The sequence below is a fragment of the Thunnus thynnus genome, chromosome 5, assembly GCF_963924715.1.
Source record: "Thunnus thynnus chromosome 5, fThuThy2.1, whole genome shotgun sequence".
NCBI classification, from domain to species: domain Eukaryota; kingdom Metazoa; phylum Chordata; class Actinopteri; order Scombriformes; family Scombridae; genus Thunnus; species Thunnus thynnus.
The window spans coordinates 12,177,453-12,238,400 of record NC_089521.1 but is presented as its reverse complement, the minus strand read 5'-3'; the positions used below and the strand labels follow the sequence as shown (position 1 = coordinate 12,238,400).

Here is a 60,948-nt window from a genome sequence, read left to right as displayed (position 1 = left end):
GCTGCTGTCTCATTTGTATGCGCCCTGAGAAAATTCTTGCAGCTATAACATTCACAAAATGGAAGCCCATTCTTAAAGACAATGTGAGCTCTATTTGTTGTTATCCAAGGAGGAGATTATAACAGCTGTTCCAAATGGAAAACATGTTTTTAACATATACTTCCTTGACCTGGTGTAGTGCAAGCAAGCAATATTTTCTCTGGATTTAAGATAAATAAAACTCAGATATAATATACACACAGTGCACACTGAGTCCTTATTTTAACTTGGGGACCATTCATTCCCAAGCTGCAAACTTGTAACTTCTCTTCAAGGACATAGACGTAATCCAGTGCGCCTGCGCAGTGGGATTGTTCCCGGAAATACATCCCTGCACGTGTAGCATTTGACAACCTTGAAAAGACTACAAATACAACTAGCTGGCAGCTTATGTTTCACCACAGGCAGTACCAGCGATGCCAGTAACAAGACTACTGTAAGTGCCATTTTTTAAAAATGTTACTATTTCAGGCGTAAACAAGCGCAAGGGCTACTCATTTACCGATTAAACCTCCGTTAATCACCTCATCTAGCAGTTAGCATCCCAGCTAAAGTTAGCATCTCTCAGTCCTTCCAGTTGTGATGTGCTGTATGTCTGAATGTAGCTATTAGCACACACGGTTTTTATTTACATTACATTACACATTGTCGGAGCGTTTTTTTTTAAATTTGTGATTTATGTGCTCACTGTGTCTCTCAAATAACGCTAACGTTACCCAGCAAGACTGTAGCCAGCATTAGCCAGGTATGCTAAAAACATCCTGCTGTTAACAAGCAGTGTCGTGCAGGTTACCATGACAAACAGGTCGGTGCAGCGGTTTATGAATGAAAAACGGTTTGGGAAGTCATAGTTCTTCACAGCAACACAGTCACAACAAATTCAGTCGTGTTTGATTTCAGTGTTATTAGATTTTCCAGAAGCGTTTGCAACCTGTATGTATGTTGTCAATGGCTGTTCCCTTTTGCAAAATCTTAAAGTTTTTGGGATAAACAGTGGTGGAAGAAGTATTCAGATCTTTTACTTAAGTAAAGCTACCAATACAGAAATGTAAAAATACTCCATTACAAGTTAAAGTCCTGCATAAAAATCCTATTTAAGTAAAAGTACATACGTTTTATCAGTAAAATATACTTAGAGGGGGCTTTAACCCTCAACCCTCAGTGCTGTAGTAGAGACATCAGATATCCTTAGCTAGGTTTAGCTATTTCTCCACTGTCCAGGAGTGACCCAGCACCTTTGTGATGCCCTCAAAGAAACTTAATGCCATTTTTTCTTAAGATTTTGAATCTCTTTCATATGATTACCAAAACATTTTAAGCATAACATCATATACATTCAAGTGAGCTGTAAGAGATGTCATAAGGCTCCAGTTGTTTTCAGAGAAAACGCTCTAATAAACCCACTGCACACTTCCTGCCCGGCACCAAGCAGCAGACAGACAAAGATAGCAAACAGCTGGTGAACATAGTGGAGAATTAAGCAGCTAAAGAGCCAGATATTTCCACACAGCTGGAAGAGCAGGCGTCATATCAAGGCACAGCACAGAGTGTGATTTGTGTGGTTTGGATGGCACATAGCAAACAGTGGTCACATTCTGTGGCTTTTCATTAAACAGCTCTCTTTTCAAACATATCATTTAAAAATAATGTCTTTGCAGTTATTAGTGTGATTGTAGGAAATGAAACAGGATGTATGGGAATGATACTGTAGATCTTGAGAGTCTGCCTCTTTTCCTATTCTCAGATATCCTCTCTACCAGTTGGGGAACCCTCAGCTGAGGATCTTCAGACCCAACTGGTTCCTGACTCTGGTGAGGCCGGGAAAAGAGCAGCCTCCGGACACTGTCCAGTTTCGCATCCCGATGGTGTAAGTCTCTGCTTACAGATCTTCCCTGTTGTCATTTAGAGACACATTAGAGGAAACCAAAAGGCTGAATACCTTGCAGTTATTTAACCCCAGACAATTAGTGGTCAGGGCATGTAGTATATCAATTAAAAGGACTGCTATTGGGAATGACAGTCGAGAGCTGGTTCCTGTTTAGAAGTAATTTCAGGCAGTAGTGGCAATACCACAAATGTGCTTTTTGTTGGCAATGCATGCCATTTAAAACATTGTTTTTAATAGCTTACAGGTGGATGCCTCGTCTCCTAATTTTTTGATTCATTGGTTAGTCATTTTGTCTGTAAAATGTCAGGAAAATAGTAAAAAATATATATCACATTTCCCAGAGGCCAATGTGATGTCCTCGCATTGCTTGTTTTGTCCAACCTGTAGTCCAGACCCTCAAGGTATACAATTTGCAATGATACTAAATAGAGACAAGCAGTAAAAATAGCAGCAATAGAAAGCTGCTCACAATATGTTTAAAGCATACAGAGACTGAGTGGATAGAGAGAGCTGTAATGGGTTTGAATGATATTATGTATGTTTCAGTCATTTCATTTTTTTTGGGTGCAGATGCTTTGAGAGGTCAAAATTTATGTGATGTAGGCAGTATGTAGGTCAATATATCCATTTCCCGAGATTATTACACCATCTTCAGGTAGATGGATTGAACTACATACAGTGCCACCACATACTCTCTGTGGCTAATGTGTCTCTGTGCTGAATGGAACTGACCCTCGAAGTTTAGCAATATTTCTTTACAGAAAAGATGAAAAACTGATGCCCACTTTTGACACCTACCTACACAGAGATGATAGATGTTGATAGATAGATGGACATTTTTCCATGAATGGGAAAACCTAAATGAAGACCAGATGGTTATTAGACTGAAAACCAGAAGCCTTTCCTACTATTGTGAATGTCTTTGTAACACAAGTGAAGTAAAATAATGATTTGTTTACAGATGAGAGGTGTAAATGATGAGGTTTCTGTGATTGAAAATTGTTGAATGAATATAGTGAATATATACACATTTGTTCTGTACTGCATTACTGGAATCACTATATTTTAGGAAAATAAAACCTACTGAAGCATATTGCAGCATTTTATTTATTTCTGTAACATACTGTAGCACAATCCATGCAGAAAAGAAGGGCCAATTTTTGTCGATTCTTGGTTTATCAAAATCAAAATGGTGATCAATATTGTAGTGCTACCAGTTTTAAGGGTTTTTTGTAGGTAATTGTGTTTTTCTAGTTATTTTTTTTCATTAGGAGACAAATGTTGTCAGTGTTGTGGTACAAGAGTTGATCCTGAAATGTGTATCAAGTGTTCTGGTTGTGCTGAGCTGCATGTAGATAAAGAGAACTGTGTGAAGAGTTTTAAAAAGTGAACTCTGCATCTACTGACCCCTATCATTAATGGTCAACATCAGTTTTTCAGACCAGACATTTCTAACGTGTTATTATTAAGCATTACAGATGTAAAATCTGATCGGATGCAATTTAAAGTTAAAGTACAATTTAATTAATAGTTTCTTTGTTGCAATATCTCTTTTTGTTATACATATATTTTTCTAAAACTGCCACTGCCCACAAATGCAGCTCTTCATTGTTTTAAGCCTTTGAATTCTTCCAACTGTGAATTGGTAGCCTTACATCAGCACAAATGCAAAACACGTTTACTAGTATAAGACTACACAATCAGTTATTTTATTTGGCATTAAAGATATTTTAGCTTTTTACTATTGTTAGACCATAGCCATATATATTTTAGTGTCATGTATTTTAATATTTTACTGTCATTCAGCCCTATTATATAATGAACATATGTTTCACGTTTTAAGCTGCAATCATTTTACTGCAATCGTTTTTACTGGCGCTGTAGCAGTCTGTGCTGGACCAGTAATCTGCTATGTGCATCTTGGCCACAAGGTGGTGTGACAACCTCAAGAACAGAACTTGGAGACTTTAGTCTCCAACAGTTCTTAGCGCCTTATGGCGGTCTCTAGAGAGCTCAGTTGCAATGATGATTTGTGAAAGGCTTACACTGGCAGTGGGGTAGGAGGTGAAGTCAAAATCGTACTTCTTTGGCACCGTAGTGGAGGTTTCAGCCATGTTATAGACTGCCAGACATCAAACTTTATTCACATTCAGGAGCCAATATTAATATCTGCTCAATGAATGAAACAAAATGTTCTTGATTGTTCTCCAAAACCCGTGTCCACTTGAGTATGCTATATATAACATCACTTTACTGCCTCCTAATTTCCCACACTCCCTTGCTATATGTTGTTTTTTTGTCTTATGACTAGTGAAATTGGTTGGTTTGGACAATAGGTATTATGTCATAAAACGCACCAGGAGGTTCTCACCAGTCAGCCCTCGGTAGTGATGAGCTGATTTTGACTACCTCCGCGAGCCAAGGTCACTGAGGTTAGCAGTGCTCCTCAGGCGATGAGAGGCCCAGAGCCCACACTGGGGAGAAAAACTGAAGTTTGAGGCAGATCATCTGTGTGTCTCTGGTGGGGTTTAGACCATAATCTGTTCATCCAGGTGCCTGGCCTCCCACTCTGATTCTTGCTTCTTCTCTGCCAAACTCCTAGGGTGCTTATGTAATTGTGTGTGTGTGTCTGTGTGCACGCTTGTCAGTGTGAGTGAGTCAGTTTGTGAGTCTCGTGTGTGTCTTGTGTATATATGCACAAAAGTGGGTAAGTGCAGGGTGCGTGTGTGTTTATAAGGGTGTGTAAGGGTTTTTTTTTTCTTGCAGTCTTGGATGCCTGGGAGAGGTGCATGGCTGATGGATATGCTGCTGGGGCCTCACTGTGTGCTTAATACACTGTTTTTTTTTTACTTTTCATGTACACAATGTAGTAAATGGACACACATGGAGAGACAGTGACACAAACCAAAAATTACTCCCACTCCCAGCTTATTGATGTGTCTGAGTCATTACGGCAGTGAAAGCTGTTGTAGTTATGACTCTTGGGGTAGGCGGTGTTAGTGTTGATAAGCTGTTGTAGTGCAGAGCAGCTGTTAATGAGAAGTAGTAATGTTGGTGTTCTCAGAGCAATAACACAAGGTGGCCTTTGTCTCAAAGGCACCTGGGAGCTAGATATGCGCGGTTGTCTGTCTTGTTTTTGCTTTTTTCCTACTTTTCTTGCTTATTCTCAGTATTACTCACTTTCTATCTTCTGTGCATGTCTTTCCCTCTGCTTCTGTCCCACCCTGGACTCTGCTGTTTATTGTGCTTTTCTCGAACGCTTTGCAACGCGTCCAAAACCAATCCCTCTTTGGCAATTGTTGTTTAAGACACCTGGGCTGCGTTCTCTCGTAGTTCTTTTTCTACCTGCTAGAGGGAAGTATTTGTTTGTCTTTTTGATTGTTCTCAAACCTTTTGTGCTATGTTAGTATTTCCTCTTTGCTCTAGAAGGAACATCATCATATTTCTAGGTTTCCACCCACACACACACCTCTTGTGCCTCAGCTGGCATGGCTAGAGGCCAGCGCTGACACACACAAAGAAAGAAACACAACGCTGAATGTTGTGTTCGGTCTACTACTCAGTCACATTTCATGCTACTATTCTGTTTAATAACTATGAAACCAGACCATGCTGTGGTTTCTCACTGTAATCTGACTTGAGCAAACTGACCCTGCTGCACAGCAGCTCACATGGTCTTTCCACTCCAACAACTGCACAATACCTATTGGATCAAACATTGTTATGATCATCATGGTAATCACCCTGGTTCTGTTCGCCTGCTCCACTTCATAAACACATGGCTCAAGTTGGAAACCAGGTCATTTTTCACGCTAATTAACCTCAGTATATTGTCATAGGAAGTCATTTAGTGAGCGGGTCGAGGAGTGTAACTAACTGTCGAGTCTTTACTGAACTGTCTTTCTGTAAGGAGTTTAGTGACTCCTGCTGACCTGTTCTTTGATCTATTTCTGTTCTATTGTCAGACCAAAACCCGAACAATAAATCTAATCCTTCACATGCTGCTCTTATATTCTCAACTTCTCAACTGTCTTTTCTCTCCCTAAGTCTCAGGTTCCTCAATGGCTTTCCCTCTAAACAAAGTCTGCTATTATGATCTTGATACTTAGTATTGAGCAACTTCTGTGTATGTATTGTCTGTGTAGATGGGAGGGTTAAGATAGCGAGTGTGCGTATCTCGACCCAAACCTGACAATGGGGCAGGCTGACAATGAGGAGCGGCTTTCTTTTGCCTTTCATCTGCGCAGAAAACAACTCTCCTGTTTCATTCTCACCACTAAGCCGCTCTGACACAATGTACTTTGATGTTGTGGACATGTGTGTGTGTGTGTGTGTGTATGGACTGTTTGGTGTACCTTGGATGTTTACCCTACGGTGTGTTAATAAAGGTTACACGTAAAATAAAGTCTGAGAGCCAACACACATTACATTTCAGAGGGACATTCCAGTTGTCTTTTTGTATTGAGGAATGCTCCTGCTCTTTTGAGACCGCAGCTTGTAGTGTTTCTTGTCTTTCAGTCAGTCCGCTGTTCCTCTTTGCTAATGCATATTTCCTGTGTTTGGCATCAGTCATCATGATATTTTCCACTTGTAACGTTACATAATTTTCCAGTATTTGCAGCTGGTGCAAGAACAATTCAGACAGCTAATCCCGTCAACAAATTAACAAATTAACATGTGTCAGCTTTAATAGGGGTTTGGCAGTCACCATTTTTGTAAGGGAACTTGAATAGAGTAAAAAGAGGCCAGATAGTTTCTGATGATGTGTTGAAGGTTTGAGGTTCATCCAAACTGCAGTAAGCGCCTGTCGTCTGCAACTCTACATCACCTCTATGTGTGGCTGCATCCTCTTCTTTTCCATTCCCTTGTAATTCTTAAAGTTGATCTGCCAACCAGAAAGGCACCATAAAAAGCCCAAATGTAGATGCAGCCCAGTTTCTATCAAACAGGGAGCCACATTAAAAGCCTTCCAGTGGTTTGCCAAGTCAAGTTGCTAAAACAAGCAACCTTTCCAAGGAGGATTCATGGTAACCACAAGAAGGATGATGGTCACTGAATCATTCCTACACAAAGTAATATTCATCTTAAAACAAGGATATGACAACAGTAACAGTCACCATTTTTTGGATCAAATGTTGTTATAGCTATTACAAATTTACAATGACTGTGGCATGGCATTCAGTTTACACAGTGGAGTACACACACCATTTTTGAAACATGACTCACCATGATGACTATGAATCGTGTCCGAAGATAAAACTAAACTGCCAGATGAAAATAGTTTTTCACATAACATTCATTAAATTGCCCACTTTCCCACTGCTAAACCAGCTATTTGTAGTTATATCCAGTAAACCGGTCTACATTTTCCCTGTGAAAATAGGTTGTTATGAGTTAAGCCTGCAGGTGTCAGCAATACACTGAGTACAACTTCAAGCACTAATATGCTCATACATACACACTTGTATAATACCAGTTAGGGATGGGAAGATTTACCGTTTTGTATCAGTTCACTGGCATAAATGTTCAAAATGCAATTGCCCTGATTAAAGAAAAAAAAAGTGTGCACTAGATACAATTTGGGATGAACTTGCGATGCATTGTTTCTGACATCTTGAAATTGGCAAAATCCGATTTATTTATATTTAATTATTGGTAGAAACCCTATGCCTTTTGTTATTTAGAAATGTGACCAATAATTTGTGGCCAATGATTTGATATTTAGATTGTTTCCTCCTCTCTAAACTGTTTCTCAAGCGTGCTAGCATGCTACAGCTAAGTGGTGTGCTGCCACAACGTTCCGGGTGGAACTCGCGTTCAACAATTATTGTTCTGCACGTCGAAGTAAGTGCACAATATATAGCTTTAGCTACCTTCAACTTCTTTATGTGCGTCACGCAAGTGCTGGACTGAGCAGTAATCAAGATGGGATAGGACTGATACATAAACAGCTTGTTTGATGGTATTTGTTGGCACCAACATCTCCTGACAACTGACAGACCTCTTCTCATGTTACACATATTTTTTTAAATCAATTTAGTCCATAACACATTTCTATTGGATTTTCTAAAAGTTATCTCTCAATTTCAGCATACAGCGTCAGTAAAGGCTTTGTGCTCAGTTGACTCAAACTCAATACATTTAATTTCAGGAGCAAAAAAAAAGTATTTTATTATTTACAACCCATTCTACCACCAACTGCAACTATCTTTATAAAGCATTTGATGAGTTGTGGATGCTGTCATAAATATTGTTGAGTCGTCTGCATACATAGAGATTTTATGTGTCTTAATTTCTTCATTAAAGAATGATTTATCCCATTGAAAGCAGTGCATATTTAATTTTGCTCTTAATATTCATCTTTTTAGTTTTAAGCAGTACAGTGTCATACTATAAGAATGTTTATAGTCAGTACTTCAATTATTCATCTTTATATTAAAATGTATGTGTCTAATCACAAAATAGGGAAAGGTCTTACTGTTATTTTGTCCATATCTATTGATTCAAATGTTTGGGAGACGGATAAGTCGAAATGTAAAAAGTATGTAAAACTTATTGAATCCTGCTTCTTGTTGTTTAAACTCTGTTTGGGACTTTTTAAATGCACAACATGTAAATTCTGCCGCTAGGGGTCTATCAACCGAAACAATAACAAAAGGAGTTAGACGTTGTGAAGTAGCATGGGATCATGAGAGTTTTTGTCTTCATTGTTAAACAACCACCATTGCCATCATTGCAGTTAGCTTCTCCTGGTCAGGATTTCTTCAGTGTTCATCATTCATGAGGTTTTTACTGGGAGCCGAATTAGCTGCAGAGGTCTTCTCTGCAGTCTCCTGAGACGTTTCTCTGCAAGAGTGCCTGGTGGACAATCACAAAGCTGACATATTATCTTGTGTGGGTATACTCTTTGGTAGACACCATTGTGGCAAACAGCCACAACGCCAATGTATGCACACAAGATGATCATCATCTTGTGCACATATACTCTGTGGTGGTGGGGGCATGACGCCTTTGACAGGTGACCAAATGAAACGGACCATTACCTTGATTAAAATTACAGATTTCTCTAGGTTTGAAAATTGTTGGAAATATTTGGGTAATGTAAGTACACAACTGAACAAAATATATAACATAGGTCTAGTTGTTTTTAGACATTTTAATGCAGAATAGTTACATATTACAGCTTAAATACCGTAAGAGTCCTGGTTGCTGAACTTTTTCAAGACTATTTTTTGGGATTTTTGCCTTTATTTGATAGTTAGCTGTCGAGATAGACAGGAAACATGGAGAAACAGAGGGGGAATGATAAGACAGAGGTCCTCATCTAAAACCACTAAGTTAAATTAGGGTTTTCAGCACCTAGAAACATAATTCAGCTAGATCTGCCAAACCTAAAATCCTTTATGTACAATCAAGGCACCACCCAGTCACCTGGAAAATGTTCTTTTAGCACTGGCATATTAATAGACATGTGGCAGGCAGTAATCTCTGAGCAGAATATATTCACTGTCTTTATTGTCAAACACAGTCAAAGCTGCCTCTGTCCTGTCTTGCACTTTTCTGACTGTGCCCTTTCACCTACTTTATTCATATGCTGTCGGAGCACAGGTGTAAATGGATTTAAACTACTGGAAGTGATACTCACAATCTCCTTGGCTCAGTGTGAGTTAGTCCTCATTTTAGAATAAGAGTAGTTTCATTGCAGTTGAGGGATTACATTTGAGAGCAGCCAACAGAGGTGTGTGTGTTAATCTGCAGATTGACGAATTTACTATGTACTACTATTTACTATCTACTATACAAATAAACAACAATGTCACAGCGGAGCAAAACAAAGACATCAAGGTTACCTTGTTTCTTCATCCAATGCCTTCATCCATTCAGGGACCTGTTTCTAAGCACCACTTGATATCAAATTTACATGTTCTGTCTCCATTCTGCACTTCCCCTTGAACAATGCAGAACAATATAACTTTTAAATTGTTGTTTTCAAGGTTCACTGACAACGATGCCAGCGTGCCTGTTTTTTAACCTGCTTGGCAACAACGGGACATAATTGAACCTAATCCATGGTCTGCGTCATCTGATGCCCTTCTAGGTTTTGTGTTTGGAGTTCTTTCATCATCTTGGGCGAGGAATCTTTGTAGCATGTGTTTCTGCGTATAAATATATACCAGTTGCTGAGGAACGATGCCTTTAGCCTTGGCAGTTGCTGGAGACAGGTTTTCATTCTTCTTGAGAGGCAGAAGTGTGAAAGGTTAGCTTGCAGAGTCAGATGGGTGTTTATACTGGGATGATCAGATGCTGCCTGCATCACTATTGGAGACACCACGCCCTTTGTCTAAGTTTAGCCTTGTTTATGTACACGCTTAGCTTGACATTTTCTCCTCAGCTTTCTGCCCAAGGCTTTCTCTAAGACTGGATTCCAGTTTGAAGCTGAGATGAGAATTATGTATTGACTCAGGTTAGAGAGAAAACCACTATCTAATGTAACCTCTGTAAATCTAGAGTACAGTATTTTTGAGTTTGTAGATGTATTCATAGAATGTCTATAAAAATGTAAGTAGAATATTCAAATGTGTGTGTGTGTATATATATATATATATATGCTTATTTTTTATGTTTTCCATATCATGTGTTACTCTTATTGATAAATGATTTATTATTAGGTTCTCAGTTACATCCATGGGCATCTTTTGCAGAGTAACAGACATGACTGTGCTTGCGCATACTTCATATATCCTATCTCTATGTTTGTGGTAGCTGGATAATTGGAGTGGTAAAGGCAGCAGGGGTTTAGAAAATGTTCTCCTCATTAATCAGGATCAGTGTTCCCTCTGCTAATGATCCAGAGGAGACCTCGCAGTCCCCAAGCTACTTTCCTCTCTTCCAGTTCCCCGCCCCTGCTTTCTAGGAAAACCCGTCTCTCAGTGCAATCACTCTCTCTTTCTTCCTCTCTTGATCTCAAGTACCCCTGGTCACTTCGCTCTGCTTCACTGCCCTCTGGCACATACACTGTGAGACGGGGCTTATGGGGGGGGGAATGGGTGCAAATGGAGCAGAAAGGCGCATCTGCGTGCCACATCTTAGGAAACACATCTCTCTTTTCTCAACTGGGTAAAAGGAGACGAATAGCCCCAAAGAGACCTTAACAAGTTTGTTCACACCCTAACACCCCTAGTGTTCCTGGATCAGTGTTGGCTTAGAGTGGAAGATCTCACTGAGTGCTTAGTTCTTTCTTCTTTCAAAGGCAGCTACCGTAAGTTGGTGTTTGGTAGAAAAACCCTATCATACTCAAGAGTCACCACATCAAACTGTTGAGTGTTCTGTAATGATGGAATCAAATGTGGAAAGAGTTACTCAAGTATCGTAAATGCAGCTTACCTCTCTCGATAAACACAACGTACCAGGTCACATGGAAGTGTTCTAGGTCTACATCAGTGTCAGCTTTGCCAAAAGTTAGCCTATTATAGAGGAAAAGGCAATTGTTTGTACAGCATGGAAACATATATTACATCACTCTTAGTTACAAAGAGTCTTTGTGTTTACAGATGGGATTTTCTCATGCAAATGTTTGCCTCACCTAATATTGTTACAACAGCTCAAGGTATTGTGCCATTTCCTCTGAATAAAGGGAATATTACATTATCCCGTTCTATCAAAGAAACATATGAGGTGATAATAAGACGCCATATCCGAGGCACTCATGTCAGACCACAGCGTCGCTATTAAGCACTTTGTCAGACGCATTTGGGAAGTGCTCTCTACCAGGCTAATCCAATTGGCTAGATTGATTAGCAGTTAAAAGCCTTTCTTCCTCTGGTCGGAGCGATCCGTTCCAATTGCTACCCAGTGGGCTAGCTTTAGCTGGGCTGGCCCACCGGATCAGTTGGTGCCAGGCCCGCTTCCTGTGTAGGGTTTCACCAGGCGCGATCAATACATGCAGACGGCTAATTGGACACTCACATTTCTCTTCTCTCCGCTTTATGGTCCAGGGAATAAGCTGAATATGTGTTTATAGGGGAGTGCCCTGTCCGGTATAGTAGGCAATTTAACTGCAAAGTTTATGGGAATGCAGTGTGAAAATAGGCTGTATCATTCCTATGTCAGTGTCAGTTAAACGAATGTGGTGTTATTTGATGGACAGTGATCCAGCATGTAATCATATATGTGCTGGATTGCCGCCACAGACGTCTTCTCTCCCTCCATTACTTATACACACACATTTAAATTACTCCCTAACCCCCGAGAACACTGATGTTGGATACCTTACATAACCCCTGTTCTCCTTTCCCTCTTTCTCCCTCCCTATCGGTGTGGTTTTCTCTCTTCTGTCTGGTCTGGACTTGCCTGGACAGAATGACCAAGTGTGACGTAAAGAACTACCTGGAGAAGATCTATAACGTCCCTGTGGGAACAGTCCGCACCAGGATACAGTTTGGTGAGTGTCTTCAGTGCTTTGCGCAAGCACATACAGTACAGAGAGCTATTAAATTTACAGAACTTGGAGTGGTTGAAACTACCTCATAAAATATTTATTTTTCTTATAGACTTACTGATATGTTGAGTTACTGAGCCCTGAAAGTGACCTGGAGAAAAAAAAGTAATTGGTGTGCAAGATTTAGTGTATTTTTTTACTTTTTTATTCCCACATACCAGCTCTGAGATCAGTCCATAAACATTATAGAGAGTGTAAAAGCAACATTTTGCGTGGCTTTAGTTGGCAGAGGCCCACACACAGACCTCTCTAAAATCACAAAAGAGAGGTCAAGAGGCATTGCCTGAAAGTGAATTGGCAACCCTGATAAATTTCCTCCTTGTCATCTTCCTCAAACTTTTGGCTGACTGAATGCGCCATGCTAAAGGCATTCGCCACCAAAAGTGAGAAGACAAAATATATAACATATTAAATCGAGAGCACAAAAAAATCATTTGTGTGCACAAATTTTTGAATTGAGAGCATGAATTATTTATTTCACAGCACAAATGATTAAATCGTGCCCACAAATTACCTTTTTTTTCTCTCTGTGACACCTCCCAGGCTCCATAGATGGTTAACATACCTATTGGACAATAATACAATTTCCACTAGCCCCACAAACATCATCAGAATTATTAGCAGCACTAACTCAACTCAATTAGCAGGTCTTCCCACGTCCACTCGGGTCCTATTAACTGTGACCAAATTATAGTCAGTCTGATGGAGTCAAGTAGGATCCTATTGCATTGCGTGGGTCTTGGGTTTATGTGTCATTATGTCTTATACCTGAATGGATCCAAGTAAACTTGCTATCAGATCAGATCATGTAGTGTGTCATCATCTCAAGAGAACAATGTGTATTTGGGTCTTGTCAGTTTGACCGCATTTTGGATTGAGTCTAATTATCCATGGGCCCATTTGGATCAGGTCTGACTGTCCATGTATTAGTTTTGGTTCAAATCCCAAAATTTCTAGCTTTCGCTAACATTTTTTAAACAGTTTAGATTCATTGCTGATAGTGATCCATGCTGCCAATTTTTAGATCCTTGTAGGCAGATCTATTATTTAACATTTTAATATTATTAAAATGTTGAGACATACTCACACAGGAGTTGTAAAGAGATCTGAATTTTGAGATTCTCTCAACAGTGAGAACTCCACTCCAAGAGTACAAATGTCACACCTGTAGACATTATTGCCATGATTTGGGTATACATTTTTTTCTGGTATAGAATGTACAGTATTTTAATAGTCACATCACAGACAGTGCACTATGAGCATGAAGAGAGAGAGAGAGAAAAAAAAACTACAATGCACACAGTACTGCCTGAGTCACAGACCTTATGTAAAGGAAAGCTAGTGGTTGAAGAACATTACATACACCATGTAAAGACATGGAGCCCGTCCAAACTGTTGAGAGAGAGAGAGGGTGTGAAGGCAGTGGGGAAAACGCTTGATTCATTGTATGTAATACCAAGCCAAAAAACATTTCAGCCAAATTAAAATCCTAAAGTAGTACTGCAGCTGTCGTGAGTAAATTGAGCAAATGGTGTACACGTGCACGCACACAAACACACACACTCAAAAGGTGTCAGTATGATAAGATCTTAACTTCCACTGTGTATGTGTGTATGTATATCTCACTGTAAAGGATATAGATATCATTTTGATAACTATAAGTTCGTGCAATAAATAAATACTATAGTGTGTTGAAATTTATTAAACAATTGTATACAGTTATGTACAATATATCACTACAGTCCAATATTGAATATATACAGGGAAATAAGTGTTGCAGCAATCCATTCAGCCCCATCTCCACCTAAAATTCTTGTTTGAAGTATCAAACATTCACCATCTGTAGCCAGAAAGATGGATTACAATGATGACAGATGAAAATGGTTTTAAAGCATTAAACTTCTCAAACCACTCCTGCAGCATAACCCCCCTCTCTGTCATCCATCTATATGTTCAGTGTTAATGACCATCATTTCACCAAGAAATGGCTAAATGCAGTTGCCATTATTTTTGTTCTATGGACAAATCTGATTAAACATTTTTAAATTTTATTTTTAATATAAAATTCAGTCTCCAAGAGCCTTTTGATGGATGTTAAAAAAAAAGAAGCAAAATTGACTGTCATTCAAATCATAGTCAGTCTAACAGATTACAGGAGTTGTTGGTGTGTAAACATACCTGATATTTTTGCCCAGATGAAAATAACTTGTACAGAATGCCCTGGTAGCCAAATGGTTACTGCGCATGCTACATAACCACAACGTCCGTGGTTAGTCTTGCATAGCCAGATCTATCTCCACACTTTGTTTTAGTGCTGTGCCAGCACTGGAAAAAGGTCTGGCTGAACCTATTATCACTCTGCTGTAGGGGCAAAAAAAACGCTCTGGCTTGTTTGTATCTTTTTAAACCAATCGCAATTGTGTTGGGCGGCGCTGAGCCCAGGATGCAGCAAGGTGCCCTTGCAAAATAGAGTCGGGAGGGAACTTGTTTTGGTGGAACATTTGCATGTGGCGAGGCGAGCCCTGGCATTAAAATGGCTAAATCCCAGAAGGGATCTCAAAAGAAAACGCCACATAAAACAGTAAATGACATATGTCGACTATGTGATACGACTGTCATTGATTTAAAAAAAAAAAAAAAAAAGACTAACATAACTTGATCATCGGTGCCCTAGAGGTGAAACCTGCCTTTACTTTAGCTTTGTCAGAACTTGCCATTTTTAGCATATAGATTGCTAGCTTGGAGGTTGTCGTTGTTGTTTCATGTAGCGACAGGGATTTTGAAAACTGTAACACGCAGATTGCGCAAGGGGAGGAGAATTCTGACTGAAATGGTCGGCCAATGGCAGGCTTATACCCACAGTCCACATCCTGTGAGTCAGACTAGTCCTTGGCTCAATTCCAGCCAGGGACCTTTGTTGCATGTTGTGCCCATCTCTCTCCCCCTGTTTCCTGTCTGCCACTTCACTATCCTTTATTCAATAAAGGCAAAAATGCCAAAAAAATAATCTTTAAAAAAAAAAAAAAAAAAAAAGAAAGAAAATAACTTGTACATTATATTTATGTTATTTCCATTGTCATATTTAAGGTCATATCCATCATAATACCCTTTTTAATCAGCTGACAGTTTGTGAATTAAATTTTGGTTATGGTGTCTGGAATTCACAGAACGATGATTTTTGTTTTAGGCAGCATAAAGTGAAATTGATTTTGTTTTGGAGACTGTCAGTGGTGGTTAGTGGCGATTAGCAAATTCAGCTTGCGATGTAGACGGTCTTCCCATTGACATGCAGCAGCGGGAGTGTTTTCCAGCGGCTAGTTGCGGTAGTGGTTAGCGTGCCTGGCTCTCCTTTCCCCCTAACACACACAGCTGCTTATCTGACAATCTGCTGCTGCAGCACTCCAGTCTCCAGCTGTCCCAGGACACCCCACGCTCCCTCCACACAAACACATACTATTCACTTACAAACTTGCAGCTTCAGGGCCCTAAGTACCCCATCCTCTCCACACACATCCCAAACCTCCAATCCCAAAATTCTGCCCCGTTGTCAAGGATGATCCTAGAGCCAAGAACAGTGTTATATCATTGACTTAATAATCTGCTTGGCTTTTTTTGGGGGGGAAGAAACAGCTTGGGTTTGCATGGGCTGTTTTGGGGGCTCCCTACAAGTCTGGGAATTTGCAAGTTCATGAAAGAACAGAAAAAGAGGACATGTGAGTTGCTTGAAGCGGGAGAGACACTGAGGGACAGGCTTATGAGAAGAGGCACAAGCCCCCACTGTGCTGCGCCTGAAGGGCCACGAGGAGCCCCCTCTACCTCTGGAGGAGAGACTGGGAAGGAGACATGGAGAGAGAGAGGGAGGGAGGAGAGAGGCGCCTAGCATAGCCTAGCCTACAGTGTGGAGTACCCATTAACGCTGTTTATTGGGGTTGTGTCATTAAAAGCTAGGGGAAAAGGAAAGCCCCTCGGGAGGGCGGGTGGAAGGAAAGAAGTGAGCAGCGGGTGGACAGAGGGGGGATAGAGAAGAGAGGGCGTCTCGGGGGCCCCAGTGATCCTGAGGTGCGTCAGAGAAGGTATCCCTGTCTACGTCAGGAGTTCCACTCCATTGGCAGCATAAAGACGGGAACAGGCAGAGGAGAGCGAGGGGCCGCAAACGACCCTTTCTTCCCTCCATGAGCAGCAGGGGTATTTTGGAAGGAGTTGCCATGGTTACCCCTCCGGCCTGGGATTTGTAACGTGATAGCTAGCTGCCAAACCGCAATCTCAAAGTGGGAGAAATTGTGCTTGCGTTTGCGAGTGTTGTATGAAAGCTCTCTGTGTGTCTGTATGTGTTAGGAAAGGACTATGAGAATAAGGAGAAGCACACTTTGTATCTTTTCAAGGTGTGCAAGTGTGTGTGTGTGTGTGTGTGTGTGTGTGTGTGTGTGTGTGTGTGTATGTGTGTCTGTTTTATTGTTTATGGGGAGACAGGTCAGTGTCTGACCTTGCTCTTTCAAAGGTTGTAGCATTTCACTGTGGATTTCCTCAGCAATTTAATCACAAACACACACATACAGAGAGAGAGAGAGAGAGAGAGAGAGAGAGAGAAGCACACACACTTCGTTACCTCTGTCTCCCACCCACACAGGGGCCTCCAGTTAGCCAGGGGGGCGTGGAGGTGGGGTGTTTTACAACCCTGCTCAGGGCTTTCCCTGAGCAGTGGGCTGCCTGGCTAGTGATTACTAGCTACACGTACCAGACACACACATAGACACGCGCACACACACACAGACACACACACACTCACACATACACAGACACAGATACACACAAATGACTCATTACAGCGGAATGTTTCCCTTGTTTTTCATGTCATAAACCGTTCCCATGGCAATGGAAGTTACTCAGAGGGCCTGTTGACTTGACCACCAGGGTCTCATTGAGATTAGAGTAAGCAGAGAAGAACCGTTTGATGCTCCGGTCATTATACATCATTGATAGTAGAGTTTTTGTCGTACCATTACTAAAGATTCCGATACGTGTGTGAGGTGCCACTCATTTAGGTAAATGTACGTTTTGATATATGTGAAGCTCCTAGCCTGCCTTCACACAATCACACCTTCTCTCTTTCACACACACACACACACACACACACACACACACACACACACACACACACACACACACACAGCAGCTCCCCAAGTCCCTTGTCTTCCAGATTTGGCGAGGTCTGACAAGAGAGAGGATGATGTCATCATCATCTCCAGCTGGGGAAGAGGTTAACCTGCCTTCCATAGTCAACAAGATCAGGCTCTGCTTCACTACACGTACACACAATGCAGACTCCACAGTTCTACAGGGAAATGGACAAATATTTATGATAATATATCTGTTGTTCAGATAGGAATGAAACATAATGTGATAATGGCTGCGCGGGTAGATATCAGGATGTGCTTTAGTAATTTTGCTGACAGTCACCTAGGGGTGGACAATATTGATAAAATCTTCACAGCATATGAAATTTTATATCACAATAACAATATACACATCATCATAATTGTTTATAGATAAAAAAGAAAGCAAACAGGAATGTTTGTACTTGTCTCATCCAGTGACTTCAATCCCTGCCGAGGTACATTTCATTCATGCAAACACACTAAAACAGTCCCGCTCACTGATTTGTGTAACATTGCTCAGAAAGCCCCACTACGGCTATTTTTAAGAGTGAGCTACATCATTAGAAACAGTACAGCAAAGTGTCTGCCAGTTGACAAATTTCCATTGTCTTCACAGTATATTGTCATATTGCCCAACCCTACTCTCATCACATTCATAAATTCATAAATGTCATCATCATCACTCAGTCCCACTGTCTGCTTTTTCACTTTCACAATTTGCACTTTTAAATTTTCTGTTCTTTTGTCATTCTGTGTTTCTCTGTTTCTCAGGCTCCAACAAGAAGAGGAATCACCTGAACCAGAGGGTTAAGCAGCCTGATTATAAAGTAGCCTATGTTCAGCTGGTGAGAAGACACACACACATGCACACACACACACACACACACAGTCATCCTTCTACTCCCAGTCTTTTCTTGTTAGTGTGTTGTTTGAATAGCATTAGCTCATTGACTCCTGTCCAGTACACAGTGGGAGGTGGAGACCTCTTCACAATAACGTTCTCTCTCTTACTAACACCCAGCCCACTGTGTTTTTTTTGTTGTTGTGGGGGCTGCATTATTAAACACAACACCCAGGAGGATAGGGCATTTTGGGGGCCTTGAGCCTTCGGCTTTTGTTTCATCGGCTATATTTGAAGGGGGGGACTCGCCGGGTGAGGGAGGTGAGACGGGTTAGTTGATGTTCCCCCACAGAGCCCTGAGGGGCAGGTGGCCTTTGAAGGTGAGCTCTTAAACTCACTCTTACTCTCTCTCTCTCACACACACACACACACACACACTCACACACACACAGGTAGGAACAGACACACAACAAAAATGAACACAAGTGTGCATAAATGCTTAAAAAAAATACAAGCCCTGTTCCTTTTACCTGCCATTTCAAGTGTTATTCCATGCTCTCATGAGACAGCCTCTGACACACACACACACACACACGTTACACAGCCCTACCCAGCATATCTCTCCTGTGTGATTCACACACTCCGACTGCTCTTGAGAAAGCGGCAGTCTGGGTTCTAGTAGAGCCCGAGGGTGAAAGGTCATCTTTGGTTACATGCCAGACTTATTACAGGAAATATTGAGATATAGTTATCATCTGGTGTAGCTCTCCTTTCTTTGCATGTGTGTTGTGCCGTAGCGGGAATGTGAGCAATCATATGTCTGTGACACTCCCCGATGGTGGCGTGTCAGCCTAGACTTCCTCATTGCATCACAGCTGATGCCTTCACACCTGTGTTTGAGGTGAGCTTTGGGTCAGGAAGGTCCATTCCCTGCACATCTTGCCAATGTTTGAAGTCTGTTAGTCATTGAAATCAAACAAACCTCCCCCCAAAATGTCAAAAAAGTCACTGTTTTAATGCGCCTTTGATGCAGACGTGAAAAGCAAGGGGCCTTTGTTTTGTGCCTGCCGTTTTGATCTTGCCCAGATAATTCAACAGTGGTGTAGACGCTTGTTTACGCCGCGCCGCCCACCGGACTGGGAGCCATCAATCTTGAAACAGATGAATAATGAAAATTGTCTAAACACAACAATTTGAAAGAGGATACATAATTGAAGCAGCCATGAATCTTTTAAAGGGGAGGCTTCCTCTTGTCTGACACCAAGGAAGTGGCCTGTGATTTTGTGTGCGTCTGGAATTCCCGGCGGAGTCAAAACCGATGCTCTGTCTCACCAGATGATAGGTGTGAGGATGCAGAACAGCGCACATACACATCTGTGACATGTGTGCATCATTCGTGCACGCCGAGCCCCGGAGGATTGATGTTTTTCCTTGAGTGTCATTCGCTCTGCAGTCGCAATCACGTCGCGGTTTTCTGAAGTCGTGCTCATTTGACGTTGAACAGTGGGCAGAAATGCTGAGATGCAGGCTCCTTTTGTGCTTAAAATGGCTGGATATAAAACCGAATATCCGGCCTATTTCTCTGGCAGGTTTTCGGAAAAACATGCTCTCTCACTCCCTTTCCTACCTCACTCTCTCTCTTGTGTACGAACACATACACTCACACACACACACACACACACACAGACACACACTCACACACAGAGCCCCAGAAAACCCTCCTTTCTTTTGCAGCGGTGGGTAGAAAACAAGATTGTTCCTAATTGACTCCACATGTGGGAGAGTGTTCTGTGGGTCGATGCTCACACCGCGGTCCCCCCATTCTACCCTCATCCTTCCCTCTCCCCCATCTCTCCCCCTGCTCCCTCCATCAGCTAATATTGCAGCAGTAATATGCTCTCTCTCCCCCCCTCTCTCTCTTTCTCTCTCTCTCTCTCATTCCTTACTCTTGGTTTGTGGTTGAGGGGAGGCCTCCTGTTAGCGGGGTTCCGTGACGGCCATTTTCCTCAGGCTTGGGGGGGACCCCAGTATCGGGGGAAGAGATAGCGTCTGCATGTGTGAAATGTGCACTGTGTGTGGGAAAGTGTGTATGTGCGTGTGAGGGGCTGCGAGGGGTGAGCAGGGGAGGTGAATAAGGGCATGATGGAGTCATGCCAGAGCAGGGAGGTCCAGAGACGGGGCAAAGTGATCAGGGGGAGGGGGGGAGAGGCTGTGTGTGTTTATGTGTGTGTGTGTATGTGTGTTAGTAGACAGGATGGTGGTGCTGGTGGTGGGGTGACAAAAACAGCAGTACAAAATGAAAAATCTTGAGTCTATCAGACTGCTTTTAGGTCTGGCTGCACTTCAATGGGACTGGTGTGTTTAGAGTCAGACTGCTTTCATGTACCGCTAAGGGCTAACTCTAGCCGCTACGCTCGGGGTAACACTTGTTTCCGATTTTCGCAGTCAACTCATACTCTTCCATCTATTTGATGCTGTAAAGGGCTGATGTTGGAAAATCCCATTTGGCATTGCACTTTTTGACCTCTGTTGTAGACATTACTTCATTTACAGTAGGTGTAATTAGATTTCTTGTCTGGTTAGTTATACCTTTGTGTAATCGCTATTTCTTTTGCCAGGTTCTTAAAAATATTCTCTATTTTATATCGTTAGCAAGTCACATATTAGCAGGAAAACCTGTAGTGTTTTTGTGGCAAACCCTAATTTAACCTGACCTTACGCAAAAATCAGGATGTGACTGGTAGAGAGGAAGGCTTTTTGCAGCCGACCGTGTTCATAATGCATGTCAGACCCCGTGGTTTACCCTCATTAAATTCTCTTGGCCCATCTCCCCGCTGAAGTGCACCATGCCACCATTTCCAGTTAAACCTTGCTTCCATTTAAAACCTTCGTAAACCCAATGTGGTGCTTTTCATAAAAGAGAAAGCCCTCCACTTTAGAAATTATAGTCATTTTTGAATGTTTTCAGTCATTGTTCGGTTACATTATTGCCAGTCAAACATTTACGATAAAGTACTCTCTGCCTGGCATGTAAATGAAAAGGCTGTGGTGAGTTTTGGTCTGAGGAGGAGTTATTTTCTCTCTTTTGGAGTGGCAGCTAGTTTGCAAGCGAGCTTTGCTGGCTGGTGCCAGCTGCAGCACTTCAGTGGGCTGAGTGCTCAGAGTGCATGTTGAAAGCTCCTGGAGGGTGACGCTGTGAATATATGAATGGGATATCTGATCGGTCTCAGCATTTCTGAATGATCCAGTTTAGTGTCACATTGCTGCAGATGCTAAAAGCATGCTGTCAAAGTAACAATTTCCAATCAGTTCTACAGCTGGTCAGAGCTGATCCTGATTAATTAACTGTCAAGTGAAAGTTCTCCATCATCCTCTTGAAACAGCGTGACTGTATCCGTGTAAAGAAAGGAATCTCAGACATTTTCCTCATGTTGTTTTCAGAGGTCAAGACGGGAGGCACAGCAGTTTGTGTTCTTCGTGTGTTGGGTAGCGCATGGCACGTCCAGGCACCTGTGGGATGCTTGCAAACATTTAGCATAAAAATGCACTCTAGTTAACTGTTGCTTGACAGCTGGTATACACCGAATGAAGGCACACAGAGATTAGCCGTCCATGTGCATCAACAGTCATCTGGGCTCACTTGGAGTCTGTAAGTATCGTTGTAAGCCCGTCCTTTTGTAGGGTGTGGTTGCACAAATCCCACACAAGCTCCATTCAACAGAGTTTATCTGTAGACAAAAGCTCACTTCATACAGTCAGAGGAGACTCTGCATACGGGCGAAAGTAGTGAAAGTAGATGATGAGTGAAAAATTAGTAGCAGAAGGGAGAGCAGGCGCACAGATGGTCCAAGGTGTTGTCATGATGCCGGGCATTAGTTGTTGAAGTGAGCAGCTAGTTTTGTTTACACATAAACCAATGATGTCACTGTTTTTATAGTGGTCACGATTTAGTTTTTCTCATCTGCTTATGATTAAGTTAAATGTCCATAACATTAAATATTAACCAAAGTCAGTGTCATTTGAAGTATTTTTTTCACATCTATGTATGCCTATACATTTCATGAGGTCGTGTTAACCTCCCTAAGTAACAATTTTAAACCCCCGAATTAATATTTTTTCTAATGAGGTCAAGAAAATGGTTAACTTATCTTACCACTTTTTTTTAAAATTCCTACTCTTGTCGGGACATTCGCAAATATGAAAAGCAGAACTCTGTCACAAACACAAACAGCTTGTTTAGCCACTAATGACTCTATTATTGTTTGTGTGCCTGGTGGTTCAATTTTCTTAAAAGTAGTGAATAAGGTGTCAAGGTTTCTCTCTGGGGCCCTGGTCACTGACAGCAACACAGCAAACCAGATGCACCAGTCAGATTGCTTGGTGCCCCAGAGCAATGTCCCAACCCAACAACCACAGAACAAAACAAGATATGGGGTTGGACCAACAGTTGTAGAATAAGTGGTAGCTTCATTCAAATTGCTCATTTCCCGTGTTTCTTTCTGTCGCTTTCTCCACCCCTGCTCGATCCATGGGGAAGTCATCCCTCGAACACGTAAGTGAAAGAGAATGGGAGCAAGGGAGAGGGAGAGAGAGAGAGAGAGAGAGAGACAAACAAACAGAGGGAGAGACTGAGTGGCAAACATGGAGGAGTTGTGACACAGCTGAAAAGGGGGGAGAGAGAAAGAAACAGCTGTATTGAGAGTGGTTATGAGAGAACTGTGGCCAAGTCTGGCTCTCCTCTCTGTTTGACTGACACTAGATGGCAACGTTTTGCTGTACTAGCTTCTCTCACTGCCCTTCATCTCCTATATTGACTCCTTGTTGCTTAACAATAGACCCTCTAGGGTTGTGTGTATATGTGTAACTGTGGATGTGTGTATCTGGCTAGGCTCGGATGGTGGTGGAGAGAGGTACAGGATGGGGGGCTGCTAACCCCCATGATTCCCCCTCCCCCCCCACCCCCACCTCCTCCCGTTACTGTTCTCTGGTCTGAGCAAAGCCGCGGCTCTCTGGAGCTGGAGGTGCTGAATCAGGCTGTCGGGCCGAGGGGGAAATCTTGCTTATCTGTGTGGAATTTTATTATTTTCAACTATTTGGATCATGATCGCTCCCGCTCTCCTTCCCTCCCTCTTCCTTCTTTTCACCTTGTCACGCAAACACAGGCTTTCCTCACACAGCCTTGTCTGTCTGTCTGCCTGCTGCTCTGCTTCCTTCCCTTTCCCTGTGCTGCCTCACCCTTGCTTATCACACCAATTAACATTTTTAACTTCTGCCACTTTCCCCCCAGTGCTCTCTTCCCCTCTGTGTCTGTCCTATTTTTCTCTTTCACATTAGACAGGGCAATTCATCATATTCAAATTTCCATTTTTATTCGAATCTCTGCGTAATTTAATTCTTATATTACAATGTTTCATGTTTGTATGCTAGGCTGCTTTTCAGTAGCCCAGAATACAGTACAGCTAGGCTTCTTGTAATGTAGAATTCAACGCAAAACACACTCGGCAGAATTGATGGACATGTGGACAACACAAGTTGTTAAAACTCGGACCTATTTTTCATTGCAATGGGGTCCCTTTATGTTATTGCTTGAGTATAATTAATTAAAAATGATAATGAAGCACAGATGGTTCCTATTTTTGCCTCTAACGAACCAAGAACAAAATGAGTCAGAATCAATAAAACCATGTTGATGATGGTAAGGAACAGAAAAAAAACCATTTATCTAACCTTAGCTCTGGCAAACTTGTGGTGCTCTTACTTAATAAAGCGTCATATTCTGTTGTGTCTAAAATTCACAGATGGAATAGAAAGACCATAATGACATATAATGACACTATACCATAATGTCATACTGTACATCGCAAGCATTCTTGCCATAGTTGCATCTCCACAGTGAATGCCACAATCACCTTAAATATCACCACAGAATACAATATGATGAAACTGTCAAGTCTGTGTAAACATTTTTAACGAGAGTCTTATTCAGTGCATCACCGTGTCCACTGAGCCGTCATAGGCACAGTATGATTACAGAGGCAATATTTCAATATTTTTTTTATTTAATTTTCGAAATTTTGAGAGAAAATTTGTAACAACAGCATATCTAAGTGAGATATTCATGATCCTCATCTTATCCAGAACTGTGAAGACTTCAGTATATCTTATCTGTCAACATTATAGGCGTATAAATCTTTGGAAGGAAGGAATGGGCTGAATCACTAATTAGTGTTTGTACACACAGTATATGTTTGTGTGTGTGTGTGTGCACGTGCACGCATGCTGGTGGTGGATCTAATAAAAGGAGAAGCTTTTCCTGGCAATCAAGCTTTGCTGAAAGCCCCCCCCCCCAACCCACCCCTATTTCCCCGTTTCCCTATGTGTCTCCTCATTTGGAAAAATTCAGTCTTAAGTAAAATCATGCGTGTGTGTGTGTGTACGTGTAGGTTTCATAAGAGCTCAGTGGAGAGAGAACATGAATTATAGAGAACAGAGCAGGGTCTTAACCATCCGGTTTAGAATCTCACACGCAAACCTTTTTTTTTTTTTTTTTTTTTTGAATGATTTCAGTTGAGGCTTGCTGTTGTTTCTTTCTCACCCTTTTGACTCTTTAACTTTTCCCAAATCAATTCAGATGAGTTCACTTCAGGAAGCTTGAACGACATGACTGTGACGATTTTCATCATGAAACAAACAAACGTGAACAAAAGAAAGGTCAGCAGGACAAATGTCTCAAAAGCAGAACAATACAGAAATACAACTTCATGTAAAAAAAAAAAAAATGAATCAAAGTATAACTTAGTTGTGGAGCTTCAAAACTCTCTGTATTCATTCTTTCTTTTTCTCTCTCTCTCTCTTTCTGCGACTGTCATTTTTTCGATTGGTCCTTACTTTATCTCTCTCCGCAGCATCTTCTCTCCTCTCCCTCATTTCCTCCCACGTTTCCTCCAGGTTCCCCTTATTTAGATAGCCATGGTAACACACATGCACACACACACATGCACGAGTGCGCATGCTTGTACCCTTTCTTGATTACCCCTGACCTCCTGACCTGTAATGACACAGCTGCAACTTTGATCAGCCAATCAGCATGTGGCGCCACCCAGGTTCTCAGCGGGGCTGCCACTGGCCTGATAAAGCCCTCTGATAGGCCCCTGCTGATGCATTTCCTGTTTTGGTATGCTTCTTCGTTTTTTATTTTCTCCACCAGCTGGTCCCCGCATTCCTCAGAGTTGGGGAGGGGGCAGGGGCATTGCCTGGATGTTTATGTTGCATGTGCATGTAGGGGTGAGTGTGTGTTTTTGTGCTAGGGTCTAAGTGTGTGTGTGTGTGTGTGTGTATGTGTGTGTTTATTTGGTAGCCTAGATAGTTGGGTCTGGGGCTGGGGGGGGGGTGGAAAAGGAGGAGGGGATGCTTGAAATTGGGGGGGAGGGGTGAGGGCATGTGAGGGTTGTTTACATGCGTTGGTGAGGGAGAAATGGGGTACATTGTGGGGGTTGGGGGGTGGGGGGGTGAATGACATAGATGGAGGGGATAATGATAGTGAACAGCTGTTTATGTGTGTGTATGTGTGTGTAATGGGGGTGGATGGTTGAAATAGGCGAGGTTTAGGTGTGATGGGGCTTTAAGGTACGGAGGTTGAGGGAGGCCTCCGAGATCGAAGGTGATATGATTCACAGCATGTCGTTCATAATATCTAATATGGAAATATTTGGTAGCGTTATTCTTGTCCGTTGCCGTAACTGTTATTGTTGTTGTTGTTGTTGTTATCCTCCGAGTGTCCAGTTCAAGACCAGATGGATGTAAACGTCTTTGTGGGCGGCTGAGTGTGTATTTAGATGGTGATGATCTTTTCCCGAGAGCTCTGTTACCAGGGTCTAATGTCTCCAGTAGCAGGCTGGGAGCAGACATGCCCAGACATGAAAACCACCACGTGCGCGCTGTCTCTCACTCACACACACACACACACACACTTTCTCACTCACACCCTCTGTTTGTCTCTGGGCAGAAGTATGTGCGTATGTATCACTGGACGCCCTGTACCAGTACGTCAGAGGGTCCCTGTGATAGATCTCAAAGTATTTTCAGTTGACACCAGAGCTGGTGTTCGCCCACCTGCCTGACTCCTGCTCCTGCTCTTTGTCCCACCAAGCACGTACACTGAGGTTGGGTGTCTGTAGGTACTTCACACTTTATGATTTTTTTTGTGCATCACAAGTTGGGTACTTTTTCTTACTTTATGACTACATCCATAGTAGCATAATTGTTACTATCCATCGTAAAAAGATAAATTTACTACATTCCAGGGAATAAAGCATGCACTGATACACCGATGCCACTTTCTCTTACTGGCTTTACTGATTCAATATATCTAAATAATGCCTCATTGTGTGGAATGTGTAAGTCTGTAACCACAGATCACTTTTTAATTAAATGTTGCCACAAGATTTCAAGAAGAAATTTCAATAAAATTGATCTAGAAAAGGTATAACATTGTATTGTTATTGTTCTCCATAATTGACAGTGACTATGAAACAGTATTTAACATCAGTCACATCAGGCTGATACACATTCTATTTAATGAAGTTAGTATTTGTGCTGATACAGATCCTACATAATGGACCAGTGCATCCATGCCAGTGTGCCAACTGTTAGGTTACATGTGCAAGTCACCATATTTTAAACATGGTGAATATTCATCAAGAGAAACAAATGTGTGTTTTCCCTCCTACTTAAGGTGGTAATGTGATGTCACATGTTGGATGTATTTCATTTGCATGACAGGACAAAATGTGTCCTTTTGGATGGATGGAGAAACTGAAAAGACCACTCAGTCTCAGTCAGAAAAGAACAGCTGCAGACTCTGTCCAGGTCTCTACTTTAATGTAAAACAGAAATTCTGACATCAGCTTAACAGTATGACTAGCAGGAGCCGCATTTTTATTTATTTATTTATTGGTTTATTTAACAGGGAAAATGCACATTAATAAAAATTGCTGTAAATGTGCCAGAGTTAGCCAAGAGGTTATTTTTTCTGTAGTCCCTGGACAGATGTTACAAAGTCACCCTAAAAAGGAATATAAGAAAATAAGATTTAAAATGGCAAAGATAGCTGTAGCATTGGTATGTGTGATGAGAGTCCACTCTGAGTGTGTTTTCACACCTGACTTGTTTAGTTTGGTTGAATTGAACTCTGGTTGGTGCGGTCATTTGGGCAGGTGTGAACACAGCAATCGCACTCAGGTGCGGACCAAAGAAACAGGACTGAGACCTTGTTGAAGAGGTGGTCTCGGTCTGGTTGCAAATGAACTCTGATACAGTTCGTTTGTGTATGAACATCATCATTAAACCAGCTCCCGTAACCATTATGCTCCCTTCTCCTCTTCAGCTGACTGAAGGCAGCACGTCTTCGCAACATGAAGCAACACATTGCTCTCTAGATGTTGCCTAGTAGTTTGTTCAAATGTGCCATTCTGCTCACGTATTTTGACTTGGTATATGGCCCAAATGACTGGGCCAGATTATCCATTTATCGCATTGGGCGAGTGCCCGGGGGCACCAGCCAGTTTTCTGTGCTAGGAGGCACCAACGTGAAAAAAATGAAAAACAATAATAGTTTTCATGTTTAGAAATGGCAGATACAGCATTTATTAAGCACTTGATTTAGCTTTTTATTTATCATTATTCTTATGAATAAAAATATGAACAATAAGAATAAGAAAACAGTTGAAAAGTAGCCGCTGCTGTGCATCTTTGAGCACCACAGAGGCAACGAGAGAGAGAGAGAGGCAGAGAGAGAGACACTGTTTATTTCAATAATAACAGTAGTACACTTTATTGCTGACAGAAAATATGTTCAAAGATCATTTTACTAGCCTAATCCACCCTCCTGTGTGGAACAAGCACACCTTCGTATTCCTGAGTGCTACGGTTCATACATTAGTTTTATGTTCTCTTTTACAAAGGCGAGACGGAAAAAGTCTTTTCTAAATGTTATAGTAACCTAACTGCCATTTCTGAAAAACAAACTCTCTTCTCACCGCTTGCCAACCCCACAAGATTTCTGACCAATGAACAGAGTGATGGCTCCCATGTGGCTTTTGTTGATACGTTTTGGTTCGCCTGAAATTTTGCTGTGTGAAATCGAACCAAAAGGGAAAATGCAACAAAGTAGCAACTCATCCACTGATTTGAACCAAAGCAAACGGACTATAGGTGTGAAAATACCCTGAGATTCAAAACGTGAATAGCAGCCCTGGATGTTGTGTCTAATCATAAAATTACAGCAACATAATCAGAATATATTCATGACATGAACTTCCATCATGGAGCATGAGGTAAAGCTTTAAAGCTTGTGTCTCTACCGAGGATGAAGATGTGGATTTCTTATAATGCATAGCATAGGTCAGGGTTAGTTAATTAAAGTTGCATTACACGACATTCAGCCACATGATGTCGCGCTAATTCAATGAAGTTGAAAAAAAAAAAAGAAGACAGACAACTAACGAAACTCAGATCAAACTGTCAAACTAGGCAGTGCTGATCAAATATGATCAAATATATAACTTGAGAAAGTTTGTGACGCGGCCGCCATCTTGGAAACGGACGTGGAGGACACGGTGGGACTCACATGCACTAACATGCACGCGCAGCTGGTGCGGCTATCAAAACAAAGAACTGAGAAGCTCGGAGAACAACACGTACAGAGGGAAAGTGACTTCATTCCCCGGGTCGCCATTACTCTGCTATATCTTTACATAGCAAATAGTTGTTTGCTGACATCCAGTAGCAAGCATTGTAATTTATTGGACCTTTAAATGTGGTTAAACTAAAAAAAAGATGTATTAGCAGAATGCCTCACATGTGTTAAGACCTTGTTCATCATATTCAGTCTACAATTGTGTTTCCTCCTCATACTCAACAAAATCAGACTTTATCGCAGTATGTAAAAGTGTAAAAGTAGCCGCCAGGCAGAGGCTTGTAGTTGCTAATTTAGCCAGCAGCTGGCAATGCAGTAAACCTCTGAATGTGAGTTTTATGTGTTGATATTAAATGGAGACTCACAAGGCAATTGGTTATTTTTCCAATGTGCATATACACATGTATGTACACCAAACATTGTTTGCAAACATTGTCTAAAATATTGTCCGTCTCTGTCATGTGGACCATAGGTCATGACTGTAATGGCCATTAGTATGAATGACATGGAAACACAAACAAACGTACACTGCTGCTAGCCAAAGCTGACCAAGTTATTTGGCTGTTGCTGGGCTGTGGAGGAAATGTCATTGTAATTGAAGGGAGGGCCGAGGTCATGACCCTGAACGAACCCACAGCAGGATGCTATTGGTTAGTGGTGTACTCTCACTGCCACTTATCTGCCTTTTACAGAGAGCGATGATTTCACTTTGCTCTTTCTCTCATGCTCAGCTGTTATTTTGCTAACTGCCCATCAGGCTCTCATATCATCTGAAATGTTTGACTTCTTAACCTGAGTGTTTAACTCTAATTTTACCTGATTGAACGAAGACTAAACGCAGTCTGGCTTCATTGTATTCTCCTCCCCTCACTGTCTTTCCTTAAGAGAACAACTGTCCAGCTTTTGCTATCTTTTGGTATTTACTTTTCTTCACACCTTCGCCCTCTCTCGTCCTCACTCTTATCTCCATCACTGTCTCTCATTTTTCTGTTCCTGGAATAGATTGCACCAGGAGGTCTGGACGGAGGCACAGCGGGGCAGAGTATTATGTGTGTATGTGAGTTTGTGTGTCAATGAGATAAAGTGAGAGTGAATGTGTGGCCCACCCAGGGGCCTGGCAGCCAGAGCTGTTTACAATCATCAGGCTACATCTCTTCTCCTCTCCTGCCCTCTTACATCTTCTTTCCTGCCTCTCCCTCTTCTCCTGAACTATTTCTTCTCTGTGATTGCAGATAAAAAAGCACTGCTAAATAATGCAATATTAGGCTAACAAACTAAAGACCAGAGGGCAATAGTATGAGCAGGGTCTTCTCTGATGGTTGCAGTGGCCTTGTGTGTGTGTAGAACCGAAGATCAACAGTTGGAGTGTTTTTACACTAAGCATGTTTGGACTGGTTCAGTTGAACTCTAGCTTTTTAGGACATTTTCAGACATGGCCTAAATACTTAAATAAATACTCCCAGGTTTCTTTTTTTCCGCTTTTCAGAGGGGAAGTACATTGGGTTTGTTATTACACACACAAATATGTTCAAACCCGAGAGAAACTCCTAAATGTCTAAAACATTAATTTCAGTTATTAATTTTGTAGTTTTTTTTTTAAATACAGCTTGCTTTGAGTGTTTGAATTCTTTGAAGTTTTTAGAACACTGTAACGCACAATAAAATCATAGCATTGCAATACATTCCAGAGAAAGTCAATTACCTACTGTATATTGAGTTATCTCTTAGCCTTATGTCAACAACATGCTAATTTTTCAAGCATGGAGAACTTGAAGTAGGTTGGCCTTGACATTTTGTGAGGGCTTAAGGGGACTATACCTGAACTCACTGGAGACAAACTCAAGACAACCGTTTTGAGTTGGATGCGTTACCATATCAAGTCAATAGCAGCTTTTACACTTCACCAAATATACTGAGCTCTTGGGAAAACTCCTGTGTCAGGGAAAATCTCTTCAACTGGCTCAAATATGAAAACACCCATCCTACTTTTACTGTTCTTTTGTTGGCCTAGCCAGGTGAGAATAGTTTGATACAGTTTGTAAGAACAGGGAATGCAATATGAACTAACTATAAGGAAAAAAAAAGACTGTTTCATGAACACTGTTTTGCTATTAGCTGTTTTGCTATTAGCTGTTTCCTTCTTATCTGGTATGAAGAGCAGAGATGCTAAATTATGGCAAAAACCAAAGACAAGTCCACAATGCTTAGTTAAACCTAAAGGAACTGGGATCAGATTTGTTTTTATTCCCTCCTCTCCTTGGCTGCCAAAATCTGTAATCTTGCAGAACGACAGGTTGCCAAAACTCTGTCCAATAAACAAGCTACTTGTGAGTCCATCTGACTTTGGTTCACAAGCCCCGGTTCACTTGTAATTGGGCAGTGTGAACTTAAATGAACCGAAAAGAAAAATACAACAAAATGGACTTTTCATCTGCGGTTGGGACCAAAGAAAACAGACTCGCAAAGGTGTGATCACACCTCTACAAAGGTCTACAAATCTACAATTGGGCTGCTTCAACCTATCGGGAAAGGGGGAGGGAAATCCTCTTCCCTCTAGTTCAGCTGCTTATGAGCAAGGCACTTAACCCCGCCAGCTGGTCAAGTGCTGGTCACTGTACAACAATAGGAAACGGTGACTGTCTGCTGCGGGTTCACAGCCTCAGGTGTCAGAGCAGACATCTGTATGAGCTGCTGAAAATGACCATGATGCACGCTCAGTCAACATTTCCCTAGATAAATAAGTTTTACACACTCACACACACACACACACACACACAGCAGGGGGTCGCCCTCAGCTCTAATCCTGGTAACCTCACTACTGTGGTCTCTCCCTCTGTAGTCTGCCAGGCTCTCCTACCGTGCGGTCAAATTGGATTCTACCACAATTTGAACACCTCTCTGTCTCTCTCTCTTTCTCTCTCTCTCTCTCTCTCACATACACACTCATACACCATCAGTAGTCAAGATGTCTCTGTGCTTTGCTACGGTTTACCCCACCACCCCACCACACTGCCACCGCAGCCACATGAGCCACAGCCTCATGAGATTTCTCACCGCGTCGTCAACACCTCTCCGTTTCAGTGTGCGGTCCAGATTTGGCCATACTCTAATGGCAACCACCAACATCTGGTTGATTTTTTTATTGACTGCTTTGTTAATGGCTCTATCTCCTGATACCGTCTGGATTGTCCCTCCTCAAAAAAAACTGATTTAAAGTTTGTCCGACAGTCTCTCAGGGCCGATGCGTATGGCTCAGTTTCACATTTTCAGACCACTTAAAGCCTTTTCAGGCTCTGTGACCACATTGAGAGCTCCTCTGTTTAATTCGGTCAAGTGTGGTCATCCAAGAAGTCGGTGTACTTGCCCCCCCACCCCTGAGTCACATCTTATTTAGCTCCACAATAACTCTTGTAGCTCGAGGTGTAGAGAGAGCACAAAAGAAAGGCTGATCTCAGGTCGTAAAAGAGCGGTTAGAATGTATTTTCTGATGGATTCGGTTTTAAGTCGTCTAGATTATCTGAATGGAAGTCGCCATTTGACCTCAAGTAGTTTTCAAAGTAATAAAATGCTGCTCCAAACTTTTTTCACTCCAGAGGACATAAAATATGATACCATGAAGACTATTCTGTGGATTGAGGATATTGGAAAATGAAGTCAACTCTACTACAATGAGATTGAGTAATCATCTTTGAAAGCCTCCTTTTTTTTTTTTTTTTTTTTTCCTTCAGATTTGTAGCATAATTCGTACTCTGTGCTTACTGTGCAGCCCGCCCAGAGGCATTTAAATGCAGATGTGTATCTCATCTGTCACATGGCGATGTCTGGTCCTGCCGCTGGTGCCAGTCCAGTTCGGTCCAGTCATGTCCCGTATGTTTTAACTCTCAAAGCAGCAGGTTGAATCAGCCTTTTGTGTCCTCAGCTGGTGACTGTGCCATAATGTTCTATTCAGCTCCAGGTCTGAAAAGAACCGTGCGCCGGCACCTTCCTGTTTTCATCAAAGACATTTTAACACATCTAGTTAGAACAACTACGGCTTTCATATTTCATACTTAAATCTAAGCTTATGAATAATAGAAGAGTCACCCCCTTCACATTTTCCCTGTATTGATTTCACATGCATTCCAAGGTTGCCGGACACACATTTGTCCATTCTTTCAACATTCTTCCCCCCCGCCCCACTTTTTTTTTTTCTTAAGGGGAAATTATTACACACAAACACACCAAGACCTTTTTTTTCCTACGGCTGTTTTTGAGTTACGACTGTGTGCTCGGTTTGTCACAGATCAGAGGCAAAGGTCAATCAGATAGAATACAGTTGTCCTTTGTGTGTCTCTTTCCATCTCTCGCCTGGTCTTCTCTCTTTTCCTCTGGGGTTGCAAACAGCATTACTTTGGGTTTGACTCTGACTGTGTCATACTCACACCAGCGTACACACACACACATACACATACACAAACCCAGGTTCGATTTGGGGACATTGCACTGAAGTACATTTGTTCCCTGGAGGTTTAGTTTAACTATACATGCCAATAAAGATACAAACCAGTTTCTGCCGAATTTAACTGCTGTGAAAACAATATGAGGACACCAATTGTTGTCCCTAATTTGACAGCTGTCCCCAATCATCTGGTTGAAAGTCTGACAGTCGTCCCCAAACGGGACACAAGGCAGACTGACATGCTAAATGCACACTTCCTGGAACAGAACAAGACGTTCAATTAGAGCTTAATAAGGAAACATACACATACACATAAACGGGGAAAGTGAGACGGGTTGGTAGTGAGTCAATGACAACATTTGTCTTCCCTTCTTAACCCCCACCACCACCGCCACCGCTACCACCACCGCCACCGCCACCACCACCAGTCTTTCTCCTCCTTTTCCCATTGAGGGGGAAACTGTGGGTGTAATGGGTTGTTCATGTGCGTAAGAGGAGCATGTTTACATCGCTAGCAGCATGGGGCCTTGTCCCAGTATTCCTGGATGGCGGCTTGATTCAATTGAGAGCATGGCGAAGATGATGGCAGGGTGAGGGAAAATATCCACTCCTTCAATTTGTCGTCTAGGAAGCATAGTAGGTAACAGAAAGAAACTCTTGGAGGCGCATAATGCCTGACTGTCTCTCTCCACTTTTGTCCTTTTTGGCCAGGCCTCGGCCTTCTCCATAAATCACTCATTATGCACTCATACACACACTCCCTCTCTCTCACACACACAAATACACAAGTAGAGAGAGGCAGACAGACACACAGGAAAGATCGTTTTGGCTCAGAGCGCATGGAGACTGAGGGGACACGGGCTTTGCCTCTGCTGTGGTGTGATGTATATATTTCAAACAAAAATATGAATACTCTCTGCCAGCACTTTCTCTCACTGCGGAAATGTGTCCAGCAGACGCTTGAGAGACACACACACACACACACACACACACACACACACACACACACACACACACAGGGTGCGGCCTGCTGCCAACAATAAGACTTGTTTAACGAGTCTCAGCGCTTTGTTGATTTCAATCTCAGGGCTTTGTTGTTTTTGTGAATCGCGCTCTCTGAGGCCAGTATTAATCTTCGCCTTGTGTATACACAAGGGGCCAGATGCATAAACGATGCGTACACACAAAAACCATGCATACACCATTTCCCGCACATAAAGTGGTATTTATAAACACAGAATGTGCGGTGAGAATGTGCTCACCTCACGCATTCTTCAAACCAGGCGTACACATGTTTTTCCAAAGGGATCAGAGGGTGAAGTGATGAGGTGGAGATGAAATATAAGGTGAGAGACAGAATCTTTTAGTGAAATGTTTTTTTTTAATGTTTTTTTTGGTTGATAACCTGCTGCACTGATTGTGTAATTTTTTTTTTTTTTGCGTTTACACAGCCATTTACAGATGATATATTGATTTATCATTTTTGTGAGATTCATTTTTATCATTCTTTAAATTTACATGGTAATAGTTTGCTGGTAATATTCTTTTTATTTTATCCTTAATTGTGACACAATTTGTAAAGCTGCCCAATCATTGATTACATATCTGAGATATTTTACAGGTCCATGTAATGAATTAATGATATGAACGCTATAAAGAGCTGCACAGCCGCGTGTAAGCTATTCTGAGAACCTCGCTGGTGCAACACAATCTGTGAAACTGCACTTCTTTCCCGTTTGTTTCATTGACAGGTGTACAGACTGGTGGAGCTGGTTCACAGGGCGTGTCTTCATCCATTTATGGCTAGTTGTGGGAGTGGAAATGAGGCTCGTGCACGTGCGTCCAGTTCCTCCATGACTGAGATTTATAAAACAGAACCATGCATATGCACAGTTTTATAAAAAAAGAATGCGTATGCATATTTCTGGCTTTGTGCGTACACACAGTTTTAGTCATGAATCTACAAAGACTTTTATGCATGTGGCCCAAGGTGTCCGGCGCTGCGCTGTATAACTGGGAACCGTCACGCGACAGCGTTTGGTTCATGTTGGGTGAAGTCTTGTTTGGCTCAGTGCTTCATTGTTCCTCCCGTTGCCAGGTCTGGTGTTTATAGCTCTGTGGTAGACCCCTTCCTCAGTCACCCCTACTCCTTCCTCTTCCCCCAGTCACTTCCTCACATCCTCTACCCCCATCTCTCTCCGTGCTGCCTCCTTCTCCTTCTCCCCACGCCTCTCTTATTCCTGCAGCAAACTTCCCTTGGCCTGGTCCAGTGTTTGTGTTCTGGATTCTGCGTTCCTCGATGGCAGTGTGTGCGAAAGCCGAGAGACACAGATGGCCTTGGCAGGGCCATTGGTTTCCAGGTGCTTCTCTGGTGTTTGGCAGCTCTCTGCCTGTGCCTGACTAAGCCTTCTTCTCCTGACTGGGTCTGCACTCTTGTCTCTCCTCCTGCGTTACTGCACTCGTTTGAAAACCTACTGTAGTTTGCAATACAAGCGTTGCTGCAAGCCAGGAACACAAGAACAGGGTGGCTTTTGTTTTGATTGAAGGTTGTGCATGTTTTGCTCTAGCTGCTCCTCAAAGCTGGTATCAGAGAGTTTAGACTCAAATGGCCAGGTTTTAAAGAGCAACATGAATTCAAGTCTGTGTAAAGTATCATACCCAAAATAGTAGTTTCCATAATAGTTGTGTTTTGAATGGTTGGATGTAGTTAGATGCCTGGTCATGCCAGTATTGTCAGACTGGACATGTCAGGCTCGATTGCAGTTCACATGCATAAAGACTGGGTTGCGGTTAATATCTTAATGCAATGACCTCAGGATCTGTGTAGGCTATAACCCAGCCAGCCTCTCCCACCAGGGTGTTTTGTTTTTTACTGAAAACTCCAAATTAGGATTAGTCAGTAACTAAGAAACACTGGAAGAAGGTGGACTGGTTTCTCTCCAACAAATAAAAAGAAAACCATTTGCAGCATAAGGATTTTGTAGTTTTATAAGTCTGTTGTTTTTTTATTTACTTTGAGAGACTCGGGCACATAATATATCATGTAAATGGAATGAACCATCAATCTACGTCTCTTCCCATTGGATAACTTTAACTAAATTTATGACTTTTTTGTGTGTGTTGTTTCCGTGATTGTGTGTCCGATGCTGTTTGCATGTACAGTATGTACTGTATTTTGTTGTGTGTCTTATTTTTTACTTCTTCAATGAGACTACCTGATTTAAATAAAGGTTTTAATTAGCAGAAGCCTTATCAAAGCCAAATTTGCTTAGTGTCCCAGATCAGACAGTGAAGTTAAGGTGGGCTTGTTTCTGTGCTTATTGGTAATGTTTGAAGCATCTCGTAACTCGAATGTGAGAGAAACCTCTAACCAGTGTGTATCCAGTCACTGTTATAACCAGCTGAAGTCCAATAAGCAGCCAGTCATTCATCTCATCCTGTTCTGTTCTTTTGTTTTACATCAATGTTTCTATTTTCTCACCTGGTCAGAACAGAGAAAACACATGCAAACAAGCACATGCCCCCGAGCACACACATTTACACATGCACAAATGTGAACATACAGTAATAATACCAGAGACTTCCAGTTGTCCCAGTCAAGCACGTTTCGGTGTTGACAAGGCCAACTCTACTCTGCATCTTTGGCTGAATGAGCTTCATGTTGTCTCCCCCTTTGGGAATTAAACCATGCTATGTGGTAATTATATGCATGTTTCTCTTGGTATTTTGGGGGTTGGAGACAGACAAAGTAACATTCACATCAGAGCCAGACCATTCCTTTACGCCTACACACTGACCCCAAACAAAATATTTCACATATTTAAACAGAATAGTTGATTGACAACTGTGTTCATGGAAGCAATTCATTTTATAGTGATAGACCTCTATATAAAATAATTGCGAAGTTTACGAGTCACATAATGACATTTTACTATTTGTCAGTGGAAGCTGTTGTTTGGTGTGAACTACAACGTTAGTGACCATTAATCACTTTGGCAACATTTATGAGGATTTGCAGTTTGCTTGAAAATCCAAACAAAACACTGATAAAAATGACACCAGTAAGTGCAGTTTCATCATCAGCAGTTACGGTCAGGCTTTATATGAAGTTGAGTCACTTAAGGTCTGCAATGATTTGGCTTTGGTTGAAACTGATAACAGTGAATTCCCGTTTTCCAGGTGTCCATGGGAGAGGCTGAGAGGGATAGGCTATGGATATGTGTGCATGCCTGCACCCACTGACCTGTTATGTTTTTTTGTGTGTGGGCGTGCAAGCATGCATGTGTGTGTACTGTACTTTACTGACACAGACTACGGTGGGCCAGTGATGCATTAGCCATGGCCAGAGATGGGTTGGTATGGAATAAATAATGGATACCATCCTTTCCCTCTGAATAAATCAAGACCAGAGAAATAGAGAGAGATGGGAGATTAAATGTGGGAGAGAGTTGGAGAAATTGAATGCCAGAGAGAAAGAGAGCGTTTGTGTAACTGGAAGAGGAATAGAGAGGATGAAACAGTGTCCTGAATTCCAAATCAGTATCTCACTTCTTGCCTCTGCAAAGAAGAAAATCAAATGGTTTAAGGAAAATGCAGTTTGACATGTTTTTTAGTTGCACATAAAGTTGATTTGTTGATTGAAGTAGAAAATCAACAATTAATTCCTCTTATATCATGTAGGAACACTAACGTTTCTCTGCTCATTTTCCTCTCTGTCTTCACCTTTTGCATCCCAGGCTCAAGGCCAGACGTTCACCTTTCCTAACATCTTCCCGGAAAAGGACAACAAGCCGGAGGAGGGCTCCATGGAGGAGGTGCAGGAGAAGTTCATGGAGGACGAGAAGCAGAGGCAGAAACTCGACCCCAGGAGAGGAGGGGTCACCGAGTGGTTCGGACTATGAGACAGCCCACTGACCAGGAACTCTTATCCACGTATATGTGTGCGTGGGTGTTTCATTGGGAGCAACATGTATTGATTTACAATGCAACTGTTGTGATGTCACTTCTATTTCTGTAAGAAACGCTCACAAGTGTGTAGTAAAGAAGAATGAGCATGTGTGTGGGAGACTGGAGACATGTGTTTTGTGTGTGTGTGAGTTAGCGAGGCTTCAGTCCAGTAACCCGAGCCAGAACAGAATCGCAGGAGGAGGAGAGTGGCCCGGCTCCATGTTTCATGAAACCAGCCCACCGTACAGAATCTCCATCACCTCAGATGACCTCCTCTTCTTCTTCCTCCTACTCTTCCTGTTCCACCTCCTCTTCTTTTCACTCCTCCTTTTTGGGCCCAGTACCTCTGCACCTCCTCTTCTCTTTATCCCTCCTCTTTCCTCAGGAGTTTCCTTTGCTTTCTCTGTCGTCTGTCTCCTCCATTGTTCCCCTTTCTTCTCCTTCTCCTACACAGCTCTTCCTCTGCCACACTGGGGAGTGGTATAGTGTGGTATCCCTTGTAGCTCTGACTCCCAGCCAGTTGGATCAGACTACCTGGACAACCCACATCCTTTCCTCTTTTATGAGTTTGCCTTGGATTAATTGACCACTTTAGGTAAACAACAATTGAGATGTTGTTTCAGCAAAGCAACGACATGGAATTTGTTGGAGTGTTTTATTATTCTGTGGTAGCACCACTTGCCATAACTCCGAGAGAAGATTGTACCCTGTGTTTGTGTGTGTGTGTGTGTGTGTGTGTGTGTGTTTTCCTAACATATGGGACTTGCCAGTGAATCTGTCTAATTGTAAGTGCTGTTGGAATAAGAACTAATAAACGGTCACTTGTCCAAAAGTGCTCTGCTTACTTTTTCTTGTGTTCTCCTCGCCTCATCTCCCATGGCTGCTGCGCTCAACAACTGGCACTTCGAGACGCTGTTCGCCACACAAGCTGGCCCGCGCATGTGCCAACGTGGTCTGGTAGCTGTTTTGACAAAGTAATGATCTGTGTTTGAATCGGGCCACTGGAGGACTGAGCTTTCTTACCGTAATAAGGCCCATAAAGGGGAGGGACCTCTCCTGGGCGCCCTCAGACCCTCCATTATGCTGAGAGGCCAAGGTTACAGTAAGTGTCCCCCAGCCGTGACCACTAATGCTGGCTGGCTAATACAAAGGTCCAGTCCCCGACCTCACCCAGCCAACTCAGCTATCACTAAGGAGAATGTCAATATTGATCCTGTTGGCCCATTGTCTGCTGCCTGGAACCACTCACCCCCTGCGTCGCTATAAAGCAATCTGATTTGGAACAAAACAAGCCTCCTGTTACACAGCCTCTCCATTCTCTGTCTGCCTCGTTCTTTCTTTTTATTTTCCTCTTTCTCTGCTCTTACTCTCTGTTGCCCAGTCTGGACCTCCAGAGAACCAGCTGCCTAACCAACAGAGAGGGAGAACAAATTCCTGCTCTCGCTCTCCTCACAGCCTGAACAGACCCCACATGGAAGTTGGGAAATCAAGTCCTGGTGTTTGCCAAGCAATAATCTGTCCCTGTTCTCCTCCTGCTCCTTGTCACGGCGATACCCCGTGCTTTCTGAAGTGAGATACTAATACTTGTACATACCACTGTAGCTGCCATTAATGTGCTTATTATTCCCATATAGTCTCACTTCAGAGACAGGACAATGGTGGATACTGTCACTCATAGTCAGAAAGATGACGTGGAATATTTTCAGAGCCCACTGAGACGCACTTGGTTAATGAGCTCATCTCTTGCTCACACAGATAAATGTCTCTTAGTCATTTTAGCTCTAGAAAGGACAAGTAAATGGGAACAACTAATTAAGTGAAAGGCATAACAGGAAAAACATTTGGGGGTGGAAGGTGTAAAACACTGATGTCATAGCTAGTCATAGTCAAAGAGATTGAGACATACATGTAACATGATATTCTTTCAACAGGCTGGTTTCTGAATGATGCATATTTTGGTGAAGTAATGTGTTTGTCAAAATCATTTAAGTTCTATGGAATACATAATAAAGATATGATTTGATTTTTACCCAGGATAAGTATGTTAACAATATAATGAGGTATATTATTCTAATCAGTAAAAATCTTACATGAGTTAAAGAAGGATAGATTTTCACTTTTAAGTGATAACATGTGTGGAGGTCCTGCCAAAATTGCGTAGTGTTTGGACGCAAAGTTTACCTTAAAACTTCTGGAGCACGATAAATGCCATTTAATAAAGTTTTATATCACATTTCATAAGCTTTCGGAGACACGAACAGTTTATATATCAAGATTAACCTTCATTTGCTGTTACTATTGTTTCTTGTTCTTTCAAAATCACCAGAAGTCTTGTTTTTCAGCTGATGGGTAGAGTAGGAAGCACGAGCACCAGACTTGCATATGGATGTGTAGCTCTCATTACCTCCAGCTCCATGTTTAGACCTTTCTTCCAGTGAGACCCCAACCATCCTACTCCTTAGAAGAGATAGCACCCTGAAATATCTTGAGGTTCTGTTTGGACTTCAGGAAGACAAATGAAGCCAGTCAACTGAATTGCTAATAACTAATGACTTATTGAACAATTATAAGGGCACATTTTATTTTCACATTCAAACTCTATCTGTTGCATTGCTTGCATTTGCCTTTGTTCTTTTTTTCTAGATCACCTTTGGACCCCTGGCAACTCATGTTTTGCACTTTAACCTGCATGAGCCACCGGTTAAGTTTCTTTGCATATCAAGGATGACAAAATCCTTAGAGGTACAGAGCTGCAGCTTACCATGATGATGCTCTGGGGGGAACACCTGAGTCATCTCCAGATGTTACTGTCGAGATCAAAGAGGCAGGCCTGACCTTGTTTCCTGAAAAGCACTCCCTGGAAAAGCTTGAGTCCAGCTATCCACTCCATTACAGTGACCTTGCTACAGGCAGAGGTAGGTGACCCTCAGCTCACAACATGCATCAGCAGGAAGCTCCTTAATTATATGGTGAGGTAGTTTGTGGTGATGGAGTGTCTTGCCATGAAGTGAGCTCTGGAGAGAAAGGCCATTATAGAGACAGACTATGGGGCATCATCATGGCTGCATAATGAAGTAAGATACTTACTTGAGGATCATCAAGTTGCAGCCATTTGACTTTGAGCTCATGTATATACAATACCAGTCAAAAGTTTGGACACACCTTGGGAATGTGTGTCCAAAAGTATACATGTATATTTCTAACATAATTACATTTAATGATTTAACAATTAATGCACTCACTTGACTGTCCTCTGCTTTAGCTCCAGGAAATGCCGAACCAGACCTTGGTGATTCAGATTCCTTTTATGGAGGGCGTTCCATGGGAAGAAGAACAGTAGAGGTGGAGAGAGGTTGTTAATCTTCTTTAGGAAAAAAAACCTAACACTTTTTCTAATTCCATTTTTGCCTTCATTTTTTAGAGTGACAGTAGAAAGGTGATAAGAAGTGAAGCAAGAGAGAGTTGAGACAAGCGTTTTAAATTCTATTCTACTCTAGAATACTAAACTATTAAGATATACATTAATAACGTCAGTGAGACAGTGGATTTGAGCAGGTGTTTGGAGCTCCTGTGAGAGCAGATCAGACCAGCTCTTGCTGGCAGGAACCGACCAGACTGATGTCTCCTGCAGAGGGCTCAAACCTAAAGGCACAAAGCTAAGTGCAGAGTTGTCAGGTTTTTTTTCTTTTATTATTATTTTTCACATGGAATTCCTGTCTTCTTCTTTTTTTTGGCCTAACCTGTCTGCACTGTAAATTCACAGCACTGACTGCCACTGTAAAAAAAAATACACTTTGAGTGCTAAATAGCTTCAAAACCTTTTTTTTTTTTTAACATTCCTCCTCTCTTCCATGTTCTCCCCATGCCTCTCCCTCCTCTTCATACCCAATAAAAAGCTGCAAGCACAATGTGTCTCCCCCTTGTCCATGCAGCTGGCAGCCATTCCCCTGTTTGTTAACACAGTGTTCTCCCTGCTTGTCAGATGATGCTGTGTGGCTGGAGTGTGAAGGAATGGGAGGATGGAGGGATGGAGAGGTATGCGGCGAAACGAGCGAGCCCCACACATCCTATTTCAGCTGAACTCAGGATGACTGTAGGCTCTACAGATTTATAGGGATCTATGTGTGCTGAACAAGATGCATCGTATATTGTAATGCACTGCACGTCGTGTAGCCTAAGTGCAGAGGGAGGGAATGCGAGCATGTGCGTGTGAGACGCAGAGAGCTCAGGAAGGACGGAGTGAGAGAGCAGATGGAGGTGAGGGAGAAAGTGAAGAGGGTGAAGTGAGAGTGAAAAAGAGATGACATCACTGAGAAAATGCTGAGCTGGATTTAAGGGCTACTGGATGAAAGCCATCCCTCTCTCCCTCTTTTTACTCTCTCATGAGATGTACAGCGCGGGTCGTGTTCCCATCCCTACACGGTTGGTTAATGGAAGGGGGGTTGAATATTTTAAACAGCCCTTCACTCTCCTCCTTTTTCCCTCCTTACTCCTCTCTCTCTTCCTTTTTTCTCCTGTTCAGTTGTGCATTAGTCAAATGCACACATGACCCTGTTTCTGTTACTGCAGTCCACATTTGGAATCTGCATGACATCATGCTGTATTTTTGGGACCAGCGGGATGAGTGGCGGTATAGTGAGTGTCCTCCCTGACACTCTATAGCCTCCCCAGGGGCCAGATCTCCTCCTTGCTGGCTGTAGTAACTGCCCACTCGCAAGGGAACTCTTCACCTACAGATGCTCCGCTGCATCCTGTAGCTGTTAAGGAATTTATATCAAGCATCTGACAGTAGCACTGCTGATGAGGTAGCGTTTTACTTTAGCTCGTCATTAGGTGGAGGAGATGACTGTACACAAGAAAGAAGGAGAGAGCTTGATATAAATTGTAGTCTGCCTCGACCAGTAACAAAAGAAAGCTTTGTCCCCTTCACATACATTCAAACAATTAATTTCCAACTGTCTGTAAAATTACACACACTCGTACAGTTGCACAATTACTACCCCTACCAGCCTCTTTTGCAGACGCACACACTCCCACACACTCACACTTGTGTTCACTAAGACAACCAGGGTTGCCTGCTGAGGATTCTGACGGCCTCTCTTGGACTAGCGCCATACACATTCCTCCTTCCCCAGGTTGCCATTGGTTCATCTGAGCTCAGCCAGTGCACTCTGTCACCCCATAAGTGTGTGTATATATGTGCATGTGTGTGTCTGTTTCAGTGTGAGTCCATGTACCGTATGCTCCCTTACATAAAAAAAAAGTTAACATCTTCCGCTTTTCCAAGAATTTACTACACACAAGCACAGACACACAAGCACACATGATGCTCGTGTTCATGCCTCCTTGTGAACCACTCACACATACATAAAATGTACCCTGATGTGGCCCCTCAGTGTATATACACGGTCATACTGTACTCACATTAATACACATGTTGGCTCAGAGCCAGGAGCAACAACTGAAGGAGGACACAGTAGAAAACGTGGACTGGCTGTTTATTGTTGCTTAGAGTACAAAGAATAAGTATGTTTTACTATTTTAAAGTGTTTTTTTTGTTATTGAGAACATATAACACATGATCTGCTTTTGTAAGTATAAAAGTATAAAAGCATGCAATGATTTTGGTGAATTTTACAGCTTTTTTTGTGAGTCAAAAAGTACTTTGACCGATTGTATCAAAACCAGACTACTTCTTACTTTGACTCCAACACATTGTATAGAGAAATATTGTACCTTTTACACCATTTTATATTTATTTTACAGTGAGTTACTAGTTGCTTTGCAGATTAAGATTTTATAAACAAAACATTCTGATAATCTCATAAAATTTGATTCATTAGTTTAGATTAATCTACTGAAAAAAAAAGCTAAAATTGGCTCCACTTCAACCAGCTGTAGAATCTAAATGCTGCTTACACATAATGCATCCATAATAATAATCCATTATATGATAACATAACAGCCTAAAAGGGGCCATTCTTCACAACGGGTAAGTGTACTTTTGATAATTAATTACATTTTTATGCTAATACTTTTTATTGTGGTGTTTCAACTTTAGTAAAAGATCTGAATAGTTCTGCACCGCTGTTTGTTTGTGGACTTTGTCAACATCTTGTCCTGGTCTGGTTTGCGTGAAGCATCTTATTGCTTCCATGTTAGTGCGCTGGCTTTCAGTGGAAGACAAAGGATCAATCGGTAAAGGCAGCCATGTCTTATTCTGGTTTCTTTAGTGGTACTGGTGCTTAATAAAAGCTGAATGCTGTTTTCCTACTTCATGCTCCTCTAGAGATCAGTCCCTTCACTGCCTGTCACAACATCAATTAGGATCAATTAGAAGTCTTGACAATGGAAGATGGCACATGCCAGCCTGCATCACTGAAGAGGCTGTGGCGGGGTCTTTGATCTGTGTTTGCTCTGAAAGATTTGTTTGTGATGACGAAGAGGGGGAGGAGCTATCGGGAACTGTTTTTTTGTGGCATAGTGTTAGTGAGGCTAACGCACAGCTGTCTGTCTGAAAGAGGGAAAGAATTTCTCCTGACATATATTTCAGCTTATCTGCTATCAGCACAATGCTCCTCTACCAGCTGGGTGGTCCCTGTCCCTGCCAGCTGTTCAACACATACATTTGCATTTTAAACAACTTAATAATAGTGACACGTACGTAAGAGGAGCAAAGGATGAGAGGGGAGTTGGTTTGATGCGCACAGTGTGCGTGTGTTCAGAGAGAGAAAGAGAAGGATTGAATGGTTCAAATGGGTTCAATTTTCATAACAGAATAACAGAAATCAACTGGGGCCTGGCCACCCATCTGGACTACAGAGCACAGAGCCCTGGTTTGGAGTATGGAGCAGCTGAAGGGAGCAAACGCACACACATACACACATACACATATGTGCACTTGTGAAGCCAGTGAACCCCTCGCTGGTGGAATTGTACTGGCTGGAGGCTTTGCCAAGTCAATAACACAGACTGATCCCTGATGCTGAACTTCCTGGAAGTCCCAGCTGGTCTCAGCGCTTCATGTACCTGCTCAGCGCTCCGGCTGCCGCCTGGCTGCGTGGTGGGCTGGATGGGGATCAGTTGGTCTATCACTGCTCTGTGTCAGCCCGCAGGTCACTCCGACTTGAAACACGGTTCAGAGGAGAACAGAGGAGAAGAGAAACCATGGGAACAATGAGCCTCTGAGATTGGGTGAATTCATTTCCTCCGAGCAATGAGATCTTATGTACTTTAGCACAAGTCTCTTCTCATCACGCACCATCAAACCAGGGTCACTAATCTCTTTATATCACCCAGGGAGCAGAGCCTCAAGGTTAATTGTCCGACATCCAGTTGGAGACAGAGCGTTAAGTTGTGGGTGTGGTGGTGATGGTGTGTGTGTGTAAGGGTTAACATAGCACATGCTAATAGGATATCCCAACAGGGAGCTTCTTTAAGGTCTGAGAATGCTGTGGTTTACAGTATAACACAGATCTGAGGCCCCGTCTCGGCTCTCATTGTCAAACAGACACTAGTGGGGGGAGCTGCAAAAATACTGCCTGGGCTTTAGTACCCTTATTGTTTACATGTAAACACACACATACTGTTACACAAACACATTCTCAGACTTGAATACATTCAGTTTGTTGGTCCCGGTCATTCACATTGAGCGTATTCTTGACTAATGTATGAGGGAGGTGTGAGAGAAGGGTGAAAGAGAGGTAAAGCAGTGAGAGGAGTGGTTAGGAAAATATTTGAGAAGGTGAACCGGTGAAAGAAAGACGGACAGAGAGAAAAATAGAGTCAGATTTAGAAGCTATAGGTCTTGGTTTTGGGGATTTGCAGAATGGATGGTGTAAGACAGTTTGTCTAACTCATCTCTGGTTTAAATGGCTGTTGGCTACTGGCTCTTATTTAAATAGTCTTCTCTCCTGTCTTACATCTCGTTTCACTGCCAGCCCTCAGCTGCGCACCGCTTACGTCAGAGAATCCCACTGTTAGCCAACTCTTAGCCAACATAATGACAGAACTGCTCACTCAGCCAAAAATAGATCAGCCTTTTCTGGCTTGATTTCAGCTATCACGGCTGGACTTCTGTGGCCTGGATTCACTCGACGGGGTTCGACTTCCCTGGCCTGGGTTTGACCATCAGGGCTTGATTAGAGTGGCCTGGGTTGAGTAGACACTGAGCTTGAAGAGTATGTCCTCGCTGGCGCTGTTTCAACAAAGGGTACTCAACTAGTGCGACCTGGATTTGACTGTCTGGCTGCCACTAATGTGGCCTGGGTTCAGTAGATAGAGCTTGACATGTATGGCCTGAGTTGGAGTCCAACTTTTTTGGCCCGAGCTTGTCAGACAGGGCTCAACTAGTGTGGCCTTGGCGGATACAGGGCCTCTGGGTGATTAAGGATGTGTTTGTTTCCCAGGCAGCAAGCAGGCAAGGTGGCGGCATTGCTCCTGCACAGCCAAGGACTTGGTGTGGGGGTAAGAGAGCCAAAACAAACTACTGTGATTGCCTCCCATATGCCCTCCTGACCTCTGTGTTTCAATTGCCAGGCAAAGAGGAGGAAAAAGGGGTGAGGGGAGAGGGAAGAGGTGGTTTAGAGAAGTGGGGGAGAGCAGGATGGGGGTACGAGGGCTTGTGGTTGAGGTTTGAGATGAGGGGGATGGGCTGTTGGTGGCAGGAGAGGTCTTGAGTACTTCAACAGAGAAGGCTGGCTCATGACCCTTAACCTGATTAAAATGTATTTGTGTGTCAATGTGCACAGCAAACATATTCTATCTATCTGTCTATCTATCTATCTATCTATCTATCTAATCAAACATCTTGCCAATTTATATTGTTGGTGACAAAATTAGAATCGTTTATGGTAGATAGATAGATAGATAGATAGATAGATAGATAGATAGATAGAAAGAGGGACAGAGGGAGAGAGAGAGAGAGGCAAAGATGAACAACAAAGAAAAAAGGAAAGGAAGGAATAAAGGGGGAAATGGACAGGGAGTGAGAGAAAGGGAGTCTTGTCGTCTGAGAGGTGGTGTGGTTCGGGTTAGGTTGTGGTTGAAGCCTTGAGAGAGCGGGAGGGGAGAGAGGGGGAGGCGCAGGGGGCGAGCAAGGCAGCGCATACCCGCAGCATTCAAATGGAGCTCCCATTGGGAGGTTTTACGCTTCAAAATGGTTTCCTGTGACGTGGATTGTGTGTTTGATTTGAGCTTTGAGGGGTTTGTGTTATTCTCGGGAGGGGAGAATCTAGCACGCTCTCATTTCCGCACTACCAACAGCCAGCAGAAAGTTGGCAAGCCGAAACAGGGGGATTGTAAAGACAGATTTTTCTCTCCCTCCTCGTAAGAACCACATTTTTTCTGCTTTCACTTTTTTTGCCATGTTTTTCTGCTGAGCCTGCTCCAGGACTTGCTCTGCATATTGATGGATTGTTCTTAATAATTGGACCTGCTCAGACCCGTGTCCTTGCATGGTTTTCCCAGGCTGCCTGATTTTCTGCTGATCATAAAATGCGCAAAAATGTACAAGCCAGTACGCACGTATACAAGTACGCATGCTGTCAAACACATGCCTTGGAACTAATTGCAAACAATGGATGCCAGCTGGGCGGTAGGTGTAGCAGGCAACACAACTGGGCCCAGGTTGATTGTTTTTTCAACTGGGCTGGAGAGGAGAGAAAGTGAAGAAATGGCAGGCAAAGAGTGAATGAGGAAAAGTGTGGAGGAGAGAGTAGGTAGGCGAGAAGCGAGGGTCACCACAGAGGGAGGGAAGGGGCATACGCTGAGGCAGCGGGAAGCCACCTCTAAGACCATGACAGCCAGTCATACAAACCATCAGAGAGCTTACTGTTCTGCCAACTACTGTACTTCACAGAGCCAAGAAAATGACAAAAATCAACACTGGATGTGTTTGTGTTGGGGGAATATCCGTGGAACCCCACTCTCTTTCCTGATCAGCAGTTTTCTCTTTCTCCCTCTCTCTCTTTCACTTTCCCTCTCTCTCCCTTTTTCCTCTCTCCCTCTCACCATACCTCCTGTCTTTATTTTCTTACTGTAAATACTGTGCTGTATATGTCCTCTGCTCGTGTAAGAGGACAATTATCGTAACAGCGTCTCTACTGTGTGGCGCACATGGAAAAGCTAACTGCTACGGGCCAATTTTCTCCATGGAGTTATGTAAATAGTTTTGATGGAATGAGTGGGCTTTCCCCAGTATGTGGGGGCATAGTGGGGTCTGTGGGGTTCCACTGCCGTCTTAATCCCCACCCTCGGCATCAGTAACTCCTTTGTCAAGTGTATAACAGAAAGCTTGCAGTTATTGTAGTTATCCTAACAGTTATGTATATACAGAATTACATGTTGCAGTACAAGGCCATCAATTTGATGCTCGTGGGATTGTAACTGTCTTCACAAGCCCCTTGATACCTTTGCTTCTGTTAGATGCTTGGCTGCATTTATGTCTGCCAAAGCATTGGCAGAACTTGACGTTTAATACACCTAATGAAACAAACACCCAGTCAAACAGTGCAAAGTACACTAGCATTGCATCATTTGTTGCCTGTAGAAAACACCAAATGCACTATATAGCAAGAGGTGGCGCTCGGGATACGAAAGTTGGGATGTGCCGGTCTGGAGAATGAATGTGATAAAATTGCTGTGGTTTTTTTGGATGGTTGAAGTGTTTCTATGATGACATACATGGATGTGTCATCCATGACACGCCGACAGAGTGTAGGCCTACTGTATATAAAAAAACAAAGGGTGTTTTGACACGTGTCATACACCACCAGTATGTGTTATTCTTAGGAGCCAACAAACAGTTGCTCTGTTTTAAGGAGCCAAATTGAAGCACACACATACACGCTTGCAGGCGTACACAGAAACACTCACATCTGTCTATTGTCTTTCTGGATGAGTCACCTGCTGTGGCCCAAGGGGTGAGGGATTATTACTGTAACATTTCTTGTTGGAAAGTCAAAGAGTTCAATGAAAAGTAGGGATGTCCTGATATAATTTTTTGCTCTTGGATCCCAGTCTGAGTTCTTTACTGTAATACTGAGTACAATCTTTGCTGGCATATATGGCACATATGCATCTTCCATCTGCACTCGCAATATGTTGGTTGTTGTCATCCGTTAGCAGAACCATGTGGGTCAGGTTAGCACAGCCAATACAGCTGACATCATTGGTGTTGCAAATGCAAACAAGGAGCCGCAGCTTCAAGATCCTCCATTATCATTTTGATGTCCTGTTTGGGAGCACTGTGGCTTCCCAGTAAATCAGTAACAGCAACACACTTCCATTGAAGTGTAATTTTTACAGCAACAATTGTAGCCCATGAGCCTCTAATGTTTATGATTCAGAATAAATGCTGTGTTGACACTATCAAACTGTTACCCTTAAAATCATGGTACACATTCAGTATAATGTGTAATATTGTATTCTTATATGGTGTATGTACCAACAAATGATTGTTGCTTGCACTCGTTGATGGTGTCAGCTATTAACCTATAGCTGCTCCTTACTAAAGGTACCCATGCACAGTAACTGTATATTTATGTGTGTATCTTGTCTGTTTAGTCTGTGCTTGGGTATGTGTAGATGTTGTGTGTCTCTCCCCATACCCATATTTTTATATTTATGAAGATAGGCCACAAAATTCTTGCATACATGTTAGATAGCCTCTAACATCTCTGTATGGTCCCTTGTAGTGGTTGATGACACACACGAGGAAGTGAGCAGAGATGGTTGTCTAACAGTGACAGAAGACTCACCGCCTGAGGAAAGACAAAGAAAGAGAGAACAGTCTCTGGCTGATCTCCCATCCTGCCCCTTAGCAAATTGGTTGTTGATTGTCCACAGACATCGTTGTTGGTGCTCCCCTGTACCAATAAAGCCCAGCGTAGAGCAGAGCAGGGGCCCTCCAGGTCTTGTTATTGTAACAGGAGTACGTTTTGGCTGGGACTCCTGTTCTCAGCACGAAAAACAACAATAACAACATCAGCCCACAGCCCTGGGAGCTGGACCCGAGTCAGAGGCAGTCTGAGGGAGGGGGGGCGGGGGGGTGGATGCCCTGTTAATGTTGCATGCCGTGGATCTCACTTCATCTGTGGTTCTGAAGTGACTGGAACTGCTGTTGGCGCTTTTCTCAACGCCTAAGTGTACAGTCAGTGTAACATCCTGGCATGTCTAGCCACTCAAAAGTGCACTAGTTTAGGATGCATGCGTATACAGGCCTAAGCGCTGGCCCACTTCTCCTCTCTCTCTCTCTCTCTCTCTCTCTCTCTCTCTTTCCAGTGCACAAATCGGTGCTGGCCCTTATTGCAGAGAGAGATTCCTGGGTCTCCTAAAGACAAACAAAAGGGAAGGAATCCATGCAAGTTTCAAAACAATATATCGAGGGAGTTTACAGAGAGACCACACAACAACATCACAGTGGGCTAATCTATTTGTAATTAAAAAGTTTGCTCTGCGATGTCCTCATCCAGACAACAACAGATCCATCTTGCCTCAGTCTTGTTATGATCGTGGCCTGTTTTTTTTTTTTTTCCTCTTTCCCCTTCTGTTCTCAGTTGTTGTTCCTGTAACATAATATCTGTTTGTGTGTGTGTGTGTGAAAGATCCCTCTGTTGTGTTGATGACATCTTGAGAAGGCGGCCCATGGCCCACTAAATGACTCATAAAAGAGGGTTTCTATCATATTTCTTTGACCTCTCTCTCTCTGTCAGTCTCCAACTCTTACAACTCAACATCTTACATAACAGTGTTATATAGGCAAAATTACTATAAACCCTGGCTCTTGTTTCAATGTATATTTCCACAACATCTCTGGCCCACTTAACAGCAGTCCAGTGTGTGAAAGCAGATTCTTCTGTGGGTTACATTATGGATCCATTACAGTTGGTCCAATTTCAATTAAAAAAAAGTCTTTTTTTCTTTTTTTTGCCTCAGCTTTTCTTTGCTCCATGGTTACCGACAAAGGCAGAGTGAAGAGAGGGAGAGAAAGAAGAAAAGAATGAAGAAAAGAAGGATGGACAGATAGATGAAAAGAGGTTGTCTCAGGAGGTAGAGCGCGTCATCCACTAACCGCAGAGTTGGCAGTTTGATCCCTTGGCTCTCCCTGTTCATGTGTTTAAGTGTCTTTTAGCAAGACACTGAACCCCGAGTTGCTTCTCCAGGCGTCCACTATGGCTGCCCACTGCTCCTAGGATGCATAGGATGAGTCAAATGCAGAGGATGAATTTTGTTTCAATGTATGTCAATTCTAAGAAATGACAATAAAGGCTGAAAAGGTGACTTAGCTTTCCCCCTGGAAGCAGATTGAGGGGAGCTGTGGGTTTGAACCCCCCAAAGTTTTACTAGAACACAGGCTTTTTAACAGGAGGGAAAAACAATGTTATAGCTGCTTCCTGCACCAGTGAGTGTTCCCCACCAGTAAATATAACAGGGATTGGGTCATAATGTTATGGTCTGGCATCAGGTGAATACAATGTTTTTTCTCCCCAGTCAACCCACCACCTCCTCCTCCTCTCCTGCTCTTTTCCATGTGGAGGAATAGGCTCCAGTGTTAAAGAAATATCAGTCATCAGCGTTGTTATTGTGCACTCACTTGCTCCATCTGCAACGCTGGCGCTCAAACACACTCTTTGTGTGAGTGGACACGGTGGCTGCGCTCTCTCTCCCTCCTTCTCCCGCTCTCACTCCATCTTTCTCTCTCTCTCTTTCTCTCTCTCTCTTTCCTTCTGTGCTTGTTAAATGCTACTTATTATTTCCCAACAAGGCAGACTGGAGGAAACTCTGATGTAAAGGAACCAGCTTACCTTCTTACTGTCAAGAGTGTGTGTGTGCATGTGTATGTGTGTATGTGTGTGTGCATGCGTGCTTGCCTTTGTTATCTGTCATTAATGCATGAGAATGTACATTTCCATAACTTCAGGTGAAGGGTGTGTATGCATGTGTATGCATGTGTGTTTGTGTGTGTATGTACAATATGTACAGTTTGTGTGCCAATTCTATGATACAAAGAAGCTCTGTCAGGTTCGGCAGTATGAATCAGGTTGCAGGGCAGCTGAATGTGTGACAGTAGCAGTAAAAACAAACAGAAGTTCTCCACTCTGGAAAAATCTAACGCTATGAAAATGGCAACTATGGCAATGATGGGAACCGATCCCTGTTGAGTTTCCAAATTGTGTTGCGTTTGGCCAGGGAGGAAAATGGCAAAGGGGTAAAATAACATGGATGTATCTGTAATGGGGTACTTGAATACGTAGGGTTTACACAGTATGTGCGTGATTTAGGAACACAGGTGCTTGTGTGTAGGCTTACTGTATAATATATCTATAACTTGCAATGCTTTGCTGCTAAGAGCACTTGCTATATCTTTATCTGTGTGTGTGCATGTGTGTGTGTGCAGTTCCTTCTGAGGTGAAATCTAATCTATTTCTGAGATCATAGCCGTGGTAAAGCATCCCAGGCTACTCACTTATACACACACATAGAAACAATATCTGCACATACAAGTCCTCTCTTGCATTAATTACATATATAACCACTTGTTAAGTGTTGTGCAGATGAAACAGGGGCTTTTCCTTGGTGTAACACGTCCTGCATGTAGGAAGATTCCAGTGCTCTTCATGGGATTCACTTACATATGTGTTTCCCATTTTAAAATCCTCCATCCATACATATATAAATCCATTGAAGCAGACATTAAACATTACACAATACTGTGCCGGACCATTAGCCTGCAGATATATGACTTGTTTTGCAAGCTGGTGACAGGATGTAGTGCCCTGATTAATCATAGATAAACAGCTAAGTAAATGAATGGATGGCGTGTGTAAATTTCCTCTCAACCATATGAAACGGATCACCCGCACGCCGCCTCATGTGATTGTTTGGGATTAGATGGACTGTGCTAGGGAGCTGGCTTTGGGGGTTGTTTGTGTCAGTTCTCTCTCTCTCTCTCTCTCTCTCTCTCTCTCTCTCTCTCTCTCTCTCTCTCTCTCTCTCTCTCTCTGTGTGTGTGTGTGTGTGTGTGTGTGTATGTGTGTGTGTGCTGTGGAGTAAGTAACAGGACTCAGTCCAGGGGGTCGTTTTCCTTCGGTCAGACAGTCATCATTGGATCCACGTTATCTCATGTCTGCAGCAAACACATTCTGCTGCCCTGAGTCATACTGTGTGTGTGTGTGTGTGTGTGTGTGTGTGTGTGTGTATGTGTGTGTGTGTGTGTGTATGTGAGAGCGAGAGATAGAGAGCGTGTGAAAGCATGAGTGAGAGTTGTCTGTGTGCATGTTCTCAGTACATGCAGTACATGCTGTACATACAGATGTATGTCTGTGGAAATGTGTGTGTGTGTGTGTGTGTGTGTGTGTGTGTGTGTGTATGTGTATATATTTCAGTTACTAAACTACCCAACATATCCCTTGCTTTAAACGCGCTGACCTCATCCATGGAGGGGTCTAATAAATTCACTGCAGGTGATGAGTGCTGAACTGCGCTCTAAAACAGCAACACTCAAACAACTTTGCCATTTGGATTCATTGCATAGGTATGTTGTTAAAACTGGTGTATTAGTGGGTTGATTTTCTATGTCAAGGATAATCTCCCACTGAGGAACCTTGTGTGGTTCAGACTTTTCGAAACAAAAACAGCCACTGCTACAGTACATACGGTGATGATTCAATACATGGATGATGCTATCTGCTCTGAGCTACATCAGCAAATTGGTATTTGTCTACTGACGTACACCTATGAGCTCCATGCTGGGGAAGAGGTGTGGACAATGAGGAATTTTGAATTTTAAGAACAGCAGGCTCCTGTCTTGATAGTCTAATTCCAAAGAAGGACACAACCTTCCCACAGCCTCCTCAGAAAGTGATCTCATCTCTGTCTATCTTGGTTATGCAGAGCAGACTGTCTTATCGATAGTGACGTGGCCAGCTTCTACTACTTCACAAGAAGAGCAGTACAATAGTGAAAGAGAGAGAGCTGTGTTTCTATTAGGGACACACACAGACCGTAAGCCACACACAAAGGCTGTCCAAATGCTTGTCCTGTTTCTGTCTTTCTTTCTTTTTTTCTTGTGGACTCCTTGGTGTATTCATGACTGTTTGGTTGCAGGTGAGAAGAACTGGCTGTTCTGGGCAACGTTGGTAAGTACGGTCTCACGCAGCTCATGAATTCCCTGAGGAAGAGTATTTCTGAAAATCACATCTGAAGACCGAAAAGGCAAGTTGAGAAGGTATCAAAGGCAAGACAGTCAACTCCCTTGTCCATTACTGGCCCTTAATGCCAATAAGTTCCTCATTTATTGTACGTCTCTAAAGCCTTAAGAGGATGAGTCTAATAAGGGAACATGAAAGCTCAACACCCCCCCCACCCCACCCCCCCCAGTTTATTTGACACTACCGTAGATTTCGTAACAACCCAACTTCTGCTTCTAGCTGTGGTAACTGATTTCCAGCCACTATAAAGGGTAGAAGAACTCAAAAAAAAGCTAACAGACATACAACCCTCATATGTTATCGCCTTTTAAAGTTGTTCTGGCCAATCTATTAGCAGTTCAGCCTCGGTCTACACTGATCCGCAATATGTGAGTGGACAACATGAACAAGCCATGGAACAACCTTAGCAGCAACCTTAGCTACAATGGATAGGAAATGGACGGCCGTTTGTGGGCATGCGATTAATAATCTGATGTCATCATAAGGAGGAAGCAGAGGTAACATTGCAAATGGAGCGTTCAGAACAGGCTGAATCCTGGCTGTTTGACTCGCAGGGAGCATTTTTACATATGTTCACCTCAAGTTGTGGAACTTTGACCATGTTCAACAGATGTCCCCTTTAAAGGTCATTATCAATAAATTGGTTTCCATCCACAATATTTGTTGTAACCAATGAATGCATCATTCATGCATGTCTCACATTACAACCAATCATGGCCTCAGATGGCAACCCACACTAAAGAACCCTTTTACATGAGATTTGACCCATGTCACTGTCCATGTAGGTGAAACAGTGCCCCTTTGTCCTCACAGAAATAGAATTTAAATTTAATTTAAATGGAACAACCGGAAGAATTAGCTTATTTTTCAGTGTTACTTATGACATCTGACCAGTTAGCTAGCAGTGAGGGAGTTCCGTTAACAAACAAACAAGATGACCAACAGCAACAATGCAGTGGGACATTAGATATGAATTCATCGCCATTAAAGGAAGAGGGAGATGTGAGATAACGTGCATTAGATAAACCCTCTCTATCCCTTTTCTCGCTTATTTCTTTTCTGATGCTTAACTGTCTTGCCGTGGCTGTTGTGTGTATTTATTTTCTTAACAAGAACACAGCAAACAGATTATATAAGGGAATGTAGATTGTTTGCCTGGACACTGAAGTTTACCGTATTACAGAGTGCCATCTACATGAACATCAGCAGCAACAGAGCATGATTCATTCAGAATTTATCCAATTTTTAATTCATTGGTGCAGAGGGTCTGGTTAGCTTTCAGATTTTTTTCTCTGTGCTGTACAATGAGTAATGAGCTTAAAGTAACAATAACACTGTAGGCTTTGTAGGTCATGCATATAGAAAAGAGTCATGCGCTGCAAGTCATGTATTTGATACACGCATTAATACTTCTTGATGTGACCATTAACTTTTCGATCTGTGAAAGGTTAGTGTTTGTTTTTCTTTGTAGTATTCAGTGCTGATCTGCACTTGTATTAGAGTATAAGCTTCGTAGTACTCTACATATGTCTGTGTGTGACAGGAGGAGGGTTGTGAAGCGTGGTTGGTAAATGCATGCTGACCGGGGCTATAAAGAAAGAGAGCTGCAGAGTCAGGTGATAAATGGGTGTATCACTATGAGTAACCTGTTTCAACTTTCACAGAGCAATTTGATTTAAAGTTGATATAAAAATTATGCAACTTTAAAGGAAATACTGAATTTTAAATATCTAGGACATTGGCTACAGTAGAGGAATTAATGACATCAAATAGGTGAAGTCAGTTTAAGTAACATCTAATCATCTTGGGCATCATACTATCAGACCAACCACTATTTATAGACTGATGTCTGGGCTCCTCCAGGCCTCCTACACTATAGCAGCCAGGTTGTATTCTGTTTGTACATGTGTGTGTGTGTGTGTACATGAGACCAAGTGTGTTCGTGTGAGCTGTGGGAAGCCCTGGCAGAGAGGAGCTGAGTGTTTGGGAAGTTGCCATTAAGACACAAAGCAGAGACGTCCGAGGTGGGCTAATGACCTTACATGGATCTGTGTTTGGCAGAACTCTCCAAAATGTGGGGTGGGACACACACACACACACACACACATACACACACACACACACACACACACACACACACAGCTCCTCAAACAGATCTTTGACAGGGTTTATAGTGGAGTTGGGGGACTCTCAGGGGTTTGGGTGTTTGGTTTTATCCTCGGTCACTCTGTGTCCTTATCTTAACTTGACTGTAGTGTGGACCACCACTCAGTGAGCTTCCATTTATCAAGTAAAATACTAACAAATTTATACAGAAAGCATTTTCAATGTATGCAATGAAACACATTTCAGCTGCAAGGCCGCATTGAATTGAGAGGTTGATGAAAACATTTGGCACATGCTTCATTTGTTAAATAAAAAAAATGTTTGGCCCTGAATTTCTTAATGGCTTCATGTTTTACACACAGGGTATTCTTGATTAATGTGACCCATTAGGTGGAGGAGGAGCGGGATTATTAGCTTTTGTGTATGTTTTATTTTGTTTGTATATGAGAGTGAATGTGTTTGTGTGATAAAAAGCAAATGGATAGTGCATGGATAAGGAGAGATACTCTATGTTTAATAAAGCACCTCAGCATCAGGGTAAAAGTTTAATAAGGATTTTTGCTCAGCATGAATGTCTGTGTTTTGATGTGTCCATCCTACAGATCATGTGTGTCTGAGGTCTCTTGCAGGTGTCAGTCTTAAATATATATTTGATTACTGTATTTATCTGGTGGACTGACTCTCCATCATCCCTGTCTTGGTGTATCCTTGCATGTTTCATTACTGGAAGCATGTGTGTCTTTTAAAGACTGGAAAAAAGGAGATGCATTGTCTACCAAACTGAAAAAACTCGAGGGTGGAGATGGTCATCGTTCTGACGAGAGGGAGTGTAAAGCATAAGAATCAGTTGGAACAAGTGTTCAGATATTAGCGCAGAGGTATTCACATTTCCAGATCTGCTACCATGATTTCAAAGCGTTGAGTGGAGATGCTGGGAGCGCTCCTCTATGGGCGCTTATCTGCACCTGATCTGCAGATCACTCCTCTCATCCCCTCCATCTCTACTGACACAGACAGTGGAGGAAGTATGACTGTAGAGAAATGAATTTGCAACACATTTAGAGATTTTTACCATTTTCACACCTATGCACTTCTGACCGGTTGCTGCAGAAAGTGGACATGATTGTCGGTTTTTGGAAGTTTACAAAAATTTGGGCATAGAAGAACTTTCACCACTTTCAGACTGCCTGAACAATAGTACCATGACAACACAATGCAAGGGGCTACATATTGTGGGCATGTTGCAGCAGGGTACAGGTAAAGGATATGAAAGACTTATAAATAACTACACAGTCATTTATATGACAGGACAACAGCAATTATTTTGTCTTATGCCTCAATGCTTTCTCTCAGTGCACTTGCATGTTTCTGTGTGTTTTGACAGAATCCCCTGCTGCACAAATGCAGTGGTCTCAATGAAATAAATGAGAAAGCCTATGTTTTTTGCCACAATGCCAATGTAAGTGTGAAAGAGCTCTCATTGCATGCAGGCTTAGGCTATGAACTCATCTTTTTGCTCAGACTGCCTGATTTCCTGTGGCTATTAAATAGGATTTCCGCTTTGCAGACATCTCTTTGGTGGGGATGCCCCAGAGGTTAGAGGCCCACCTTGGACCCAGCTGCGTCCGCTCTCCCCCTCTCCCTCCCTGGGCATGCTTTCCAGGATGCCAACCCTGACACCAACCTGCCTGTTATGCGGGATGTACTTTTGTCAGCTGCTGGGTCAGTGAGGTTTAAATATGAGACAGGATATGTTTTTGTCCACTGCTTTTTTTTTTTTTAGCTTGATGTGTTTTTCAGGAGCTATGTGTTTTTTTGCTCCATTCTGTTGTTTGCCTTTCCAGGATTGTTTTTTTCTAATATAGATCTATTGTGAGGAGAGGTGTTGAGTTTTCCAAAAGGATATGTTTACTAGTTCATGGCTCTGGATTGTCACGTACTTAGAGGAGGGTAAGCTGTGAAATGAAACATCGCTGCCAAGACTAAGTATGAAAAATTTATTTTCGTGACTTTCTGCCATGGCACTGTGTTCCCTGTTCAGAGTGGTGTCACAGGTCGAATGGAAAATCATGAGTTGCTGAGTTCATGTTGCTACTATTGAGCACTTAACTCCAACTTCCTTACAGCAACCTGGTCACCTTCCCCTGGCCTTGACAAAATCTCCACCTCCCCTCTGATTCCCTAATATTTGGAATGACCTTCAAAATCTATTCAGGACTACAGAGTCACACCCTATCCTCCAGCTTGAACTGAAACCTCATCTCTCAACGGAGAATACCAATACCATTCCATTTACTTCTGCCTGGGTCTAGGTTACATTTCCCCTCGTCATTTTACAGTTTGTCCAGTAAGTGATTAGATGATAAAAATTGATACAGTTTAAAAGGTCGAGACATAGATGTGGCATTTGTAAAATGTTTTGAAGGGTACAACATAGTGCCACACAGATGTGAAACACAAAATGAAAAGACTAAATCAAACTAAGGATTCTTCTCTGCTTTGGTGGATTTTCTAGCTTACGCAAGTTTGTCTAAACTGTTTTTTTTACTGTGAATGCCATGAGGTGTACATTTTAAAAATAATTTCTTAGTAATCAAGTTGGACTCATCTGATCTTAAAACAAAAGCTGTTATGCATGAATGTTGATTCAACTGTCTCTTTTGAATATTTATTACAGGAAACAGATATTCATGTTTTCGTAAGATAATGTGGTTAAACTATTCAGCTGCTTATATTTGGTTGTCTGTAATACTTTCAGTGAAAAGGTTGAAGTCTTATTATTCTTGTACTATGACTGTGAGATCCATGTTTATTAGAGCATCAATTAAATGACTAAGATGAAAATGTTTCTTGACCAATCATCGTGGTGGGTCTTCCAGCAAAGAACCTCATGTAGGACCTTTTGATGCGTGCTGTCCCCCTCACTTCCAGTCATCCCTGTCTTTCTTTAAAAGATCAAGAACAAAAGGGAAATGCCTGAAAAAAAATCAAAACCATAATGTAAACGTTTAAACTTTTCCATTCAATTGCTAAATTGGAAAAAAACGTTGTCCGAGAAACAGCAGCTCTCACTGACTAAGTCTCATCTAAATCAATACCAGTTGCATTGCTGTGATGCAGACCTTGACACCAACAGCCCCTGTGTTACACGTGCACACACACCCTCGCTCACGCATACATCATACCCAAGGGGGACACCCTCAGGAAAAAACACATCCCTCTCTCCCTGACGATTGGGCAGTGTGACTGGATAGTGGCAGGGGTGCATGGGGTTGGGGTAGGGGAGGGGGAGGGGGAGGGGGGGGGGTTGTTTTTACAGGAACCACATGTTTTGGGGATGACTGGTGACTGCTGAATATCTGTTAACGTAGCTCCCTTCTGACAGCAGCCTCCAGTTGCCACATCAGGACCCAGTGACTTGTACTTTCCCTGATAAAGTCCTGCTTGTTTTTCAGGGGAAGCTCATGGAATCCAGGCGTTTTCCAGCAAGCTGAGCCGTAAGAGCCAAGCTGTGCCTTCATATAAGTTCCCAATAACTCATAAATACTTTCATGGGACCCCATAAGCCACGCATTACGAGGAGATTTTACACAACAATGTCAGCATGTGTATGAACTCGGTAGAGGTTGAAAGCCACTGGTTCTCTTTATGGACTTTGTTCCTGTTTAATGTGACTTTAATAAAAACATTTAATGAGAAATTAGCACACGTCATGGCATTTCTTAAACTGTTGTCATGTAAATTCTTATCATGAAAATAAAACTTATAATAACAAACAACTTGTGCAAAGGGAACAATAAATATATTGCATAAGCAATCCAATTTCATTTGGTTTTATCACTCCTACATATCCTACAGCCATATAAAGCTTGGTTTTAAACCCAAAGATAAATCATACAGCAGATAAATGCTGGAAATACAATGATTTCCTTTCACATGTAATCAATGTCACAGCATAAACTTTCAGGTTATAATGGATTACAGGGGAGACTCCAAACCATCTGATGCTCTGTCTTGTCAGCCCTGCCCCTGGTTGTAATATATTTTTCATATACTTTATCTTAAAATTTTAGCTTTTATTTTTTGCTCTTTTTATGTTGTAAATCATCTTTGAATAAAAAGAAAACC

General features: G+C 42.4%; 1 protein-coding gene across 1 annotated transcript; it reads left to right on the top strand.

Annotated features, from left to right (window-relative positions):
- The first annotated feature begins 322 nt into the window (after positions 1-322).
- On the top strand, positions 323-39,338 carry mrpl23 (mitochondrial ribosomal protein L23). Its single transcript, XM_067589282.1, has 5 exons — positions 323-475; positions 1,784-1,906; positions 12,286-12,368; positions 18,353-18,426; positions 38,293-39,338. Exons 1-5 carry the CDS (start codon positions 456-458, stop codon positions 38,455-38,457), a joined length of 465 nt encoding a protein of 154 aa, XP_067445383.1. The 5' UTR covers positions 323-455; the 3' UTR covers positions 38,458-39,338.
- Positions 39,339-60,948: the final 21,610 nt, after the last annotated feature.

What these genes read in the sequence shown, in the direction of transcription:
- mrpl23 (XM_067589282.1), top strand. Translation starts at nt 456, where the DNA reads ATGCCAGTAACAAGACTACT. An exon ending in ATGCCAGTAACAAGACTACT is followed by an intron (nt 476 to 1,783) that starts GTAAGTGCCATT and finishes TCCTATTCTCAG; the next exon opens with ATATCCTCTCTACCAGTTGG. An exon ending in CCGCACCAGGATACAGTTTG is followed by an intron (nt 12,369 to 18,352) that starts GTGAGTGTCTTC and finishes TCTGTTTCTCAG; the next exon opens with GCTCCAACAAGAAGAGGAAT.